This window comes from Pholcus phalangioides, unplaced genomic scaffold (genome assembly GCF_987345545.1).
Source record: "Pholcus phalangioides strain wild (caught in Gottingen) unplaced genomic scaffold, Ppha-v1.0 ptg000015l_1, whole genome shotgun sequence".
NCBI classification, from domain to species: Eukaryota; Metazoa; Arthropoda; class Arachnida; order Araneae; family Pholcidae; genus Pholcus; species Pholcus phalangioides.
The window spans coordinates 88,025,597-88,087,090 of NW_028301608.1; the positions used below are offsets into that span (position 1 = coordinate 88,025,597).

Genomic DNA, 61,494 nt, shown 5'->3' on the forward strand with positions numbered 1-61,494 from the left:
GAGCGCAATGGGGTGCTCTGCCTTTTTGTCAAACAATCCTCGATCAATCAAATTTATTTATTTATTTAATTTCAATTTATTTAATTTCAATTTATTTAATTTCAATTTATTTAATTTCAATTTATTTAATTTCAATTTATTTAATTTCAATTTATTTAATTTCAATTTATTTAATTTCAATTTATTTAATTTCAATTTATTTAATTTCAATTTATTTAATTTCAATTTATTTATTTATTTCATTTAATCAAATTTCTGATTGCGCCTTTGCGATATGATTTTATACATCTTCCCATGATTATTTATTATCCGTGCCTGTTGCACTTTGACTTTAACTTGATTAATTCGATTCTTCTTTTTACATAATTCTTAATTTCCTTTCACTGTATGTAATCTTTGACGTATCAATAAATAATGGTTTTGCCGGAGATGCCCCTGGACCTCCACTCTTCGGGGGGAGGGGACGAGGAGCTTACGTTGCTTCTTGCGACAGAGCCTGGGTGTCTCGCAGTTTCTCCAGTTGTTTTTTAATTTGTTTTAACCACCGAAAGATTAAAACTTTTTTGATTGTTCATGTTTTTTTTCTTAGGTCGTAAGCATTCCAGTCTTTTGTACATCCATACTTTTCGTATTTTTTCGAATGAATTTGGTTATTCTGATTAAAAAAATTAATCATTTTTAAGATAATTAATACGCAAGGTGCATAGGTAGCAGGACTAATGGCATTTTAATGGCGAACCGTTGATCCTAGAGCTACTTTTCCAATCAGAAAAAGTATACAAATAACGTGTAGTACTCAGATATAATCATTCATGCTGCAAGGGGTTGTATAGTTATTAAAATAAAAAAATAACTCTTTACCTCGTCCTTGTGTGCCCAAAAACACAATTAGAGAGTTCTTGTCAAGTTTCTTCTGACGCCGATTGAAAAAATCTGCGTTTCTAGGCGCAATATTCACTGAGAAAATTCAAATTCAAAAAAGGGATAAAAGTTGGAGAAAAAAACAGCATAAAATACAGATGAAAGGTTCTACCCGCATTTAAAATGCTGTTTTATATATAATATCTCAGTGAATATTGCATCTAGAAACGTGGACTCTTTTTAGTTGGCGTCAGAAGAGACAGGTCAACAACTCTATTATTGTGTTTTGGGACACACACGGGGACGGTATAAAAAGTTATTTTTTTTTATTTTAATAACTATACAACTTCTTGACAACATGAATGAAGTATCTGTGTACTACTCGTTATTTGAATACCTTTTTTAATTGGAAGTGCACCTCGAGGATCAATGGTTCGCACGTAAGATGTCATACGCCCTGTTACCTACGCACCATGTATAAATAATCATTTATAATATGTTATACATTTATGGACTGATTTCAAGTCGACGCTTGTTGCAACGACCATGCATTATTATGACCATTATAACGACCGGTACGATAAGTTCCAAATATTTTGCTATTAATTTCAGGATATTTGTCATCCTATAACGATCTACAACGATAATTCAGTTCAACACAACGTCCAAACTCGGATCTGCTTCATCTCCTTTTCTGCGAATAAATCAACAAAAATCGTACAGTATTTACCCTTGATCTGTGACATGAAACGAATTCGGTATAGTCTGTTTGTAATGGCGAGAGAGAGATTGGATTTCGCTATATATTTCCACTCTGACAAACTACTACTACTCCACCGCACACTAACTCTGGTCATATCGCCATACAGCAATTTAGTACCGTTCGAGTTGGGTCGGAAATGAAGGCGCCATCTATTGGTGGTTGACACAGGTTCGATAAAGAAATAACTTGTTATTCATGTTCTACCCCGGGATTGGACCTGGCGGTAGCTTTCATGGTGTTAGACGAGTATATTACTACTAGACGACTCGGGCACTTGAAGGTGCCGACTTGAAACATACCTTTTTAAAAAGTGAAAAATAATCTGTGTCTAAATATGTCGAAAGATTGGTACATAGACGCATAAAAAAAGGACTGCAACTACATACTACGGACTGTAACTACTAAACTTCAGAAGACATAGTATACATATCATGCCTAAAACAACGTCACAAGAGATGAGATTGGAGCGAGGCCAGAAAGTGCATATGTTATAGAGACGATTGATATTCATATCTCACTTCGCGTTCAATCATTTGTCTAAGTGGAATTTGTATATCCGTGATGGCTGGGATACATATTTGCATTTGACTTTAAGGAAGAGCCAAAGAATGCCTTTGATCAATGAAAAGATGATAAATCACTGATGATTTTGGGAGGATTTTGTCTGTTCACACACAGGGAAACAAGAAACGACAGTTATCATTTAATCATTTTTGTCGCACCACGGTCGTTTTCTGCACACGAGGGCTAATTAGACCGGGACCTACAATTTATTGCCGATTCCGAACGGCAAGCTTGTTTTTATACTCATCGAGAGGTTGGTGCACTAACCCCTCGATGGGGACTCCCTGCGGTAGCAATTTTTTCTGCGGTCATGTCGCCATTTTTTTGTTGTAACCCTGTGTCAGGAAAGTTTTCTGACAAGGACGAGCCGGATATCGAACTCGCGACACCTCTAAACGTCCTTTGATACTTTAGGCGAGTGTCTTATCGACCTGGACTACCGCGCCCACAGAGTTATCTGACGGCTCTGTCAATGGTTGAGGGAAGATAAGACCGGAACAGAAGAATCTGGTAAACACACTCAAGCTCTACTTGACGAGTTTCCTTAGGATCTGAATAAGAGCTTCAGCAAGAAAAAAATTCTTACATTCCCACTTGAACATACACAAAATCGTAGCTCTCACATTATGGTTTCTTAATTTTTATTTGGAAAGCATTGAGCCCGGATTTAAATCCGATAAATAAAAGTGAAAGTTTATTTTCATTTTATTTTATATGAGAAATCATGACTAAATTATTACTTGTGACTTTTTCATGTTAATTATAGTCATGGGGTATTAAGGTGAAAACCTAACTAGCAAAACTGTACAATTTTCTTTTGCTATTTATTTCTCTTTGCATTTGTCGTATTTCTTTGGTTCTTAAACTTTTAAGACAGACTATGTAACATGGCAATGCAACTTATTATCACAGGGTGTAAGTAGATTAAAAATATCACAGAAAATTACTGCCCGTAACCACAATCTATAGCAGTGCCGCTGCATAGATTGTGGCATGAGATATTAGCACGCAGTTTACCCCAGAAACTTTTAACGCATGTCCAGTTTACGTAATCAAAGTCAAATTCACATCCTCTCTTTGTTTTGTGCATACAATATTTGTTATTTAAATCTCGACAGTTTTTTATTCGCATTTCAAATAGATTGTTGTTTTGGAAATTACGGACATAACGCTTAGGGGTCATTCATGTATTGCGTCAGCATCGATGGGGGAAGGGGGTTTCCGATTTGCTGACTTTTGATGGGAGGGGGAGGGGTTAGGTTGAGGTTTACGTCACCAACCACTCTTTATGAAGATATGAAATATTCTTAATGACATCTTGCTCGGTGCGCCAAAAACGAGAAAACTCTTTCCTAGTTTGTGGGCACCTGAACTAATATTCTGGTAATATTCTCCCTAATGACAAATGCCTTAGAGCCTCTTCAGCGATCTCTACATGTTTTACGGAAAGTGCTCGGGATCTTTGTCCGGTCTGCTTAAGTGCTCTGGAAATGTATCCGGGCCGCTCAAGTGCTCTGGAACTGTGCAATGCATCACTCAATTGATCCGTCATAATGTTTCGAGTGATGTAGAACCGCACTGTGCGTGTGTGTGGGGGGGGGGGGTGCTTAAGTGCTCTAAAATTGTGCCACATGTCACTCAAGGGATCTCTAAATGTGCCACGGATCGTTTAGGTGTTCTGGAACTATGTCGCGGGTTACTTAAGTGGTCTTTCAATCTGCCACGGGCCTACTTCCGTGATCTGAAAATGTGCCACGGGCCACTTTAATGCTCTGGAAGGAACTGTGCTACGGGTCGTTGAAGCGATTTGTAAAAAAGTGCTGCTTATTTCATTTTTACAAAATTAGGTTTGAGGGGGGCAAGCAACATCAGATAATTTTCAGGGTCACATTTGGTCTGTAGGTCAAGGGTTTACCATATATGGCTTAAAGTGTAGGTCGCAATGAATTTGTTAAAGAGAAATTTTGAGTTCTTAGCCTTCATATAGCATTGAAATTAACAGAAATCTATAATAATAACATATGAAGGTATTTTGTTTCGAAATTTTAATTTTTTTAAATGTTTTTTTCGTCTGGGGGGAGGCACATGAGCCCCCCCCCTATGCCCCCCCCTCCCGCGTGCTGATGGGAGGGGGGGTCAAAAATGGTTAAAAAATTGCTGACGTAATAGTTGAACGGCCCCTTACTTACAAAAGTACGGTATGAACACGGACAAGACCTTCAAAATAAGGTCTGTCCGCAATAGATACGTACGCCTGATAACTCAATGTAAAGTTTGCAATTTTTTTAAAGGTGTTTTTTTTTTTTTTTTTTTATCATTTCCGATGAAATTAATGAAACAAATCATTAATGAAGACGTAATATTTCTCAAATTAATGATTTATGAAGGTTGTGAGTATATAAATATTTCCACAGTAAAATCGATTTAATTTATCCGTTAGAGTAAATGCTCTTAACCAGGGCCTTGAGGATAATTTTAGGGATCCATGAGCTTGGATAAGAAAATACAGTCGCCCCCCCCCCCCCCCACTTAAACAGATATTAATGGTTTTAGCACAGAATAACCGATTAAGCTGGGTGTTCGGTTATGCTGGGAACAATTCAATTGCTGTTTTCCTCCGTTAGTATAGTTTTTATATTGAAAACCCATGGGATCAATATTACTAAAGCGTCTGAAATATATCAGACATTAAAATGAATTTTAATTCAATAACATATTCATTTATCACAATATATCTATGATTTTTAATTTTCATTGGACAAAGCTAACGCCCTCTATGGAGATAGTTATCGGGTGAATCACAATATTGGATTAGAGGCGAGGAGCTTTAACATTGTCTCCACAGAAGACATATTTTTGGTTCCAGAGCATTTTGTCCGTAACTCGATTAAGCGGGACCAGTTGTAGTTGGTATTGTTTTTACATTGATATACTGAATTTCATACTGTTAAGGGGTCTGTGACATTCATTTCATTGACTATTGACTCAGCGTTCAGGGGGGGGGGGGCGGGGGGTGAGGTTCTTGAACTTCATCTTATTTACAAAATATTACGAATATACTCACAAGATTATGAATCCCAGCTTTAGCGGAAATCATAATAAAAATCAGTCATTTGTGAAAACAAAATTTTTCGTGCTCGTAAAAATTAATCGTATGTTCTGAAAATCTCGTACATACAGGTAGTAAGTTGAAATATCTTTCTTAACATTTAAGTCGAATTCAAAAATCATTTCGCTTGTTTATTTGATTTCATTTTTCTAAGCAATGAGAGAAATTAAACTAAAATGCATTGAATATACGTACAGGGTCTTTATAATTAAAGTTCCACTTTGAAATGGCCAAAACAGGAATACTACTGCACAAAGTGTTATCAAACTTGGTAACAGTTTACAGGAGGTCATAGGATTCAATTTTCCGCAAAAAGAAAAAAAAATAGTTCAAAAACTCTAATATTGCATCGCTGTATGCAATATTATTAAACGAAATAAGACATGAAGACATCAGTTTAAAATGTTTTTAATCGTTTCTGAAACAGAACTGTTTGTGTGGTAAAATCACAATTTTGAAAAACGCGGTGCACCGACATGACCGTAAAGCCGGGATTTCCCTAGGAGCAAGCAGGCTTTCTGCTGCGAGTCCAGCGGGAAAACTGTGATTGGTCAAAAAACCGGAATTTCAGGTTTTTAACCAATCAGCGTTTTCACGCTGCACGCTGAATTTTACTCCTAGGAAAAAACCCGGCTTAACATTCCTCCTGGTATGCTAAGAGATACTGTTGAGAACGCAGTAATGCGATTTAACTTGTTTTCACAAAATGGTGGACGCCACATTGAGCATGCTTTGTAACACGTTTTAGAAACGATTAAAAACATTTAAAACCGATGTCTTCGTGTGTTATTTCATTTAACAATATTGCATACAGCACCATTCCCCGCTGGTGACGAATTTTTAAACCACTTTTTTTTTTTGCGGAATGTTGAATTCCATGACCTCCTGTGAACTATTATCAAGTTTGATAGCATTTTGTCCAGTGGTTTTACTTTTATGGCCATTTCAGAATGGAACTTTAATTATAAGGACCCTGTATAGTATGGACCCATCATGCATATTACACATGAAGTAAACTGAGCCTATACAGTATGATGATTTAAGAATAATGGATATGTACAGTAAAAACCCTCTTTTGCGGACATCGGCGGGACAAAAAAAGTTCGACTGTAAAAAGGGGTAGGGGGGGGGGTATTTATTGACACCTTTAAAATATTTCAAAATTTCATTTTGAAACAGACCCAGTTTTTGACATAAGTGCGAGATCGCGTGTGAAATTAGTATTGTGCATACTTTTGTACAAATACAAACTTCTCAATTTACATTGAAACAATAAAAGACATTGCCATAGTTTCCCGTGAATAAGCCACATCCAGAAAAAATGGCCTGGAAAAAGAAAGTCCGGGGAAAAGCCGACTCTTCTACGAGCCTTACCATTTTTCGTTCAGAAGTCTTATAAAAAATACTAAGCAATCAAGTAAAACTCAATTCCGTATGTTTCACTCATCGCGTACAAGTTCTTAAGAGTTTTGTAATAATGCTGAGATTAATCATCAGTCATTATCAAGGAAACAGTTACTTTCCGGATATTATGCTGAGGTGAACTCGGAAAGAAAAATCATCATGTCACCGCCTGGACTCGAACTCCGCATGCTTGCCCGGTATGCAAGAGGGCCTGGGTTCGAATCCCGGCGGAGACGTGATGACTTTTCTTTCTGAGTTCACCTCAGCATAATATCCGGAAAGTAACGGTTTCCTTGATATATCTTGGGCTTAGAAAACGCCATCTATCTCTCTATCAGCTATTATCCTAGAGTAAAAAGAAATCAACCGAAATGAAAATATAGAACCTCCACAACTGTTTTTAAAAATTCATCAAAGTCAGAAATTTTATTTAAAGAATAAGCCGTGGGCTTGTACGAGCTGAAAATTTACTTTAGGCCGAGATTACATTATAAAAGTTTGATAAATGTCCTTTTATAAAATTTGGAAAATGCAACCAATAAAGCCATCGGTTGTAATTTCTAGAATGTAACCAATAACCTTGTTGGTTGAAAATTTTCTAAGTTTTATAAAAATAATTTTATCACACTTTTATAGTGTAATCCCGATTTTAGAACCTATATAAGCTGCGGGACTTTATTACGGGGAATTTATATGAGGCATTACGGGGAATAATGAATATTCGATTGAAGAATGTTTGTGCCCGTTCAAAGGGTGTAACCCAATGTAATGAATGATGAAAATGGTGTCCATGACCGTATCTGAGGGTGCTCGTTAAGCAGAAGTACGAAACGTTTTGTTCAAATGGAGTTTTTCCCTGGAAAGTATTATTTAATCGTAAAAGAGGGGTGACCGTTAAGAGGAATTTACTGTAATAAAATAGATTTATAATCATACCTAATATAATTTCGACCCAAGTCATTTCAACCGAACTTTTTTTAAATGCAGCCAGAAGTGAGTAGTCAGAACCTTCTATCACATTGCACTCATGTGGAATTATATAATTTTCATGTAAAATTCGTGTTCACTTTAGGTATTTCATGTTATACGGTATACATATACAGTCAAACCTCGTTAGTGCGTCACCCGGTTAACGGGTCACTTTTTGAAAGTCCCAATTGTCCTCAGACAGGAATTGGCACAGCTATGGCTTACTCTGTTTAACGAGTCACTCCGCTTATTAACTCATATTTTTGCTCTCCCAAGAGTGACTCATTAACGAGGTGTGACTGTACGTACATGTATACAGTATGTTTCAATAAAGATGAGCCGAACTTGAAGAAGTAATGAATAGAACACGCAGGAAAGATTAACGGCATTATTAATATTTATGTACTGTATGTAAAATTAAATTAAATCGAAATTTTTTTTTTCATTGTCCGAAATTAAAATTAATTTGGGCGCTTGATGATTAAACCGAGGAAGAGGAGGCACGAATACGAGAAGGACATGGAAGTTGAAGAAGCAAATTTGAATCGTGAATTATTGAAGTACTGTTTCCACCAAGTTGCTGCTAATCATCATACACGTCTCATAGGATCAATACAAATACCAAATCTTAAGCCATAGCATGCACAAATTGCCCAACAAAATCACGAAGAAAATTTGGGAAAGCAAAGGTAATAAAATATAAATGCAGTATGTAGGGTCAGCGAGTGATGTTTGAAAAGTGGCCTGTATGCAGTGTAGCCCAGCGAGTAATGTTTGAAAAAAGTCTAATAGATGGTGCTAGGTGCGAGCAAGTGAGGCCAAACTTGGTGTCCATGATCATAAGACCATACAGAAAGGCGGTCTGTGTTTGCACAGGTAACGCTTGACAAACTTCATTCTCGTGAAATCGATGCAAAGAAAATTTGGTTCTCAGGTGAAGCCTACTTTAGTTGGGATGGCCATCTGAACAAACGAAATTATCGCTACTGAAGCAGAGCGAGACCTGAAATCACTGGTACTACTAAATAACACATGTTGGAATGTGCGTGTCAATGCTAAGAACCTAACGTGAATTTCGTTTCAGTTTAATACTTGCTGTAGTGCTGTTATCTGTCATCTATTTGTCGAACTATGAGTGGAGTGTAATGAATGAAGATTTTACCGTTGTAGGCCTGTCGCTCTCTGTGGCGAGACTTTCTAACGGAAAAATCGGCTCGCATTGTTCGCGCGTCGAAGTTGTAAACCACAGAAAACCAACTTCAGCTAACCAACACTGTCGTGACGGTGGGGTTGCCTGAAATCACTACCACTACTATATTATACATGCAACTCGTCCATATTCTTCTGGCGAACGTACTCTGCGGAAGAATTGGTACATGTCGGAATGTGCGTGTACGTGTTTTCAACCATACGTGTTTCTGTGTTATGCTTGTTATGTGTAGGGTGCTGCCATCCCTCATCAATTTCTCTAACTATGACTGAAGAGTGATGATTGAATAATTTTATCGCTTTAGGCCTGTTGCTCTCTGTGGCGAAACTTTTTGAGCAGCCGAGCAAGAACGTGAAACAATCACAATTCTGACAACACAAATACGTTACGGCTACGCACATACATGCACACCATGTTCCTGCATGTACCGATTCGATAGAAATTCCGCAGAGGAATGTGTACTAGGGGTGTATGCACGATGATATCCATGTTGAGGTAAATCAAGAGGCTTGCAGAACTCCCCAGTTTTTAGTTTTTATATAAGAATTAGCTGTTTTGTGTTTGGGTTGCAGCTTTTTTATCATTTTGACGTCAATATTTTTATTGACATTTTTTGTTTTTAGCCACTTCGTCAGGCAGTTAGCATGTTGTAGCTTTTTTTCTTTTTGATCAGGAGTGATTAAAGTCTCAAAGCGCGTCTACCAAACTTAATGCACACCTCGTAAGAGCAGTAAAAGAATCAGCCAATATTATGAGGCACACCAGAATATTGTACTCAGCTAAAGAGAGCAAGACAATTGAAATTCCGTCTTATAATGCTGCACTCAAGCGAAATTTCATTGATAACGCTCTTGGGTTGATCTCACAGAAGAAATCAGAACACAACTAACCGGACAATTGTCGGAGTCACACACACACACATATGGGGGAAACCTCTTCTCTCATAAAACCTCTTCTAATCCTGGAAACACACTGTATAAACGATACGTGATCAATTTCAAACATTCCTAGAATTCAGAAATAGGAAAAATGAAGCCCGGCATGCCCGATCATATCCCAAATAAACTCAGGCTTGTTCCAGCCAAAAACACGGGTAACAAACATACCGTATAACGTTAAAAACTGATGGGACATGCAATTTGGTGTGAAACCAAAGTTGATGTACTGAGTTTCACATTCATAAATACTATTTTTAATGAAAGGTTGTAAGTATTTTTTTTTTTCAAATCAAGTCCACTTTATTTGTTTCATATACTGGGTGCTTCAGAAAAGATGGGAGAAACTTTAAGAGGTGATAGATAGTAAATACCAATACAAACAATTGTCATCAAAGAATGCATGGTCTAACATGTATTTCACACCCTGTGAAATGCACGTCTGCTTTTTCAGTATTAATAAAGTGCGCCATTACCCCGTACGTTATAACTGTTAGAACAGTTGCAAGCTGCAATAACTTCACAGGGCTGGCGTCCGCGCTTTTTATTTACTGTGACGCAGATTTGCATATACTGTTTCTTCTTCTTCCTTAGGTTACATTTGCATGCATGGTGTTTTTTTTTCTCCCGATAAATTTCAACGGGAATGCCGTTTTAACGCTTGCGAAGCTGCCATTTGCGTTTCGTGTTACACCACGCATTCGTTGATGACGATTGTTCGTATTGGAGTATACTATGATCTCTTAAATTTTTTCCCATCTTTAATCAAAATCAACTTTAGAGAAACACACACACCTAGAAACAAATAAATGCCTGTACAAACGGTAAAAAGGACAAACACATACGTAAGCATGAGCAAGACAAAATTCTCAATGTCAGATTGAAAATACAAACTAAACAAAACATTAAACATACACGCACGCATGCGCACGCAAATAATATGTAACAGCAGATCAACTTTGCGCAAGAATATGAAGAAGTCGCCAACGAATATGACAAATATATGAAAAATACAAAAACTCCTAATGAATCTCGACACAATGGGTGTCTCGTCTTCAGAGGAAAAAAATAGTTCACTACTAATCTCTCACACTGGCTGACCGAATATGCCACTTGGTTTGGATACCAAATCCTTAACTCTTGGTTGGTCAGCGGAAAAAACGTTTGTTCACTTCAAACGTCGTGGTCGGAATCGTCGCTGAGGAACTGAGAGTTAAGATTTGCTATCCAACCCAAGTGGCATATTCGGTCAGCGTGAGAGATTAGTAGTTAAATATCTTTTTTTTTTCCTTCGACGACTGTCGAAATGCATTAGGATTTTTTGCATTTTTCGTATATTTGCTTATTCGTTGGTGACTTCTTAAAGCAAGTAATAAAACACAACACAAACGAGCAATTTTTCTGAATTTTTATATATAATTCTATAGGGGGCAAAGCTATGGTGGATGAGTTTTTGCTCCTCTTAAATACCAAAATACTAAACTCACAATGTTTATTAACATGAATAATTCAAATTATTATTATATTTATTACTTATTTTTTAATGCCGCGTACGTGTGAGCATGTTCTGCATTTCTGGTGGTAATGGATTATAAATATAATGTCTGAGCCAAATGATCAAAATTTTTTTAGGAAAATTTTCCAAATTTCTTTCCTAAAATAAGAATACGATAAGTTTTCTGAAGTCTTCCGCCGGGTATATTATCTCTCAAATTAAATGAGCCTTTCTCATGGTGTAACAAAAGTAAAACACGAAAAAGAACATTATGACGTAAAGGAAGTAGGTTAAGATTTTTATAACTAGTAGAAGAAACAAACTTTCCCCGACTCAAAATTTCAAATATTCTTTTTCAAATTGAAATTAAAGGTTGTAGATTAGTTTTATAATCGCCTCCTATATAATTGTATCGCAATTTCTTAGTGAATGAAACTATGCATTATATACTTCCTATAAAAATTAGGGTTTACTTTTCTTAAATAATGAAAATTGTATAAAACAAAACGTAGTTATTTAAATTATTCGTGAGAGAACATGGGATTTCTATTTTAGATTGATATTTACATCTAAACCAAAGTATATTAAAATTCTAATGGAGAGAATTTTTTCAATTAGTTGTGAAAAAAAATTGGTGGAATTGAGAAGTTTTCACAAGAATTAGCGAAAATCGCCGGGTCTCCATTGGTGCACACTCACACACAGGCATCAGACGCTAATGAATTAATGAATACTGACGTTCATACCTCTTTGATCCATGGAGTCACGTGGATTCAGGTTACCATTATTCAGGATTTCGTGTTCAGGTTATTCATGATGTTCAACTAAATTTTTATATTTGGAAATAACAGAAATTTTCTTTCATATATGATGTTTAAAGAAACCAGTACGGAAACAGCATCGCAGATAATCATTCCTTATTGTTAGGACAAATACAAATACAAATACAAATACAACGCCACAACAGGCAAAATGCCCAACGAGGTGGCTGATAAAAAGATGCCCATAAAAATATGGATGTCATATGTTTCAAAAATACAGCAACCCCATTAAAAATGCAATTAACACAAATTATAAAAACATACTACAACATATATACTTACAAATATATATATAAATCTTAATCTGATCTCAGGTTCAATAACATGTCACGCATGACAATAACACAGAACACGAACCTAGATCCAGACCGGTCAAAAGCGATTTACCGCCCCGGGATTAATTAATGAAATAAATGAGCATTGCTGTGTTGCAATACGCAACTTACAAGAAAAGGGTCCCAAGGTGACGTCTTCAAAAAAGTTTTTAAAAACTTATCACTGACTCTACTCATTTAAATATGAACAGAAATATAAAAATATCGTTCGGAATTTTTATGGGTCACTCAAACAATTTTAAATATTAATATTTTCAACACCAATAGAGGCCACGAATAAATTTAAAAATCCCGCATCACTTGAGTGACGTCATTCAAACAATACATGATCATTATTGTTTTTACTTTTGTCGTTATTCTTCCTTTTAAAATATTCCTTTTTAATGCTTTAAAAAGTACAACTTTGATAATTAAATCGATACGAAATAAAAAATTCACTTCTATATATGCTAGATTTCTCCCCAAAACCTAATGATTCAAAAATTCTTTGAACTGCTGAGTAGCATTTAGAAATCCAAAATAATGCATATTCAAGTTTATAAGGGGACGTCGTGTCGGAGGTGCGTTTCTTTTCCGTGAGGTGGCGGAATATCCCTATACACTTGATATTGGAGGGGTGTCCAATTTATGCACGAAACTACGGAACTTAACGAAGAAGCCTTTATTCCGAAGCACATTCGAAACAGACAACCTTCCAGGACGGAAGTCATATTCCAACTCACGTTTTCTTCTCTTGGAAGATAGATTTTCTCTTCACAACTTCTTTTGACAACGTATAAACAAACAAAACGCATTATATGCTGTAAGGCCACAGAGTGCTAGTAAAAATGTTCATACTGGAAAAATAGATTCGTTACAAGTTATATATGTAACAAGAAAATTATGTTTAATATGAAAATACATCTTTTTTTTTTTTAAATCACCAAATGCGTGAAAGTTACATCTGAAATCACCTCGGAACACTGTCATATAATTTATAGCATATACACACACGCGCGCTGGTTCAAAAGTCTCTCCCGAATGCAAAATTCCGACACAGTTCCCCTCCCCTTTTGGAGTAAAACAATAATAAATTACCAAAATTAATCACCAGCAGACCAAAGTGGTTAAAAATGAACGAGGAGAAAAGGCATTATATTCGCACGTACCCAAGGTTTCATTTCTAAAAATCATTTCATATAACAGAAAATCACAGTCGCAAAATTAATGACATGATTTTGATCTAAATATACTTAAAATAAACATTTTCAGTGTTCTGTGATTGAAATAGTTTCCCCCCATTGATTTTTCAATTATTATCTCCAATAAAAGATGGTGAGTACTGCAGATCGAAACACATTAATATTCTGCTACTCTGCTTGCGGTAATCGAATCAACCAATGTATGTTTCAGCGAGTGTTTCTTCCTGTCACCTGTAATAAATTTTTGATTATGGCATTCCAGGGAGTGAGTATATAACTTGAATAATTTCGAAAAAAACAAAAAAAACTTGGTATTTTTTATACCAGAGACCTTTATATTACCACCTTTTTTTCCCTAAAGAAGTGGATTTTTTTTGCCAAGCCGGTAAAGAGAATAGTAAACTTTTTTGATCATTGATAATTATTGTCGCACCACGGTCATTTTCTGCACGCGAGGGCGGATTAGACCGTGATCTACACTTTATAGCGGATTCCGAACGGCAGCCTCTTTTTACAATCACCGAGAAATTGGTGCGCTAACCCCTCGGTGTAGGACTGCCTGCTGCAGCAATGTTTTTCTGTTGTCGTCGTTTTTGTTGTAACCCCGCATCAGGAAAGTTTCTGACAAGAAATAACCGGGTATCGAACTCGCGAAACCTCTAAACATTCTTTGGTACTTTAAGCGAGTATCTTATCGACCTGTGCCCTGTGCTACCACGCCCTATAGTAGACCTTTGGTCTTAAATTTCTTTTTTCCAAAGAGACGGGATTTTTTTTCTCTTTGGCACGACGGATAGCAGATCTTCATGCTAACATTTCTTTAGGAACGAACGTTTTGGCTGCCCTAGTGCAGCGGTTAGTAGACCATTTCTTATGAATATCTTGTTCAAAAAGAAACAGAATTTGTCCGACCATCTTCACATAATGTATACTAGACAGTGTTGTGCTGGTTTTTTTTTTTCTAAAGGCACGAATATTTCTTCCGCCTTGATACCGCGGATAGTAGACCCTGTAGTCCTTAACTTCGAGGTGCGAATGCGAACCGATCTCCCGGAAAAAAATCTCGCCACAGAGAGCAACAGACCTGCAACGGTACAAATATTCAATCATTACACTCTACTCACAATTTGAAATATAGATGGCAGCACTGAAAAATCAGGCACAACACTAGATACGCGCTCAGGCTTTTAGGTACACACCCTTTGATCCAGACTCTGCCACGAAACTGGGCTAGAAGAGATCTCCCGTTGTTCGTTCATTCATTCATTTAGCGGATAGTAGACCCTTGGTGTTAAATTTCTTATTGCCATAGAAAAAGATATCGTTATGAAAATTTTGTAAATAGTGATTATTCATCATTATGCCATATTTCACCTTTAAATAATGGGTGATGCAATTCTCTGTAAATTCCGCCAAGTTAGCACCTTTGGCGACAGCTCCAATTACGCAATGTGATGATGCCAAACGAGAAATGTAAAGATGTCACGCGAATCACCCTGATTTTCCCTATATAGAAAGTTCATCTTGCCTTTATAAGTGACGCCGTTTTTGCGAAACTATGCAGTCGTTAAAATTGTGTCGGAAGACAGCGTCTGATCTGTAGACCGATCACTATTTTTAGGTAACGTTCCGTCAATATCTCTGCTTGTAAATACGTGTAATTCGCTGTTCTGTGAATAAATCTGTGACGTCCTGCATTATATTTCATACTCTGCTCATTTCGAGGACTTGTTAGAGAAATTATCTGGAACAATATTTTCTCCTTCGTCTGTTCAAAATGGACAACTTGCCTTTATTTTCACATTTATTTTCCAAAGAAACGAATGTTTTTGCAGCTTTCATACAGCGGAGAATAGAACCCATCGCTGTCAAATTCCTTTTTCCCAAACAAACAGGATTTGTCCTATCCGTCTTTGGCACAACCTTTGTCCTCACAAAAAAATAAAAAATAAAAAGATTAATGCCCAGTTTTCTCATACCAGACTAAAAAAAATGTATGTATTGTGAATGTGTGAATTTTGGTTTCAATACGGAAATCAAGATTTTTATTGAACCTTTCCAAACGAACCAAGTCATTACGCCTGTAGATTTATCGGTTTGAAATTGTTTTCGGGACCAATATAATAACAATACATTGCAAAGAGCATAAGTAAGCGCAACTCTTTCCCCTTCCGGTGTTCAGTTTCCCATTTCGCTTTTCTTCGCAAAATGAAATCCCACAAGGAATTTTTGTATTATTTCCAGGTGGAAACTTTGGCCTAATGAATTTTAATTTTTTAATGATTTCAGAGTTATAATTTTAGGATCATCACACAGTATACTTGCACCGAATATTGCATTTTTGATCATGATTTTGGCTATGCGTCAAACTGTCGTCAATGTAATACTACATAACCGTATATTTTTTTTTTTATCTTATATTCATTCAGAACGTAAGCATTATATTTCTTCCTTTCTTCCCTCCTTTCAATTATGGGCATTAAGTGAAATAGGGAGTGAAATAGATCGATAGTACGATTGATAGTGTTTCTCCCCTATTTTCATTATTTTAAAACTGATAAAGTGATCTTTTTTTCTTTCTTTTTTTTTGAATATATGATACTAGATTGTCACGGTGGTTAGTTTGTATTGGTGAAATATCAGATTTTTTCTAGGGTAATTAGATAGACTCGTGCATTTCAATTTGGTCCACCCCTAATTTTGTGTATTTAACTCTGTGTGTACTTTGATCTTTGAAAGCCGGACACACCTCGCTTCCCTTCTCGGAGAGATATCGAAACGTTCCCGAAGGATCGGTGTATCCGGAAAGTTTTATTAAAAACGGCAGAATATGGCCGCGAAAGCAACAGAAAAATAAATTACATAAAAAAACTATCGTCAATCTGAAATCATAAAACAGACAATAAATAAATAAACAATCAACGCCAATATGAAATAAAAATTATAAACAGGATTATAAGATGATGACATATATAGCCGTCCATCCCATAATAATCTAGTAATCATCAATTAATCGAATGATTGTCGATAATCTTGGGATAGATAGAACCGCTCACAGCCCCGGACTGATGCAAAGCACGTTACTTCCGTTACCTCAAAAGAGGCAGAGTTGTGTCGGAAAAGTAACCAAAGATTTATAGCAGTGGTTCCCTTGCCCTGTGCCACCTCCTAGAGATAGAAGGCCTCTGCACTGTTTGCCATAAACGTCATTCAGACTACCTAGCAAGTTTGCCACATTTTAAAACACAGCATCCTATTTCGTTTCTTCTCATTTTGGCGTAGAATATTCCAGATTGGCTCACAAATACCGCGTAGTGATTGGATGTGGGGCATAGAAATCGTTTATTCTGAACCCGATCTTTACTTTACCTCACAACGATGATACTGGCAAGAGCAGAAATTTTTTCCCCTTAATATTCTGAGAGAAAATGGACTACTTACTGATGTCACAAGCAAACTGCGGAAGCCTTCTGTCTCTAGGAGGTGCTGCCTTTGCTCGCCAGTATCGAATCACTCGCGTTGTTCTCCCCCATGAAGACAGCCATGAACTCGATGCAACGTACAAGCTATTTCACTAAAATGGATAGCTTTTAGCCATAAGTCAGCAAGTCGATGTAGTTATGATCTGTCTTTTTGCTTATAAAATAAAGCTATACAAGCACATCTAGTTAGTAACATGCTCTGAGTGACCAAGGAGAAAACGTGGTCAGTGTGATAAATATTGTCGCGTTTTAAGCGAACAAATACTTTTCCATTTTTCCCTTCGACAATAGGACACCACCTCTTATCTTATGACATTATAATTGCTCTAGCGGTTATATCTCTGCAATATATATGCTGTAGGGGATTACTAAAAATTCAGTTGTGTTTGCGTTAACGATAAATAGTTTCATCATGCTTACAAAGCTTTTTTTTTCTAAAGAAGAGAGGGGAAAAAAGAGAAAACGGGGGGGGGGGAATTAATGCAAATTGTAAAGATGTTGATCCATCGTGGAATCATGTCACGAGGCGATTATCTGCCACATGGATCTGCACAAAATTTACTGGGATGCAACAAATGGCTCTCCCGGTTCCTTCTCCGGGGTGGCGGGGGTGCGGCCGGGAGGCGAGCTGGTTCCTTGGCTCCGTTCTGGTTAGCTGGCTGGTTGGGGGTGCTGTGGAATGAAGTGAGGTAAGAAGGCATCCTAATATCCTAACCGAACGGTGACCCAGTCCATATTCCAAGGAATTTCTAACTGAAAGGTCACCGCCGAATTATGATATGTAAAATGGCAGTAAGTCAAATAATGATAGGTCTGAGCTGTTGTCGGTCTTTGTTGTCATGTTTGCATTAACGGAAGACTTTCGCTATATGTACGTTAAGCCTAGTGCATGGGTCGCCCTCAGAACGATACCCTATAGGTAATCATTCACGTCCGTGAATCGATTTTCATTCCAGTATGTATGGATACATTCTAAATGTTTTGCAACTATGCCTATTTCTTGTGTGAAGGTCGTAAGTTAAAATATTTTTTGTAATCTCAGCATGATTGTGTGTAATGATGGCAAGAAAATTATGAATTTTCTAAACGCCTATTTTCTGCTATCGTTATCGCGACAGTGTATGACGGTTTCTACGATTGTGTTATTTTAACAGTACGTTGATGTATTAATACAAAGGAAAAAATTTTGCTTACACTCGATATTTTCATATCCTGAATGGTATCTGTTCATTTTATAATATTGTGTCGTGCAGTATGTAAGTACAACGAAGGATATTCAAAAAAAGATGTCATGTCACCACCAATATCCACTCGCTACTAAATTAAAAAATTTAAATAATAATTACGTATCTCTAACTTTGACACTGTTTTTGAAATCCATAAAATTTTATTAATTATAGCCCGTAAGTATAATATATAATATTGATAGTTACTCTATGCATGTTGTGCTCTCAACACTCTCAGAGGGAGACATCCGCCCACCTTCCATAGTTCGAGGAGACCATATTCGCTTATGTTTAAGGTTGTGCTACTATATCCCAGGGTCACAACGGCAGTGTCATAGAATTTTTAAGCCAAAGTTAAGATTGGTGATAGTATACTACTGCTACTCAACACTACTTGCACTTCTTGAACATTCCACTTCAATAATTTCTAACGAGTTTGTCTATACAGGAACAGCGGGGAATTCCGAGCACCGTTGTTCCCGGTCAGTGTTTGAATCTAGAGGGGTCTCAGTAATATTGCAGTTTGACGGCATCCACTGTACACTCATTGAGAGGACGAATGCCTTTCTAGCTGTGTTATTGCGAGTGGTTGTGAAAAAACAGTTTTTCGGAACTTCAACTGGGTGCTAATTTGGATGAGAGATGAGTAAAATACGTTCGAGTTTAGAGAGTAGTGAGCTTAGTATCATTAGATTCTACGTTTCTTTAGCTATTTATGTATTAAGTAGGAAGAAAGTTTACTTGATGTGTACATTTTGAGGTTAGATTGAGAAATTGCCACAAGGTGTCGTTTGGGGCAATTCTGAACACTTACGTTCAGTGGGGAATGCAGAAAATTTTATTTGTGATTTTTGTAGGCAGCATTGGGTTCTTAGACATTTTCAACTCTGCCGTTGATGTTATTTTTGCTATTTTCTTAAGAACATAGATGCAAATGTTACCCACATTTTCAGAACATGAAAGGTATTCATATCGATTGAAAATTATTACTAGCTTTATATTCACCTTAGTTGTATATTTTCACAGGAACAATTGATTCTAGAGTTGTGTCATTTAAGTAATTAAATTGATTAATTTCATAAAAAAGACTACGTAATTTAAGCTACATTCCTTACTTAGATTGCCCCGTTCGGTATTGCCCCGTGACAGTGTAAGCTCTTATAAAAAAAATTCTATGAACAATCAAATGTTTTGTGTTTTTTAAGTAGGTAATTAAACAGGGTATTTACTTATAGTAAATTTTTTTGATGAACTATAACAAATAATTGAGTAATTAAAGATTTCCCCTAGAAGGCATTACCCCGCTCTCCTCTATATATGGTTGGTTCTAACGTATTTATGTTGCCAGGATTAGACTTGTTTCGTGTTATACTGTTGCCACCATCTGTCTTCCATATTTTGAAGGAAAAATTGCAGATGTTTGAATTTTTAATGTTGTATGTTATACAGGTATAAGCATCATGTAAGATCTGCCTGCTCTCGGCGGAGAGACCTTTTCAAATGAGACACCGGCTCGCATTTGCGCCTCGAAGTTGTAATACCATTGCCCACCACATGGTTAAAACTCGTGTGACAGGTGCTGCCTCGCGCTCAAGAAGGGTCCCACACTTCTAGTAACATAAATGGAAAAAAATGTATAGACTATTATTTTTTAATAGCATGGTATCAACGTGGCTGAGTTCCATTAATGAAATGTTCTTCGAAATGTAAATACTCTCTGACAGGGGGATGCTCAAACTGTGATCTGTGGCCACCTTGGTGAGCCGCGAAACATCAAAGTCATCTGATGTTTTCCGTGACCTCAAATTCTTGCTGGATGTATTTTTAAAATTTAACAATATGCCTTCGAAAAAAATCGATATAATTTTTTTTTCTTATATTTTTCTTCAAATTTAGGCTGTAAGTAAAAATCTCGAAACACAGAAAAAAAAATTTTCTGTACTAAAAAATTTGGTGGCAAATTCTTATCTTCTTCCAACAGATTTGAGCGATTGATTCCCTTTTTGGTGCAGCTCGTGAGTACACTTTTTATTTAAAATTCTCGTCAGCGGTACCGCGACATACGAATTTGAGGGTTCAAATTTTCAGCTACGATTTGGAATTTCCTATGAGTTCCTGCAAAATTCTGTGGTGCTTGGTCAACCCATGATGTCCCCAAAAAAATGGCTTATTGATCTAGAAGTAAGTCTTACTAATTATAACTAATTGCAAGTGAGATAAATGCACAAATACGTGCCGTACGTCTAAACAACATGATAATGTTTGATATTTTAATTTGTATTCGTGTGCATGCTTTATTTTTGATTTTTTAAGTGACAATGAAAATACTTATACCTCAAAACTGTGATTTTGGAGTTATCATGTTCTGACCAAACACCACAGAATTGAACTTCAGAAATTGTTTACGTGTTAGGAAAAAAAAATCCCGTTTCTAATTCGTCTTATTAAAAATGGTAGTTACAGAGAATTAACGGCATTTCATTTTCACAAATTTACGATACAGAATAAGGTGAGTATTAAAAATTATCGATTATTGCGTGTATATAAGATAATTGAAATACCCTATGAACATATATGTCATTGCGAAACACTGGCGTAAGCAAAGAGAGGAAGTGGAAGGGCTTTGCAATTCTTATAATCGATGATTTTCCCGCAATAAAACAGCGCTGGTTTTCGTTTTGCCGATTATATTCTTATAAGCGACTGTTTCTTATAGCCAGTGATTCTTATAAGCGGTGACTACTGATTCGTGAAGAAATACGCCACACAGCGATGATCCCCGAATCATGCCTTTTCTCTTCAGACTTTGTGCTTTTTTATCCTTATACTTATTTACTTGTATGCTTCCATGATTCATACCAAATTGTAATTTGTGATTGACAATAAGGGCAATTTGGCTCCTTGTTAATTTTTTTCTCTCCCCCCTTTTCTCTGTATTCCACATTTCTTACTAATAAAGTATTGTATTGTAAATCTCGAGCCATTTCGCGAACTGGCTGGCCAAAGCCCGAAATTCGGACATTGACGAGGTGAATTTGCAACGTAATTCGCCAATTTCAGGATTTGGCAGTAACATAAATACGTCTATTCAAAAAAAAAAAAATTCTACGTATAAGCAATAGCATGTCCTGACAGACTGATTCATCATCGCCGAGCACAAAACGCTGAGGCTACAAATAACAAATTTTGTGAATAACTTTGTTTCACGACGTAGACTCACTAAGAAGGGGATTTTCGAAATTCAAACCCAAGTGGGTTCAAAGGTACCATACAAAAATTACGCCAAGTCAAAACTGCTGTTCATGAAATTTGGTAAGAATATTTGACGTTTACAATGACAAAAAAAGAAAAGTTTTTCGAAATCCGAACCCCGCCCCCCCCCCCTAAGGGGCGTGAAAGGTAACAGAGAAATCACGCTGAGCTGAAACAGCTGATTGGTCGATAAAACTTATCAGAAGTTTTTTCATGATTAGAAACTGATTAAAACCTTTTTTAAATTCCGCCCCTACTGGTGTCATAAGGGGGTTCGAAGTTCACAGTCATGAAGTTTGGCCAGTGGTTTCATTTCATTACGTTAAGACTAATTAAGAAGATTATTTTTTTCGAAATTCGACCGCTAGAGGGGGCCAAAAAAGGGGGTAATATAACAATGGGGGGGGGGCAAAGAAATCACGCAGAGCCGAAACCACTGAAGCCGTAAATATTAAATTTAGTCAGCATTTTTGTATTGTAATGTAGAGACTCATTGAGAAGGAATTTTTTTTCAAAATTCAACTCTCCTGGAGAGGGTGGAAGGTTCAAAGGTTATATGGAGCAATCATCGCTAAGCCGAAATCACTGAACCAATAAATATGAAATTTAGTCAGTATTATATCTTATAATGCAGATAAGATATGTAAAGTTCATCCCCAAGGGGGGGTCACGAAGTGTTCACATGTTAAATGGGAGATTTATCTCATTGTAATTTTCAGATTACCAAATCCTCGCAAGCAAACCGCGGGTAACCGCTAGTAATATCATAAACTAATTTTCTCGAATATTATGAAACATTTATTTATTTACCGACAAGTTCGAAAAAAAATTACCCACAGCTCCCCTCTCCGTTAATGCACACTGTGTTGATAATTGAATCGATCAAACCTAAAGTTCACGTTGTTTTTACCACAAGGGCGTAAGTAATGAATTCAAGACAAAAATTATTTATATCCCATGTGCTCACATCTTAATTCCTGTTGGAGCTATACGGCCCTTTTGTGATTTAAGATAATATTCCAAAGAGAGCCACGGGTGAAAATAATGAAGGTGAAAGGTAGCCATGACAGGTTGCTACTTGTGGTGAGGCACGAAGAGCAGTGGAAAAATTCAGATGTAATGAAACTAATACCTTAAGTGCAGTACCGTGGAAAACCAGTGACTACTTTCACAATAAAGCAGAACTGCTATAGAACCAGGGCTATTTTGATGCATGGTCTTCCATTCGGACGATACCCGGAGGCCGTGGGTGAGCAGGAGCCCCTCCCTACGGAAATGAGATCTGATGCTGTTTTTTTTTAGGAGAATAAATTCAGTAAAACACCTGTTTAACGATACTGTAGGGCCATAGAAAAAATGTTTTATAGACAGGTTATAGTGTTGTAGACAGTTTGAACATTTGTGCTATTTCTTATTAGGAATTCAGTATTCAAGAGCAAGTCACTATTACTATTCAATGGGGTGGGGCAGCAGGAGGTAAATGATGAGATCTGATTGCATTATTTCCGAGAGGAGTAAAATACGTAACCTGTTACCTGATGGCCTACAGAATGTAGAAACCCCCAAGAACTCTCATTGAGTCAGGGGTCGGCCTTACTCATGGAATTTTTGTTCAATATAAATTTACTCAAAAAAAAAAATCTAATAATTAAGCAGGGGTCTCGCTCCTCCATAGAAGTTGAGGGGCACTGGTTCGAGACGAAGGGGCCACCGAAAATAAAATATGGTTCAAAGGGGTCGATGGGCAGAAAACGGTTAAGAAACACTGCCGTGTAGATTGTTATCGTAGATTCTCTCAGTATGTCACAAAGATTTTTAGGTAAGTCGTTAGATTCGATAATAATTTATGAATAATTTATTAAATGTAGCTCGTAAGTATTAATTAAATGAATCTCTTGCCACCAGAAGTTTTGAATCGCCATTTTTTCAATTAGACATTGAACGTTTTCTTCTCACGTCTTGTGATTTGGATTCAAAGTCTTACCATTTTTCGTGACGCTACGTTTGAGACGCTATTGTGCCAGCCGATGATGTCATACCGAGTTCAAATTCCTCACGATTTCAAATTTTGTTTTTCCAACGAAACAGTTCTATTGAACACATGACCCCCACATTCTACAGCAGGTCACCTAGGCTGAGATCTTTGCATGGCCTACTACTTTACCGCACATCAACTCCGGTAATATATAGCCATACGGCAATTTCCAACCAGTGTAATTGGGTGGGAAATGCTTCTGGTGAACCCCTAATGATATACAGGTTACGTTCTGTAGATCTGACATCGCCATCCCACTCAAGTCGGGTGCGCTCCATGTACTAGTGTTTGCCCCAGGCCGGGGCTTTCGTGATGTTTGTTTTTCCCCTTCTTACCGGGCATGATCCAAGTGTTTGTGACGTCACACAAGTGATCAGACCAGCCAGCACTTCCTAGAGATAGAAGGCCTCTGCAGTCTGCTTGTGCCGTCAGTAAATAGTTCATTTCCCTTAGAATATTCAGGGAAAAAAAACCCTGCTCCGGCCAGTATCATCCTGTGAGGAAAAGAATTGCTTCTGCTCAGAATCTATGCCCAACATCCAATCACTATGCGTATTTGTGAGCCAGTCAGGAAGATTCTACGTTAAAAAAAGAAGAAACGAAATAGGATGCTGTGTTTCAAAATGTGGCAAACTTGCTCACAATACCTTCCTCCCGGATCCTAAGCTTAAATACTGTATGAGCATCGAAAATTTATCACTTGTTATCCATAAGTATTAAATTGATTCTAATTATATATTTTTGTGAAAATTCGATCACAGAAAGTGAGTAAAAATTGTGTTTGTTTGTTTCTATTTTTTCTTAAAAATTCGATAGGTTTCACATTCAATCGATAATAATCAGTGCTGTCTTAAAGAGCTTAAACGGAGTGTAGCCTCTGTCCAATTTCTTGTGAGCCCTGTCTGGGCCTGATTCATTTATTAACCCTTACACCGGCAATCCCGAGATATCTCGTCACACTTGATTTGCTTTATTTCAGTCACCCAAAATATCTCGGATTCTTAAAACGCTTTTATTTCCCCATCGACGAGCCTAAAATAATCAGTGAAGTTGTTTTTACAGTCAAACATATTTTTCACCCTCCAATCGATCAACTGCCAGTGGGTGGAGTCGGCTTTTATTCAAAGTTAGATACCAAAATATTAAAGAGGAGAGAGATTGTGTGTTGTTTTTTCTTTCAGCACAGTGAAGAAATATACGCTCAGTATATTTAAAGTATAAATAATACAAAAAGATTTTAAAAAAGTATTTTTTTTGTTCCTAGGAAGCTACACTTCATAGCAGGTGTCTTTGTATCATAGGGGCGCGGTAGCCCTTGTCGATAAAATACTCGCCTAAAGTACCGAAGGATGTTTAGAGGTGTCGCGAGTTCGATACCCGGTTCGTGCTTGCCAGAAAACTTTCCTGTCACAGGGGTACAACAGAAACGGTGACATTTCCGCAGAAAAAATTGCTACCGCAGGGAGTCCCCCGTCGAGGGGTTAGCGCTCCCAATCTCTCGATGAGTATAAAAAAAACAAGCCTGCCGATCGTAATAGGTAATAAGTTATTGGTCCCGGTCTAATTAGCCTTCCTGTGCAGAAATGACCGTGATGCGACAAAAATGATCAAATGATATTTCTATCATAATGAGGGAAATAAAAGTGATTGGTGAAGACATTTTTTTCTTGTTGGTGGGGGAGGGGGGCATTTATCATCTCGCAATAGAGAAAGAAAATCCTCTTGAAAATAGGTGGCAAGTTGTAGAAGTTTAAGTGATTTCCAATGTAGCAACTGTAACACGGATCAGGAAAATTTTAAAAACCGTTTATAGGATTAAAAATTTAGTATACCTGTGTACAACAGGGCTCGGCTCCTGAAGAGGGCACGAAGACACGCGCTTCCAAAATTCTTGTAAAATTCAATTCATTAATTTTATGCTTTAAATGGATTTGGTTCCAACTGGATGAATGTAATAATTGAATTTTTTTTAATTAACGTTTTCGGGAATATAAAAAAAATTGTCGCTTAAAAAGAACGGGTCGTATGGTCACAATGTATGCACGATGATGCGCCGAAAAAAAGAGCTTTGGTAACGTGGGAAGGGAGAAACAGGATGGTAGGTTACGATGGTTATTATACTACTTCTGGGCGCTCAGAAATGCCGCCTTCGGATATCTCTCCATGCTGTCATTTACCTTTTTAAATTCGAATATAATATTGAAAGAAAAGTATAAATTTCTCCAATTTGCGAAAAGGAATGAATGCATGGCAACTGTTGAAGCTGAACGATGATTTTCAATGTTGAAAAATATCCGTTTGGTTCTCGGAATTTCACAAATCATTCACGTCAATATTGCTTTGATAGAGCATTGTTATTTTCGAATGTCTAGATGTACAGCGAATGTAATTTATTATATGACTACCCCCGGTATTACACTATAAAAGTTGTGTTAAAGTCCCTTTATAAAACTTGCGCAATGCAGCCAATAATGTCACCTGTTGCATTTTCTAGGATGTAACCAATAACCTTATTGTTTGGATTTTTCAAGTTTTATAAAAGAAGTTTTATAAAAATTTCATAGTGTAATACCGGCCTAAAAAACAGCTGATTACCCGTATGCAGGACCATAAACGTAAATTTGTATTAGAATCCGGGTAACTCCCACCAATTTTGCTACCGTCTCTATGATACTTATAGAAATAAATGAGTTTATGAGCCCTTCTAATGTTTCTTAACACAATCCAATGTTCGGACACGATTTTGACATGAAGCGGCGCTGGGCGAAGCAGCAATTACGACAAGCTAAGGTCAAAATGTTTGATTTGTTAGTGAGTAAAAACATATTGTGTTTAAACTTTTTATGCCCCCAATATTACGAGGCCTCAGGCCCATGTGGAAATTTAGCCCTGCTCTTATCATAATAAAATTAAAAACGTCTTTTGTGCCCCCCCCCCCCAAGGATTTTCTATGTCGCGCCGCCAATTAGTGTACAAATGAAATTCTTTCATAAGTTTGGGACGCCATTTTGATTGGAGGCCCTAAGCAAGTGAGTCATTGGCCAGTTCGTTAAAACGTCACTGTCAATGATCACATGCAATAATAATGTCGTTATCGTTTCAGAATCTCTCACTCGCCACCCACACACACAATCTAAATTTCAACTACTATCAATTATTTATAGCTATTTGGCTGAAATTTGAATAGATATGAAATTATGGTAGACATTAAAATATATTTACCGTTATTCACAATCTAAGACAGTAAGTATGGTTAGGAAAAATTAATTAAATGCATTAATGGACGATTAAGAATTTCACATTTTTTCCTATTATGGATGGTCAGGAGTTCTATCATGTTGAATAAAACTGGAAGAAAAGATAATTTTTCAGCGTTTTTTGAATCTGAATATTTCTCTCATTTTACAACCAATATCCACTCGCTACTAAATAGAAAAATTTAAATAGTACTTACGTATCTCTAATTTTGACTATTTTTGAAATCGATAAAATATTATTAATTATATATAGGGCGTAAGTATAATATATAATATTGATAGAGTAATATTCTATGCATGTTGTGCTCTCAACACTCTCAGAGAGTGGGATTTCTACCCATTTTCCCTAGTTCGAGGAGACTGTATTCGCTTATGTTTAAGGTTGTGCTACTATATCCCAGGGTGGCACCGGCAGTGTCATAGAATTCTTAAGCCAAAGTTAAGAGGGGTGATAGAATACTACTGCTACTCAACAGTACTTGCACCCATTGAACATTCCACTTCGGGAATTTCTAAAGAGTTGGTATATACAGTTCTTTTCGGAACTTTGAATGGGTGCTAATTTAGATGAGAGATGAGTATAATACGTTCGCGTTGTGAGCTCTTTTTGGTATATATATCATTAGATTCTACGTTTCTTTATCTATTTTTTAAGTAGGAAGAAAGTTTTCTTGCCGAGTACATTTTGAGGTCAGATTAAGAAATTGCCACGAGGTGTCGTTTGGGGCAATTCTGAACACAGTTGTATTGTCCACCACATGGTTCAAACTCGTGATGAGAGTTTGACGCGATGCGCACACGACCGCACTGCGGCGGGGATAGTGCATCGAAGGACAATAATTTCTGCAATGAAAACTAGGATCGCATATCACTTTTTTGGAAAATGCATAATGACATACAATTTAGCTCAAGGTACTTCGTTTACATCTGTGAATAATATCGTTAGGGAGAAAAACCCCCCATAACTGCCTGCGAGAGAAAGAAAAACCGTTATTTTTTCCCCTTTTAAACCGCGTATGAATTCTTGTCGCGTTGCTGCTTATATGACCAATATTGTCACATTTTGGTGACTTTTGAAGTGGCGCAATGAATTGCCTTGAAAATCAAGCATGTATCCTTCGAATAAGTGGGTTCACAGCTTACACTATGCACCGACCAGGCTCTATAGAAAACTGTCTATCTTAGCCATTGCCCGGACGAGGGGCTGGGTGGTGTTGGGTGGTTTATTATGCATATAAAAACTACAAATGCATTACATGGTATCAACGTGTCTACGTTTCATTAATGAAATGTTCTTCAAAATGTGAATACTCTATGGCAGGGGTTCTCAAACTGCGCTCAGCGACAACCTGGTGAGCACAGGTCAAAACCTCTTTTGAGGTTTTTCGAAGAAATCTTTTCTTAAACTGCTTTGAGGAGCAGCGGATAAGCGTTGATTAAGGTGGGAGAGAAAAAAGTTTGAGAACCCTCTAAGCTTTCAAAGCCGAACACATAAAGGCGACCACGAGGTACGGGAGTTCATAATAGGACTAGCGAAGAAAACAATTGCATTGTTTTGTTCTACACCTCACATACGCTGCGAGACAAACAGAAGCAGGCCACTCAACGAGGTACGCGACTTGAAAAATCAGGTTTGTTGTTACATCGATCTGCTGATTGGTCCGTTTTTCTTCCTTTTTAATTTTTTCCCTCCTCTGTGGAGGGATCATCATCATCACACCCTTACATTTCAGAACCCCTCCAGGAATAGTTTCCCATAAATAGAGGGAATAGTTTCCCTCTATCCTCTCCTTCTTTTAGTATATATGTACGGACATCTCTTCTGCTCACCCCCATGCATTTTTTCTTCCTAGTCACTATTCTTGGAACTCGTTCCTCCGCTCTACTATAACCGCAGTCTTAGGTATAAATGCTCAACACATTGTCCGAGGGGCAAATGTGGCCCTCGAAGTCATCTGATGTGGTCTGTGGCCTCAAATTCTTGTTGGAAGTATTTTTAAAATTTAACAATATGCCTTCTCAAAAAATCAATATAATTTTTTTCTCATATTTTTTCATTCATATTTCATCAAAATTAGTCTGTAAGTAAAAATCTCGAAACACAGAAAAAAAGATTTTCTGTACTAAAAAATTTTGTGGCAAATTCTTATCTTCTTCTAACATATTTGAGCGATTGATTCCCTTTTTGGTGCAGCTCGTGAGTACACTTTTTATTTAAAATTCTCGTCTGCGGTACCGCGACATACGAATTTGAGGGTTCAAATTTTCAGCTACGATTTGGAATTTTCTATGAGTTCCTGCAAAATTCTGTGGTGCTTGGTCAACCCATGATGTCCCCAAAAAAATGGTTTCTTGATCTAGAAGTAAGTCTCACTAATTATAACTAATTGCAAGTGAGATAAATGCACAAATACGTGCCGTACGTCTAAACAACATGATGGTGTTTGATATTTTAATTTGTATTCGTGTGCATGCTTTATTTTTGATTTTTTAAGTGACAATCAAAATACTTATACCTCAAAACTGTGATTTTGGAGTTATCATGTTCTGACCAAACACCACAGAATTGAACTTCAGAAATTGTTTACGTGTTAGAAAAAAAAATCCCATTTCTAGCTTTCTTGTCTAGAGAGAACTAACGGCATTTCATTCAAAATTTTCACAAATTTACGATACAGGATAAGGTGAGTATTAAAAGTTATCGATTACTGCGTATATAAACGATAATTGAAATAGCCTATGAACATATATATGTTACTACTAAACATTGGCGTATCCAAAGGGAGGAAATGGAGGGGCTTTGCGATTCTTATAACCGATTTGATTATTATAACCCACGTTAAAACAGTGCCTGGTTTTCGTTTTGCCGATTTGATTCTTATAAGTGGTGGCTACTGTATCGTGAAGAAATACGCCAAATGGCGATGATCCCAGAATCATGCCTTTTCTCTTCAGACTTTGTGCTAAGAATCTAAAGCCATTTCGCGAACTGGCTGGCCAAAGCCTAAATTTCGCACATTGCCCACGTCAACTTGCAACGCAATTGGCCAATTCACGAACCGGTCAATTTCATGATTTGGCAATAACATATATGTTGCTATTCAAAAAAAAAATCGATGTATATGAAATAGCATATCCTGACAGACTGATTCGTCATCGCCGAGCAGAAACCGCTGATGTTATAAATAGCAAATTTGGTCAATAGTTTTGTTTCATGACGTAATGACTTACTTAGGGGATTTTCAAAATTCAACCAATAAGGGAGTTGAAGTGTATCATACAGAAATCAAGCCGAGTCAAAACAGCTGAAACTATTCATGAAATTAGGTAAGAGGTTTTGTTTCCGACGTAAACACCAACTAAGAAAGTGTTTTTCGAAATTCGACCCGTAAAGGGGTCATAAGGGGGTTGAAAGGAAACTCAGAAATCACACTGAGCCGAAACCGTTTATTGGTTCATGAAACTTATCGGAACTTTTATCTCATGACGTAGAAACTAACTGAAACGGTTTTTTTTTAATTCGATCCATAAGGGGGTTGAAAGTTAGCATTCATGAAGTTTTGTCAGTGGTTTTTTATTTCATTAAGTTAAGACTAATTAAGAAGGTTCTTTTTCTCGAAAATCAACCACTAGGGGGGGGGGCAAAAATGGGTATAATGTAACAATTACTCCTATCATTACTCAATTACAGCTAATCCAATCACGCCGAGCCGAAACCGAGGCAGCTATAAATATTAAATTTGGTCAGCATTTTTGTATTGTAATGTAGAGACTCACTGAGCAGGAATTTTTTTCAAAATTCAACTCTCCTGGAGAGAGTGGAATGTTCAAACGTTATATGGAGCAATCATCGCTCAGCCGAAATCGCTGAAGCCATAAATATGAAATTTAGTCAGTATTATATTTTATAATGTAGATAAGATATGTAAAGTTCATCCCCAAGGGGGCCACGAGGTGTTCACATGTTAAATGGGAGATTTATCTCAGAGAAATTTTCAGATTACCAAATCCACACTAGCAAACCGCGGGTAACCGCTAGTAATATCATAAACTAATTTTCTCGAATATTATAAAACATTTATTTATTTACCGACAAGTTCGAAAAAAAAAATTACCCACAGCTCCCCTCCCCGTTAATGCACACTGTGTTGATAATTGAATCGATCAAACCTAATGTTCACGTTGTTTTTACCACAAGGCCGTAAGTAATGAATTCAAGACAAAAATTATTTATATCCCATGTGCTCACATCTTAATTCCTGTTGGAGCTATACGGCCCTTTTGTGGCCCTAAGATAACATTCCCAAAGAGAGCCACGGGTGAAAATAATGAAGTGTGAAAGGTAGCCATGACAGGTTGCTACTTGTGGTGAGGCACGAAGAGCAGTGGAAAAATTCAGATGTAATGAAACTAATACCTTAAATGCAGTACCGTGGAAAACCAGTGACTACTTTCACAATGAAGCAGAACTGCTATAGAACCAGCGCTATTTTGATGCATGGTCTCCCATTCGGACGATACCCGGAGGCCGTGGGTGAGCAGGAGCCCCTCCCTCCGGAAATGAGATCTGATGCTGTTTTTTTTTGAGGAGAATAAATTCAGTAAAACACCTGTTTAACGGTACTGTAGGAACATAGAAAAAATGTTTTATAGACAGGTTATAGTGTTGTAGACAGTTTGAACATTTGTGCTAGGAATTCAGTATTCAAGAGCAAGTCACTATTACTATTCAATGGGGTGGGGCAGCAGGAGGTAAATGATAAGATCTTGTTGCATGATTTCCGAGAGGAGTAAAATACGTAACCTGTTACCTGATGGCCTACAGAATGTAGAAACCCCGAAGAACTCTCATTGAGTCAGGGGTCAGCCTTACTCATGGAATTTTTGTTCAATATAAATTTACTCAAAAAAAAAAATCTAATTATTAAGCAGGGGTCTCGCTCCTCCATAGAAGTTGAGGGGCACTGGTTCGAGACAAAGGGGCCACGGAAAATAAAATATGGTTCAAAGGGGTCGATGGGCAGAAAAAGGTTAAGAAACACTGCCGTGTAGATTGTTATCGTAGATTCTCTCAGTATGTCACAAAGATTTTTAGGTAAGTCGTTAGATTCGATAATAATTTATGAATAATTTATTAAATGTAGGTCGTAAGTATTAATTAAATGAATCTCTTACCACCAGAAGTTTTGAATCGTCATTTTTTCAATTAGACATTGAATGTTTTCTTCGCATGTCCTTTGTGGCAAGTCCTTTGTGGATTGAAAGTCTTACCATTTTTCGTGACGCTACGTTTGAGACGCTGTTGTGCCAGCCGATGACGTCATACAGTGTTGAAATTCCTCACGATTTAAAATTTTGTTTTTCCAACGAAACAGTTCAATTGAACACATGACCCCTACATCCTACAGTCTAAGCTGAGATCTTTGCAGGGCCTACTACTTTAGCGTACGCCAACTCCGGTCATATATGAATTAAATAAATGTACCAAAATAATGGGTTTCCTTGCAATATGTCGGGTGTGTATAATTTTTGGTTATGTTTTAGGGGCCAAAGCATCTAGTAAAAAAACCAAGTTTGCTGAAACGAATGCCCTGTGCAAGCTGAGTTATACTGAAAAAACTTCAAAATTTTTGGACTTTTTTTTTTTGTTTTTGCTCAATATTTCTGTTCCTATACATCGTAGAGCAAAAGTGTAAATTATGATACTGTAGAAGACAAAACTTTCTACAACTTTTGTGCGTATGATTTTTTCTACGGGTGTCAGTTATCGACCTACACAGCGGTAAAAATGCTATGATAATGCTATGATTTTTGCAAAATAGGCACATATTGTAGGAATATCGATGCAGAATTTTATTCAATATTACTGATTAAATACGATTAATTTATTGCATATTAATTAAACATTGAAATTTTAATAAATTTTCAAAATAAACACAAAATTCAAAAGTAGTTAAATACAAATACAACCAAATAATAAATGTTATTACATAATGATGTAATAATCACCTGCTAAAAAAATGAAATTTTTCACTACAATCTCGCTTCACAAAAATTTTGCTTCATAGTAGTTCTATGATTTAACTCGCTTTGAAAGTCTTGTTAATGAGTGTGATTCTCGTCGTCACTCATTATCTTTACTGTAATGGGAGTGAGCGGAGGATTGGTGGCCCAAGTCTCTCAATTTGCTCAAGAACATCCAGAGGCTCGTCTTCATTCATGTCGTTGTCTTCCAAAATAGGAATAGGAGGGTTTTGGCATCAGGCAGCGTCTTGTATCGGCGACAGTCGTGCAAGACTTAATTTGCAGGTCTTTGCAGCAGCCTTGATGAAATGCGGGTAACGGAGGCGATGCAAATTTTCTGTGTCCATATCACTCCCTATAAAAATGGCGAGATACTTCTCTCCTGCGTTTGCTATCTCTTCAGCAGAGGAGTGTTGTAAAAACACTGAAACTAATTCTTTCAGCTGGGGATTTTTTTAGTATATTGCAACATTAAATTTTGCCTTTTCCAAAAATGGCGGATGTGGTGCCACATCCACTGACGGCATGCAGGAAAAGGACAATACCTGGTGTGCAGTTTGATGAATCACATTTCAAGGAGGAACTACAACACAGTAAAAAAGCAGACTCACCCCTTCCACTCTTGTGTGGGTACACATTGTTCACATTAGGAGCCAAACCAGGGAGAAGCTTCAACAGGTCAGTATTTTCCCCAATGATGATGACTTCTTTATAGGCCGAGACCTTGGAAAGTGCTGTTTTCACTATGTCGACATCTGCATCTTCCACAGCCTGCTTTACGTCAGTGCTGTGTTGATGAAATCCGTTGCAAAGCAATGCAATGAGGCGTCGTTTGTTCCCTTCATTAGTAAGAAATTTCTATTGTTTCGCTGGGACGAGTGTTGCTTCGTCTAATAATGTCTGTAATGAAACTATGTAGGCCTACTTATATTTGTTAATATGTAGGATAATAACAGATATAATAATTATCTGTAAAAATTCTATGGCTCCGGCTAAACAATTAAATTATTATTGTATTAATTGAAAAACATCCTCAAAAATGAAAGATGCGGGTTACACATTGAGAAGGGAAATAAGGCAACTTTTACTATGATAAATACAGAATTTTCAATGTAACAGTTCCAACTACAACGTTGTAATTGCCCTAATCCACAATATCTTTTTCCTCCCGGATCCTAAGCTGAAATACTCTATGAGCATCGAAAATCACTTGTTATCCATAAGTAATAAATTGATTCTAATTATATATTTTTGTGCTTATTCGATCAACAGAAAGTGAGTAAAAATTGTGTGTGTTTGTTTCGATTTTTTCTTTAAAATTCGATAGGTTTCACATTCAATCGATAATAATCAGTGCCGTCTTAAAGAGCTTAAACTGAGTGTGGCCTCTGTCCAATTTCTTGTGAGCCCTGTCTGGGCCTGATTCATTTATTAACCCTTACACCGGCAATCCCGAGATATCTCGTCACACTTGATTTGCTTTATTTCAGTCACCCAAAATATCTCGGATTCTTAAAACGCTTTTATTTCCCCATCGACGAGCCTAAAATAATCAGTGAAGTTGTTTTTACAGTCAAACATATTTTTCACCCTCCAATCGATCAACTGCCAGTGGGTGGAGTCGGCTTTTATTCAAAGTTAGATAACAAAATATTAAAGAGGAGAGAGATTGTGTGTTGTTTTTTCTTTCATCACAGTGAAGAAATATACGCTCAGTATATTTAAAGTATAAAAAATACAAAAAGATTTTAAAAAAGTATTTTTTTTGTTCCTAGGAAGCTACACTTCATAGCAGGTGTCTTTGTATCATAGGGGCGCGGTAGCCCTTGTCGATAAAATACTCGCCTAAAGTACCGAAGGATGTTTAGAGGTGTCGCGAGTTCGATACCCGGTTCGTGCTTGCCAGAAAACTTTCCTGTCACAGGGGTACAACAGAAACGGTGACATGACCGCAGAAAAAATTGCTACCGCCCAATCTCTCGATGAGTATAAAAAAAAAAAACAAGCCCTCCGTTCGGAGTAGGTAATAAATTATAGGACCCGGTCTAATTAGCCCTCCTGTCCAGAAAATGACCGTGGTGCGACAAAAATGATCAAATGATATTTGTATCATAATGAGGGAAATAAAAGCGATTGGCGAAGACAATTCTTTCTTGTTGGTGGGGGGGGAGGGCATTTATCAGCTCGCAATAGAGAACATCTTCTTGAAAATAGGTGGCAACTTGTAGAAGGTTTAGTGATTTCCAATGTAGCAACTGTAACGCGGATCAGAAAAATTTTATAAACAGCTTAAAGGGTTAAAAATTTGGTACCTGTGTACAACAGGGCTCGGCTCCTGAAGAGGGCATGAAGGCACGCGCATCCCAAATATTTGTAAAATTCAAGTCATTAATTTTATGCTTTAAATGGATTTGGTTCCAACTGGATGAATGTAATAATTGAATTATGTTTTTGAATAAATTCGTTAAAATTGAGCATAAATTAGCGTTTTCGAGAATGTTTATGTTCGATTTTATCGAATTCATAGATAGCTGTTATACAAAGCTTGTATAACTGCGTATACTGTGACCATATGACCCGTCTTTTACGCGACACTTTTTCTTAATTAATGTTTTCAACAATATAAAAAAACTAGCCATAATACCCGGCGCTGCCCGGGTTTTCTTGAATGAGGCTTTTTGGATCACGTGATATCTCCCTTTTTCTTTGAGGGACATGCACACCGTGCCTAAGTTCACCAATATGGTGACTTCTTGCGCGACTCATGAAAGAAACAAAAATCTAGATTTAAAGAAACATAGAAATGAATATATATATTTTTTCCTATTTTAAAGAGCGCCAAGTATTTTGATCCCCCCCCCCCCCCCACTTGAACTTCAAGTTACATATCTGGCTGTTTCAGCTTTCAAAAATGTAATTTTACGGGCCCATAATAATTTTAAAATATCCTAACCCACATGAATTTATGCAGGTGAATATTAAAAGACAATACGGAGACATTAATGTTCATGCTTGAGAAGATACAAATAAAAAGTTGAAATCAATGTTATTGCATGAATATCCAGCTCAAAAGTAGGTCCGGATAATTACTTCATATTTAATTTCCTGAGCTTCGTATCTCTAAGCGAACTCAATATTTCAGAAATCGAGAATTCGATACTATTTTTTATCATTCTTGTGACAGAAAACCCCACCAAATTTCCGCAACTTCTACAGTAAAATCGGTAATTTTAACACCGATTTCTATGAGGATCACCCTTCACCTGACCCTCAAAGCGATGATGATTATGACGGTTATTCAAAAAGCCTCATTACTGAGAGTATTGAAAATTTGTGGCAAACCATTATAAAGGCATAAACTATTATTCATATTCTGGGCAGCGTTGAAGAAGTGACAAACCATTGTAAAGGCATATGCACGTCTGAAACGCATTGCTAGGGAACCACGGTAACCAAAGTAAACGTTCCGAAAGTGATTGTTGAGGTCCAAAAACCATTGTTGCCCGACAGTTTTTTGCCCGTTTGGGGCATTTGCCCTGCTCTGACGAAATTTTAAAGTAGCCTATCGTTTAAGTCGGGTCCCATTTGGTATATATACAAAATTTGGCGACGATCGATCTAAAATTGTATATTTGTATAGAGAACATACATACACACACAGAGACAGACAGAAAATCAATTTTATATATATAGATTGTCACGTAAAAGACGGGTCGTATGGTCACAATATATGCACGATGCGTGGTGCGACAAAAACGATCAAATTATATTTGTATCATAATGAGGGAAATAAAAGCGATTGGCGAAGACAATTTTTTCTTGTTGGGGGGGGGGGGGGGCATTTATCAGCTCTCAATCGAGAAAATAGGTGGCAACTAGTAGAACGTTTAGTGATTTCCAATGTAGCAACTGTAACGCGGATCAGAAAAATTTTAAAAACCGTTTATAGGATTAAAAATTTAGTATACCTGTGTACAACAGGGCTCGGCTCCTGAAGAGGGCACGAAGACACGCTCTTCCAAAATTCTTGTAAAATTCAATTCATTAATTTTATGCTTTATATGGATTTGGTTCCAACTGGATGAATGTAATAATTTAATTTTTTTTAATTAACGTTTTCGGGAATATAAAAAAAATTGTCGCTTAAAAAGAACGGGTCGTATGGTCACAATGTATGCACGATGATGCGCCGAAAAGAAAGAGCTTTGGTAACGTTGGAAGGGAGAAACAGGATGGTAGGTTACGATGGTTATTATACTACTTCTGGGCGCTCCGGAAATGCCGCCTTCGGATATCTCTCCATGCTGTCATTTACCTTTTTAAATTCGAATATAATATTGAAAGAAAAGTATAAATTTCTCCAATTTGCGAAAAGGAATGAATGCATGGCAACTGTTGAAGCTGAACGATGATTTTCAATGTTGAAAAATACCCGTTTGGTTCACGGAATTTCACAAATCATTCACGTCCATATCGCTTTGATAGAGCATTGTTATTTTCGAATGTCTAGATGTACAGCGAATGTAATTTATTATTTGACTAACAAACATAGCTGATTACCCGCATCCAAGACCATAAACGTAAATTTGTATTAGGTCCCGGGTACCCATGTACCTGGGTAACTCCCACCAATTTTGCTACCGTCTCTATGATACCTATAGAAATGAATGAGTTTATGAGCCCTTCGAATGTTTTCAAACACAAGCCAATGGTCAGGACACGATTTTGACGTGAAGCGGCGCTGGGCAAAGCAGAAATGACTGCAAATTAAGATCAAATACTGTATGTTTGATTTGTTAGTGAGCAAAAACATTTTGTGTTCAAACTTTTGGGGGCCCACAAAATCACGAGGCCTCGGCCAAATGCCACACTTGCCCATGTGGAAATTGGGCCCTGCTCTTATCATAATAAAATTAAAAACTACTTTTGTCCCCCCCCCCCCAAGGATTTTCTGTGTCGCGCCGCCCATAGTGTAGAAATGAAATTGGAGGCCCTGAGCATGCGAGTCATTGGCCAGTTCGTTAAAACGACACTGTCAATGATCAGATGCAATAATAATGCCGTTATCGACATTATTATTGTCGTCTCTCTCTCCCCATCTAAAAATTTCAACTACTATCAATTATTTATAGTTTTTTGCCTGAAATTTAATTATGGTAGACATTAAATATGTGTACTGTGTTTCAATCTAAGACAGTAAGTATGGTTACGAGTAATTAATTAAGTGCATTAATGGGCAATTACGTGTATTTGACATTTTTCCCTATTATAAATGGTTAGGAGTTCTATCATGCTGAATAAAACAGGAAAAAAAAGATAATTTCTCAGTGTTTTGAATGTGAATGTTTCTATCATGATCGTTACTGATACAGTTAAGAAAGATAATGATGAAACTTATCGTAGCCGCCCTTAGGGGTATGTGACAGTATGATAGAACCGGGCACTCTCAGAATTTTCATCAATTCCGGAATTATTTCTCCCATTAATTCTGGATTTTTCATCGGTTCCTCAATCATTTCTCCCATTAATTCTCGATTTTCATCGGTTCTGGAAATTTCCGGAGTTCTTTCTCCTATTAACTCTAATTTTCATCAATTCCGGAAATGTTTTCCCATTAAAATTCTCATTTTCTATCGATTCCAGAATTATTTCTCCCATTAATTCTCGATTTTCATCAATTCTGGAATTACTTCTTACTTTCTTTCTCAGTCTGAATTTCGTCAATATGTTAGCCCGTTACGTTTTCTTACTTTCATCAATTCTAAATTTTCATTATTTCACAGATTTTCACTTTTGATTAGGTCATCATTGTCATTAGTTTTCGAATTATTATTTTTCATCAACTTCATCATCAAATTCATTCAGTTGAAAAAAAAAAAATTTTCACGAATTTAAAATTTCTACCAATTTTTGAGTTGATTTACGTTTAGTTCTGTGTTCAATATTTTTTTCATGGATATTTTTCAGCATTTCTGAATTTTTTCCAATTTATGTATGAATTTCTGTGTGTATGCTGATTCCCCTCCATTTAGATATATAAAATCGGGGGCTGAATGGCGGCTCTCGGAATATTTAAGCCGCCTCTGAGCCAGCTCTGGTGCGGGTGGACCCCTGATAATACACTTCCCCTCTAAATATTAAAGTAAAAAAAATTATCTATATATAAAAAATTAATTTTCTGTGTCTGTATGTTCTCTGTACAAATCTACAATTTTAGATCGATCGTCGCCAAATTTTGCACATATACCAAACGGGACCCGACTTGAACGACAGGCTACTTCAAAAGTTCGTCAGAGTAGGGCAAATGCCCGAAATGGGCAACAATGTGTTTCTGGGCCTCAACAATCACTTTCGGAATGCTTATTTTAGTTACCGTGGTTCCCTAGCTATGCGTTTCAGACTTGTATATGCCATTATAATGGTTTGCCACTTTTTCAATCATCCCAGTAATGAGGCTTTTTGAATAGACGTCAGAATCCTCATTAGCATGACTTTGAGGGTGAGGCAAAGGATGATCCCCATTGAATTCAGTGTCAAAATTGAAGATTTTACTATAGAAATGCGGAAATTTAGTGGGGTTTTCTACCACAGCAATAACTTGAAAAATTACATTGAATTCTCGACTTTTTTTAAATATTGAGTTCGCTTAGAGATATACGAAGCCCAGAAAATCTATATATATAAAATTGATTTTCTGTCTGTCTGTCTGTGTGTGTGTATGTTCTCTATACAAATCTACAATTTTAAATCGATCGTCACCAAATTTTGCATATATACCAAATGGGACCCGATTTGAACGATAGGCTACTTTAAAATTTCATCAGAGTAGGGCAAATGCCCCAAACGGGCAAAAAACTGTCGGGCAACAATGGTTTTTGGGCCTGAACAATCACTTTCCGAACGTTTACTTTGGTTACCGTGGTTTCCTAGCAATTCGTTTAAGACGTGTATATGCCTTTACAATGGTTTGTCATTTCTTCAATGCTAACGTATATGCATGATAGTTTATTCCTTTACAATGGTTTGTTACTTTTTTCAATCCTCCTAATAATAAGAGCTTCTTGAATAGACGCCATCATCAGCATCACTTTGAGGGTAAGGCAAAGGATGATCCCCATAGAAATCAGTGTTAGAATTGCCGATTTTACTATAGAAATAGGATTTGCCACCACATCAATAATTTTTAAAATTGTATTGAATCCTCGATTTTTGAAATATTGAGTTCGCTTAGAGATATGCGAAGCCCATCAGATTAAATATGAAGTAATTAGCCCTGGACCTACTTTTGAGTTGGATATTCATGCAATAACATTGATTTCAACTTTTATTTAAATCTTCTGAAGCATGAAAATTAATGTCTCCGTATTATCTTTTGATATTCAACTGCATAAATTCATATAGTTTAAGTTGTTTTAAAATTAATTATGGGCTCATAAAGTACATCGAAGCAATTCCACAACTTTGAAGCAGAAATAGACAGATGGATGACTTGAAGTTCAAGAGTGGGAGGGAAGACCTAGCGCCCCTTGAAAAAAAGGAAAAAAAAATATTTTTACATTTCTGTGTTTCTTTAAATCTAAATTTGTTTATTTCGTGAGTCGAGCAGGAAGTCGCCATATATTGGTTAACGGGGACACGGTTTGTATGTCCCTCAAAGAATAGAAAAAACCTCATTGAAGAAAACCCGGGCAGCGCCGGGTATTATAGCTAGTCTATATATATAATATGTATATATACAGTATAATATTCAGTCTGTGTGTGTGTAAGTATGTTCTCTGTACAAATCTACAATTTTGGATCGATCGTCGCGAAATTTTTCATATATACCAATAGGGAATCGACTTGAACGATAGGTTACTTTAAAATTTCGTCAGAGCAGGGCAAATGCCCCAAACGGGCAAAAAACTGTCGGGCAACAATAGTTTTTGGGCCTCAACAATCACTTTCGGAACGTTTACTTTGGTTACCGTGGTTCCCTAGCAATGCGTTTAAGACGTGTATATGCCTTCACAATGGTTTGTTACTTCTTTAATCCTGTTACTATATGAATAATAATTTATGCCTTTATAATGCTTTGCCATTTTTTCAATTCTCCCAGTAACGAGAGCTTTTTGAATAGACTTCAGAATCATCATCAGAATCGTTTTGAGGGTCAGGAAAAGGGTGATCCTCATAGAAATCAGTGTTAAAATTGCCGAATTTACTGCAGACATGGGGGAAATTTATTGGGGTTTACCGCCACATCAATAATTTTAAAAATTTTATTGAATTCTTGATTTTTGAAATATTGCGTTCGCTGAGAGATATACGAAGCCCAGGAAATTAAATATGACGTAATTAGCCGGACCTACTTTTAAGTTGGATATCCATGCAATAAGATTGATTTCAATTTTTTAACTATATCTTCTCAAGCATGTCTTTTCAAACAAGTTTTATCTTCTCCTTATTGTCTATTAATATTCAACTGCATAAATTCATATAATTTAGGATTTTTAAATTCAATTATGGGCTCGTAAACTACATTGAAGAAATTCCACAGCTTTAATTAAGCATTTTTGGAAGTAGAAACAGGTGAAACAAGTAGAAAATGAAAAGGGGGAAAAAATTGAAATACCTATTGGGACCTTGAAAGAAATGGTAGGGGGGGGGGGGGGAGTATTCATTTCTACGTTTCTTTATATCTAGATTTATTTATTTCATGAGTCGTGCAGGAAGTCGCCATATTGGTTAACTTAGACACACACGGTTTGTATGTCCCTCAAAGAAAGAGGAAGATATCACGTGATCCAAAAAGTCTCATCGAAGAAAACCCGCGCAGCGCCGGGTATTACAGCTAGTACTATATATATAAAATTGATTTTCTGTGTGTACTCGCGCGCGTTTTACTTACAAATCTACAACTTTAGATCGATCGTCGCCACATTTTGTATATATACCAAACAGGAACCTTATTGAACGATAGGCTGCTTTAAAAGTTCGTCAGAGCAGGGTAAATACCCGAAATGAGGAGAAAAAAAAATGTCGGACAACAATGGTTCCTCTTCCTGGTCCTCAACAATCACTTTCGGAATACTTACTTTGTTTATCGTGGTTTCCTAGCAATGCGTTTCCGACGTGCATATGGTTTGTCACTTCTTTAATCCTGTCAGTATCTGTGTAATAGTTTATAGACTATGTCTTTACAATCATTTGTTACTTTTTCAATCTTCTCAATAATTGAAGAAAACCCGGGCAGCGCCGGGTATTATAGCTGGTATTTAATAATATTACGACATTGGAAAAATAATAATAATGATTTAAAATGTATAAGAAAATGGTTTGTGTGTGTGTGCGCGCGCGCGCGTGCGTGTGTGAAGTTCATACATAAAAAATCAAACCACTTTCTGCCATGATGTATTCAGTAATATTTAGTGATGAGGATGATGTTGATTCCTGTTAATGAGTTCTTATAATCCGTACAGTTCGCAGATAATGTAAGTAAATTTTTTGATGGTATGAATAACTATATTTGTTGTCATTGCTATCGGTCACGGTATGAGCAAAGTACATATCACATTTTTTTTAATCCTTTGAGTGGCATTGCTGAGATATCTCGCTTTCTTGAAGACCTCTTATTCAAGCATTGACAAGTCCAGATATTTTGTAATGTTGATTTCTAGATGCAAAACTTTTACTCTGCTGAAAAATCGGAAGAAAACTTACTTAATTAAAAAAAGATCTGGCATTTATTGGGGAGTTCAGTGATTTCTGCTATGCCCCCAGAAGGGTCAAATACTACGTGATCTCCAATATCTAATGAAAATAATAATAAGGTTATTGATTATGTCGCTAAACACGCAGTTGTTGAGGAGAATATAGTCCGTCTCAAAACTTCAAGCACAGAAAAAATATGGCAAACAGTAAGAAAAATTAATAGTAAATGAACGTTTAATATTTTTGCTAATTAGGTAGCCTTAATACCACATATACCAAACTTAAAACCATAACTTCACATGAAATGTTACTGATAATAATTCAATCATGATTTTAGATACAAAATAAGAAATTGGAAATTTGAATCTGTCTCAAAAGTTTTCAAGTACAACAGAAAGTGGAATACATGCTATTTCAGAAATAAGGATCAATGACGTTTCGTTGCCCCCGAAATTACTTTGCAAATGCATGTTTTCATTGGCAGAATCGGCTTTTGAAGGATTTCTGGCTTCACAGAATGCCAGCATCCTGGATATAAAATACCAAGTCCTTCTAGGGGATTTTGTTGGTCTCCATGCTTTTAACCTTCACGGGTGAGCAACTAGATTCTTGATCAGGTTTACGAGCGGGCTAAATGCTGGGCTGTCAAAACTAAAAAAACTTCATTGCGAGAGCTACTCTATCGATCATGTTTAAGTAGGAACGGAAATCTTGTCATGTTGAAATTCCCACTCAGATCCCCCGAAGGAGCTCGCCAAATTGTGGCAAATTTTTCTTGAGTGTGTGTGTATTTCCCGATTCTTCTTGAATCTTCTCTTCCCTCAAGAATTGTCAGAGTGGTATGATCACTCAAACCAGAATTCTTTCCAAATCATCAGTGATTTGCCACTTTTCATTGACCAACTAACTAACCGTATGATGGCTCTATCCATATCCTACGGGACTTCTAACCGGAAAGTCATCACCGGGAAACATTTTCAATATGTTTAAAATACAAAATAAAATAATACATATGCTCATCTCATGCGCATTCCAAAATTTCGAAACATTGCAAAAATTGTTATACATACAAGCGTAGTAAAATGACTAGCAAAATGAAATAGTACATATGGGCATCTCCCCCCCCCCCCCCCCATTCACATTCCACAATTTCCGAACATTTCAGAGATAGAAATGCAAACAAAAATGTGTACATCAGAAAACCCAATCACATATGGCTAGTCATCAGAGATGCAATACGAGATAGAGATTATATATACTACATATATAATACATATAGAGATTATTGAATTCTGATCGCATTGTTAGAGTCCATTCCATAGCAAATATTTGCTTCGAGTAATAGACGGCGAGTAATCTGATAAGATTGAAGTCGCGGATGTGTCCGAGTCTGGAGGTAGGCTAGCAGAAGGTCTAGTCTTGGTGTGCCATATATGTGCATATGGGCCTCCGTAGAATTTATAAGGTTTTCCATATTTTCAGTGAGGACTCGCGACCTAATGGTTTGTTTCTTCCATATGTTTATGTAAGATGGATTTACTTGAGGAAATGGGGCATCGCTGGTATACGGGCACTGTGTGAAATAGTGCGGTAGGTCTCCTTTACCGCCACTATTACGCAATTTGTTGTTGGAGAGTCCAAAGCGTTTTAGATAAGTTGGCAATGAGCCGTGTTCTGAAAGAAAAATTATCTTCTGACGTGACCAGACTTTATTCATAGTCTGAACTTGTGGAACTACCTTTTGAACCTCTGCTCGAGTGTCCGAATCATTCCATTCCCTTTGCCATCTGTTCTTAAGCCAATCTTTTTAATATTTTTTTGGCAAAGGATTTCCGTAATGCAAAGTCCGTTAGCAATGGAAGCTTAGTCGCATCCTTAGCTGCAGTGTCGGCAGTATGATTACGAAAGTTGTTCTGACGAGGTTTTATCCAGACAATATAAAGGAGAGATTTGTCAATCGACATGTTTCGGATTTGGTGTACTAATTGATGCCGAGATTTACTGTTATGAAGTGCTCTGGTGCTGGCCTGGCTGTCGGGGAATACTGTAATGGGAGATTGTGTGTTTTTGAATCTGTCGAGAGCGTGCAAGATGGCAATGAGTTTTGCTTGAAAAACAGAATTGTTATCATTGAGTCTGATGCTCCAAGTGTAGAGGATCTCTTTGCTCTGGGCAACGACGAATGCTGCCGCTGTACCATTTTAGATCCATCAGAAAAAATCGCTTGCTCGTCATCATCGTTTAATTTTTCTTTAAGCAAGATTTGATGCGGATGAAAATTGATTGCTGGATGTTTCTGAAATCCATAGGAGGTGTTTTCGAAGTGTGCCCTGAGCATAGTAAAGTCCTCGTTTACCATATCTTGATTGAGTCTTGTGATAAGAGCCAAATTGCATTGATAAGAAAGAAAAAGGTTAAAGGGGGGTTGCCAGAAGCAACCTGAAATACGGACGATGCTGTCGTTCGATAGGCTCCTACTATAGCAAGAATAGTCCGTACGATGAAGTTTATTGAATACGTTGTTTGCTTTAACTGCTAGATTCATTGAATGTTAATAAAATTAAATTTCTCATCAAATGTCATCCTTAGAATTTGTAATGTAGAGGTATGCCGAAGTCTCTGGCCACTCGTGTAAATCTTCGGTAGTTTGCGTTTCTTATTAGGCCAGAGATAGCTAGTTTTTCTCCACTCTATTTCTAGTCCATGTTTGGTGACCCAGTCGTTTATTGAGTTTAACATTTCTCCGGCCGATCATTCATTTCTTTTACTTACTTATCAGCAATGACTAATACTAAATGATTGGCATACGCCTGTAGGTGGACACTTGCCGGTCGAATCTGGTCCAACAGTTGGTTGATTGCTAAGTTCAACAGACGTCCCAACACCTTACATAACAGGAAAATTTCAAGCATATAAAATTTTCACTTCAAATTAGGTTACGGCAGGACAAGTGCCGCAACCCAATGTAGAAGAAAATATATTTAAATAGATTTTTTTTCTTTTACGATGAAAATAGCCGTAACAAACTAGTAATAGTGATGCATCGTTTGCAAATTGAAGTATATAAAAAATATTTGTGAAGGCTGTAAGTATAAATGCTTTTCAGTATTAAATCGATTCATCTCTGAGCACAAGTTGAAACACATCCTAATCTTTCTATAGATTCCAAAAAAGGTCGTAAAGGCGAGCGTTTTAATACGTAATTATACATGCATGCAAGATAAAATACTGCACATATGTGCATTCCATTCACATTCCACAATTTCCGAACATTTCAGAGATAGAAATACAAACAAAAATGTGTACATCAGAAAACCCAATCACATATGGCTAGTCATCAGAGGTGCAATACGCTACCAGAGCGCATACTATAATATAGATATTCTTAAATTCTTATAACATGTTAGTCTATTCCATAGCAGGGGTTTACTTCGAGTAATAAGCGGTGAGTAATCTGATAAGATTGAAGTCGTGGATGTGTCCGAGTCTGGAGGTAGGCTAGCAGAAGGTCTCGTCTTGGTGTGCCATATATGCATATGGGTCTTCAAAGAATTTATAAGGTTTCCATCTTTTTAGTGAGGACTCGCGACCTAATGATTTGTTTCTTCCATATGTTTAAGTAAGATGGATTTACTTGAGGAAATTGAGCATCGCTGATGTACGGGCACTGTGTGAAATAGTGTAGTAGGTCCCTGTGGGGAATCCGTCAAAGCCGTCCGGATATTATATACATTTTTTCTTGTGGTTGGTAGAGAAGTCAAATCCGTCTGGAGATGGCGTTCGGTGTTTTTGGTTGAGGTGTCACATGTTGTTGCGCGTGTGTATGTCCGTTCCCCAGGCGTATAGTCCCTGATTTTTGTGATTTGTTTTTGTTAATTAAATAAATTGAATAGATTTTACCATTGTCAATCACTACGTCCCCTTTACCGCCACAGTTACAGAATTTGTTGTTGGAGAGTCCGAAGCGTTTTAGATAAGTTGGCAATGGGCCGTGTTCTGAAAGAAAAATTGTCTTCTTACGTGGCCAGACATTATTCATAGTCTGAACTTGTGGAACTACCTTTTGAACCTCTGCTCGAGTGTCAGAATCATTCCGTTCCCTTTGCCGTCCGTTCTTAAGCCAATCTTTTAATATTTTTTTGGCAAAGGATTTCCGTAATGCAAAGTCCGTTAGCAATGGAAGCTTAGTCGCACCCTTAGCTGCAGCGTCGGCAGTATCATTACCAAAGTTGTTCTCATGAGGTTTTATCCAGACAACATGAAGATGAGAGTTGTTAGTCGACAGGTTTCGGATTTGGTGTACTAATTGACTGGCTGTCGGGGAATACTGTAATGGGAGATTGTGTGTTTTTGAATCTGTCGAGAGCGTGCAAGATGGCAACGAGTTTTGCTTGAAAAAAAGAATTATTATCATTGATTCTGATGCTCCAAGTGTAGAGGATCTCTTTGTTCTGCGCAACGACGAACCATTTGCCCCATGCCGCTGTACCATTTTAGATCCATCAGAAAAAATCGCTTGCTCGTCATCATCGTTTAATTTTTCTGTTGCGGATGAAAATTGATTGCTGGATGTTTCTGAAATCCATAGGAGTGCATTGATAAGAAAGAAAAAGATTAAAGGGAGGTTGCCAGAAGCAACCTGAAGTACGGACGATGCTGCCGTTCGATAGGATCCTACAACATATAATTACAAGAAAGAAAAGCCGTTGAATGGAGTTAAGCTTCCTGATTGCTCTATCAGTAGGATTGCAGAAACCAGACAACGGCACTATACGCTTTAACTTTACATAGTACTGAGCTGTCCCTACTTTGGGTCAGCCGTACGATGAAGTTTATTTAATATGTTGCTTGCTTTAACTGCTAGATTCATCGAATGCTAAATAAAGTTAAATTTCTCATCAAATGTTATCCTGGAGTTTGTAATGTAGAGGTATGCCGAAGTCTCTGGCCACTCGTGTAAATCTTCGGTAGTTTGCGTTTCTTATTATGCCAGAGATAGCTAATCTTGCTCCACTCTATTTCTAGTCCATGTTTGGTAACCCAGTCGTTTAATGAGTTCAAGATTCCTCCGGCCCGATCGTTTGAATCTTTTACCGAATTATGAATTATCAGCAATGACTAATACTAAATGATCGGCATACCACTGTAGGTGGACTTTTGCTGGTCGAGTCTGGTCCAACAGTTGGTTGATGGCTAAGTTCCAAAGGGTTGACCCTCCGCACGATTCCTGTGGAGTGCCACGTCGCATCGAATGTTAGACAGATTTTCCTATGGAACAGAAAGTTCTCAAGTGTTCAATTGAAAGTTCTTGACCTAGATCATCAAGTTTTGTAGTTCGTTCAGTGTATTTATGATATGGTTGTGAGACAGCAAATCGAATGCTTTTCTAATATCGAGCATTATCACCGCTACAAGAAAGTCTTGATGTATGTATTGTTGTACAGTTTTCATTAAGTCAAGCAGAACCATTTCACAACATCTTCTATAGCGAAAGCCGTATTGATAACGATTTACATTGTTCGTTTCAATGAAGTAAGTAAACCTCTGGATTAATATGTTTTCCAGCCGTTTGCCAAACAGAGGTAAAAGAGTGATTGGGCGATATGAGTCCAAAACCGTTGGATTTCGGTCTTTCTTGAGAAAAAAAGAAGTTTGCCGACGTTAAAATTATTAGGGTAGGTTCTCAGCTCGAGACACTTATTCAAAAAGTCCCTAGTTAGTAAAGGGCAAGCTTGGTATACCGTTTTGATTACTAGATTAGTGAAGAAGTCGATCCCTGGTGCTTTTCTAGGATTAAGTTTCGTGAAGAATTTTCTACATTTCAGCGATGATCTGACATGTTTGTGCAATTGACAGAGGAGTTTATTACATCTCTTCTCCCTCATTGCAGGGAAATAATTGTTTCAATTGCACTTCTACAGCTTGATCAATGGAAATATTAGTTCCCGAAATGTTTTGCAGAATGATTTGCGTGGTGAATCTTCTCTTTTTTAAAGTAGCTTTGTAAGCTTTACCAAATGCTTCTGTCTGTTCTTCACAATATTTTTGTCCAGTATTTGGCTTTTGTGTATCTGATGAGTTTATTGTACTGTGTAATAGCTGCCTTATATTTTTCCCGGCGTTGCTGAACATCCATCCCATGTCTAAGTGCAGATTTCAGCTTTCGCTCAAAGGCTTTTACTAGTTTCTTAATATTTAAATCTTGATTCAACCAGGAATGCTGATTAACTTTGTGGTTCTCCCTGTATCCCAGAAACTTCTCTCAGTAGCTCTGAATCAGATCCACGTACGTATCTGTGAAATGGTTCAACTTGTCAGGATCTTGAATCTCGCGGATTTTTGGTTTGAGACATATCAATTCTGAAAGTATCAAACTTTTCATTGACTCTAGACAGTCCTTGGCTCTTCCTTAAATTCATACCAGTAAGTGTTCCAGCCGTCATGGCAATTACATTTCACCCATTTGTGCCCTTAAGTCCTGCTCTTTCTGGCCCCACTTCAATGAAATCTTTTGTGACGTTGTTTTATACATGGTATAAATATAATTTCCATTGCGTGTCAGTGCACTGTGTCTTTACACATATTTGGACGCAGATTATTTTTCGCATCTTTCACTTTGCGCAATAACATGTTTTGAGTTGTCACCATTTTCTGGACCAGCCTATCAGCCAGAATATTTGTTGCAAGCATAGGAGGAGATAGACCGGGATGTCTGGAGGGGGGGGGGGGGGGGCACGATGATGATGATGATGTCAACGTCAATTCATATATACAAATACACATTAGATCAGTCGACTCCACCTTTGACGCTGGGGGGGGGGGGGAATGATGCAACCCCCCACGTCCCGCCCCCGTATATCACCATGGTTGCAAGTGACCTTTTGGGTATCGGTTTTTCATCAAAACCGGATTGGTTAAATTGAGGATTTTAACCAATCACGTCGATCGCTAATCCTTTTACCTGCGATTGTAGTTTAAACGCTCTCGGTGAATACGGCCATATACCATGGTTTGATCGGTTGAAAACATTAGAAATTTGTCCAACCGTCTTTCCTTCGAATTTGAATATTCTAGAAATATGCTCTCTCGTGAACTCCGATCACTTCAGCGTTTTGATTCCATTATCAAAAACTCCCCTCTCCCCCCCCCCTAGTTCATGCCGCCCTGAAAAAATGCCATTTCAGTCGACACAACACGCCTTCTTTGAAATTTGTATAAAGTACTTAAACCTTTGAGATAGTGATTCCCCATCAAAAAGAGAAAAATATATCATTTCAACTGATTACCAAGTGTTAGGTTCAATTAAATGCATTTAATTTATTCGATTTGGATTGCACTTCAATTACATACCGCTGAATGTCATTCAAAACTTGTGTTTTTGATTTCACCGGCATTATCATCTTGTGTTTAAACTTTTGAGACGCGAACTATATCAGCATTAAAATATACGTCTATTTCCAATAGGGTAAATAAGATTGCATCCCGAGAAGCACGAAGACTGCAAGAGATTTCGACGGGCCAATGGATGTCCTCGAAATTGCAACAAGATTTGGGTGGTGGAATGTCTTACAAAAAATAATATGGATCTCATTCAGTCTGTCGTCACTGTATCCGAATCGATGAGATGAAATTAAAATTGATTTAGCATTTAATTTTCGTTAGTTACTGGAAACGCCTAACTTTTTATCTTTTGCTCTCAACACAAGATGGAGTTGATGTCAACTTTCGCTTTTCTTTTCTTGTGTATTTCTTATTATTATTATGTCTCTCTCCCTCTCGAAGGGGAGAAATGTGTAACAGTGTATGTAACAACCCTCCAGTGGGAGGTTGTCTTATGTAATCCCCCAGCGTTTTTCAGTCACGCATTATTGAATCACCCTTCTCACAGAATTAAAATTTGTTGTGTTTAAAAACACAGGTGTGTGTTTGAGTTCATGGTAGTGACCATGTTTGTTGGTCCGTCGAGCCGGAGCACCAGTGAACCTATAGATTGATAGTTGATTAGTGAATCAGCTCAACTTTGGATACTTTGGATACTCAACTTTTCTACACAAGAATCTGTAAGTAGAATTTCACCAAATTCATATTTCGATTCGCACGATGGCGAATTTAACTGTGTTGAGTCGACGTAAGGGCAACGTCAAGGTCCAAATCACCAGACTTGATAAATTCTTGTCAGATAATGAAAGTGCTAGTGAGGCAGTAATTAAATGCAGAAAAGAAACATTAAACACGACAAAAAACAGTTTTGAAGAGTTGAAATTGAAATATTATGAAGTGTTAAAAGATGATGAATTCGAAGTTCTAAATGTAGAGCTCTGTGAAATTGAAGAAAAATTAGAGGACATTGAAATCCGTTTGAGTTTGTTGAGTTTCGTTCCCAGTAAAATCGAAACTAATACTTCTAAGCAAAACGTAAAACTGCCAGAAATTCCCCTGCCACAATTTAGTGGTAAATATGAAGAGTGGACCTTGTTCAAAAATCAATTCAATTCTCTGATCACCGAAAATATTAACCTTTCCGATGTACAAAAACTGGAAAATGACCCTAGAATCTACAGAAATTCCTAGTTGGGACAGTTTGATTTCATTTTTGGAAAGCAGATGTCAGTTTTTGGAAGGTGTCACGCGAACTATTCCCGTCCGTGAGCCTCGCAATTCACCTATAAATAAATCGATGACCTTTGCTGTAAAATCCTCTAACTTCGGGAAATCATGTCCTGTATGCAAAATAGAACACTCCATCTATAATTGTTTGGAGTTTCATAGGCTAAGCATTAATGAGAGGCAAAATATAGTGAAAAAGAAACACCTACGTTTCAATTGTTTAAATGACTCCCATACAGTAAATGAATGTATGTCCAAGGGCTGTAACATCTGTGGTTACAAACATCACACCCTCCTTCATCGAGTTAAAAGAAATCAAAAAAAGAAGGAAAGTGGCCTCCGCAAGCATCAAACGTACTCCCGCTTGCTGATAAACAATCCGATGAGGTGGGGGAAGTCAGTCACACATCGACCCTCATAAACAGCACTCCTCGACAAGTGACGAATAACTACGTTCTTCTGGCTACAGCAGTGGTATACGCGAGGGATTCACGAGGTCGTTTACAACCATGTAGAGCGCTGTTGGATAGTGCATCGTAGTCAAGCTTTGTCACTACCGAATGCGCGAAGAGACTTGGGCTGAAAAGAAATAAAACTTTCGTCGCTGTGTCTGGGTTGAGCGGCTTACCAGTAAACATAAACCAAAAACTGCATGTGGTAATTTCATCTTCAGATGACAAGTTTAGGCGCTCATTGGAGTTGCTAATAGTTCCGAAAGTAATGGGTTTCAGTCCTTCCAGATATATCAATAAATCTGAAGTTTCCCCTCCAGAGAATATACGGCTAGCAGATCCCGACTTTAATGTTCCGAATAGAATCGACATTTTATTGGGTGCCGAAATATTTTTTGAGATTTTATGAGAACATCGGATTACCACATCTAAATTATCGTTGCAAGAAACTGTTTTTGGTTGGATAGTTTGCGGTGCTGTTCAAAACCAAACCGAAAGTAATGTGTGATATTGTCACTTATCGAATGAATTAGAACATTTAGATAACACCTTGAAAAGATTCTGGGACTTAGAATCCGTAAACGAAAACAAGCTTATTGAAAGTACTGAGGCATTTCTTTGTGAAAAGCATTTTTGTGAGACTCATTCCAGAAATGAGGCAGGTAGATATGTAGTGCAACTACCTCTTAAATCAGATGAAACACAATTGGGAGATTCTTTGGCCATGGCTAGTAGAAGATTGAACACAACGTGCAAACGACTAGACAAGGATGGAGATACGAAAAAGCTTTACGTGTCCTTCATGAAGAAGTATGAGGATTTGGGACACATGGAAGAACTCACATCTGTTGCAGTTGATCACACCACCTACTATATGCCACATCATGACGTTCACCGACCTGATAGTGCGAGTACAAAACTTCGCGTTGTCTTTGATGCATCCGCCGTCCCTTCTTCAGGGGTGTCTCTTAACCATTTGCTCATGAATGGTGGAACTATTCAACAGGATTTATTCTCAATTATGATGAGATTTCGTCAACATAGATATGCTTTCACCGCCGACATTGTAAACATGTATCGGCAAATTCTGGTTGAATCCGGCCATTGTGATTTGCAGAGAATCGTGTGGAAAGAAAATCTGAACGTTCCTGTTAAGGTGTTTAGGTTATTCACAGTCACCTACGGTACAGCTTGTGCTCCGTATTTAGCTACACGTGTGCTGAAACAGCTTGCGCTAGACGAACAATCTTGGTTTCCTTATGCGTCCAAGATTGCACTCTCGGACTTTTATGTGGATGACATCTTGTCTGGTGCACATGAGCTACATGACGCTCTAGAGCTTCAGCGTCAATTGATACAGATGCTCAAAACTTGTGGAATGACACTTCACAAGTGGTGTTCCAATTCGACACTGCTAAACGCAGTCAACCATGGCGAGAATGGATACAGTTTTGATGCCAAGGACAATGTCACTGTGAAAACATTGGGCTTGGCTTGGAATCCCCAAAAGGACTATTTCACGTTCAAGGTAAGCTCAAACCTATCTTCCGATTACACCAAACGCACCGTTCTCTCGGATATAGCGAGACTGTTTGACCCATTGAGATTGCTAGGGCCTATCATAGTTAAGGCAAAAATGTTCATGCAGCGTTTGTGGCTGTTGAAATTGGACTGGAATAATACGCTTCCAAAAAAGGAAGCAACCGAATGGTGCAAGTTTATTACTGCCCTGCATGTTGTTAATGATGTATGCATTGATCGTTATTGCTTATCTGGTGAAGGTCGATCAATTGAAATACATGGATTCGCCGATGCTTCTTCTGAGGCTTATGACGCAGCAGTTTACGTGCGGTGTCTTTCTGCAAATGTGTACAATGTTAAGCTTTTGTGTAGTAAGTCAAGAGTGGCTCCACTCAAGGTGACTACTATACCTCGTTTGGAATTGTGTGCAGCAGTGCTGCTGTCCAAGTTGATCAGTAAAGTCGTAGAATCTAAGATTAGACCTTAAGAAAATTATTTTGTGGTCAGATTCAAAAATTGTTCTGACATGGATAAACACCTCACCTCATTTGTTGAAAACTTTTGTAGCCAATAGAGTGGCAGTTATTCAGGAAATAACTAGTGGGTATAAGTGGTGCCACGTTAGATCCGAAGACAATCCAGCAGATCTGGTGTCACGTGGCTTGCCTCCTGAAAACTAATTTACAACGAATTGTGGTGGAGCGGTCCTGATTATTTGAGATCAGAACTTAGTTTTGATTTGGATCCGCCTACGTTGGCAGCAGAGGATGAGACATTTGCTAGTGAATTCAAGAAATCCGTTGAACATTCATTGGTAGCAAGTGTTGATGATGTTATAACACCCATAATAACGAAAGCCAGCAGATACACAGCCACCATTAAAATAGTTGCTTACGTGCTTAGATTTTGTTCTAATGCGAGATCTAAGACAGACAAAAAATCAGGTCTACTCACTGCCCAAGAACTTGACGTGGCAAGAATAAAAATAATTCAGACAGTTCAAAGAGAATTCGGTGAGGAATTGAGGAACTTGAAGCAAGGGGCTCAAGTCTCCACTAAAAGCAAATTGAAAAATCTTAATCCTTTCATCGATCAGAAAGGATTGCTTCGCGTTGGTGGTCGCATAAATGAAGCAGACATTTCACACAATCAAAAACACCAGATAATTCTACCAGTCAAACACCGACTAACGAGACTGATTTTCGAATACTATCACCGTAAACACTTGCATGTAGGTTCTCAAACCTTACTGCATCTCGTTCGAAAAACGTTTTCGGTTGTTGGTGCAAGAAACCTTGTAAGAAAAATAGTTCATGAGTGTGTAACATGCTTCCGTGCACAACCGACCACTCTTGAGCAAATAATGGGCAACTTGCCTAAGGAAAGAGTAAACAGAACTTTTCCATTCAACGTTTGGGGAGTAGATTTTTGTGGCCCATTCTACGTAAAATTCAAGGGTCAGAGAAGGGGTCAATTGCGTAAAATCTATGTTGCTTTATTCGTGTGTTACGTGACTAAAGCAATCCACCTAGAATTCGTGTCAGATTTGACAGCAGACGCATTTATTGCATGTCTAAAGAGGTTTTTTGCTAGACGTGGAAAATGCTCATCATTATTCAGCGACAAAGGCACTAATTTCGTCGGTGCCAACACAGAGTTGAAACGTCTTCATCAGATGGTTGTGAAACCTGATGAATCTGTGGCTAATTTTTGCCTTCGAGAAAATCACATGGAATTTCCTACCTCCAAGAGCTCCAAATTTTGGAGGCTTGTGGGAAACTGGTGTCAAGTCCTTCAAGCACCATTTCAAAAGAACTGTTGGGTCTTCCAAACTCACCTTGGAAGAGTTCCAGACTGTTATGACCCAAATTGAAGGAATTTTGAACTCCAGACCACTTACACCTCTATCGCCAGACATCAATGACTTTGATGTCCTAACACCAGCTCACTTTTTGATTGGACGATCGCTTAACACCGTTGTTGAGCCTGACCTGTGCCACCTTGGTGATAACCGACTATCTCGATGGCAGCTCACAACACGATTTGTTCAGACCATCTGGAAGCGTTGGCAGATGGACTACCTAAGTTCGCTCCAGCAACGAAATAAGTGGCACTTCTCAAAATTTAATGTGCAACCAGGTGCCATGGTGATTATCAAGGAGGATAACGTGCCACCGTGTAACTGGTTACTTGGAAGAATCGGAGAAATCATTCCAGGTCCAGATCACAAGGTTCGCATTGTGACTTTACGAACTAAAAATGGAGTAATCAAACGATCCATAGCAAAAATTTGTTTGCTCCCTCTTCAAGAGAAATGAAGTGACATGGACTTCATGTAATTTTTTATCTAGTGTTTGTGTTTATCATATTTTAGCGGATATATTTTAGTATTTTCATTTGTACATTTTAGCTGCATAATTTCATTGCATATGATAATGATGTTTTTTTTTAAGCTTTTCAGAATGGATATTAATTTGAATTGACTGTACATATGTTTGTTGCATTTTGAATTAATTGCAACGCGTGTTTGATTACAGCAGTGATGTATTTAGATTTGTTTCAGTTCATTTTGATGCCTAAGATAGGATATGCCTACACAAGTAAGATGCATTTATCTTGGAAATGTATTATTACCATTATAGGTATATGCTCATGATTCTTCATAATTATTTTTACAACAACCAGCTATCGGGATTCGATTTTTTGCAATGTTGTTCCACCTTGTCTTTGACAAATATTATGTCGATCATTCGCTGGAAGAATTTTTGATTTTCTCTGATTGGTTCGTTTCGATATATTTACTTAAATTCCAGGTGGGCACGACAATGAACTGAAACTACAACGTCACTTCGTGGTAATACGCAGTTAACAAAGTGCAGGTGCAGATTCAGAAGGAAAAAAAACGTTTACGCGTATTACTATTAATAGCTATGTGGTAATTATTGATGTTACAATATCTAGTAAAAACATTTCGTTATAAAATAATCCATAAATTTCTCATAAATATATATTATACAGGCCTGTATTATTTACTTATTTTGTTTGAAGCCGAAGCCCGTGAGCAAAAATATAAACGCAGTTACATCAAACAAACAAAAAAAGTAGGAGATGAAAATTGAGATTCATGCACGTTAAATAGATTGCTTTTGTAAAAACTCACATTGTTTAATGTCTGCCCGTGTAAAGTATTTTTATTTTTTACCTTCAATAATAGGCCTATATATTTTGTGTCCAGATGTGTGTGAGCTTATGTATATCAGTGTATTATAAATCAATGAGAAAAATCATTTCGCATTTTGTGATAGTTTATTTCACAATTAATAAATGGATAATTGCGTAATTATTGATTGCGTGGCATAATTACGGATCACTTGAGTGATACGTGGCGCAGTTCCAGAGCACTTAAGCGGCTCGGAAACATTTCCAGAGCACTTGAAGGATCCGTGAAGCATTTAGAGATGATTAAAGTGGCTCTGTAGGGGACTTATCAATAGGTAGAATGTTAGTTCAGGTGCCCAATAACTATCGAAAGGTTTTTTCCCGTTTTTGGCGCACCGAATAAGATGTTATCAAGAATATTTCATGTTTTCATAAAGGGTGGTTGATTACGTAAGCATCATGCAACCCCCCCTTTCCCCACCCCCATCGATGCTGACGTAATACTTGAATGACCCCAATGGATCAAACTCAATTTTGTGTTGTGTGGTTTCATATAATTTCTCTTCTTTTTCCTTGTTTTTGCATTGCTAAGTATTTTGTATTCTGTGGCTTAATTTTCTTTGTAATGTACAAATGTATAAATTTTCTGTATGTTCAATTTTTAATATAATTTCCAGTGTTCTAATATTAAAGTGGTCTTAACCACTATTGGCCCCGATAAGACTCCTTTTAAGAAAAAAAAATTGTGTGTGACTCTAATAATTTTGACTTTGACTCTAATAATTTTCTTTTCAGTTTTCATAATCAATGCTATACAATTTCGGATGTATTTGTATATATGTATATAGATCTTACATTAGTATTATTTAGCTTTGAAAACTTCATGATATTCTTTTCTAACTTAGTAGGTAGAATCACTGTCACTACCAATTTTATACTGAAAATTCAACTACTTTTCAGATGAGTCTCCCTACACATCTGTGGAAATAAGATTTTAGGGAATTATATATAAACCATGGGCGGAGATAATGGGAGGCATTGCCCCCCCCCCCCCCCAGCGTCAAAAGTGGAGTGGGCAGATCTAATGTATATGTGTCTATATGATTTAAAATCATCATGATCGTGCCCCCCCCCATACTTCCAAGTCTGTCTCCGCCTATGATATAAACCCTCTCACGAGAAGTACTTGAAATTCTAAGGAAAAAATTCTAAGGAATTCTAAGGAATTTCATTCTAAATTCTAAGGAATTTCAAAACTTACTCTTACCAACCATATGGCATAAATTGCACTACTGTCTCGGATAGGCTGGGTCACGACCCAAGGGGGTATGCACTGTATAAATATATAGTTTGCCCCTCGATTCCACCAATCAAGGTTTCAGGTTTCAATTTAGTTCGAACAACCCACGTTTCTATAGGGAGTTGAATCGTGTCACTTTCCCGGATGCGACTAGGGTCACGGATTCGGGAATTCTCATTGACGATATTCTTAGGTTTTCTGAACACTGTTCAGAGGTGTCCAAAAATTCGAATAGAGTATTCCGTTCCACTTTCTCAAAAAGGTGTCTTCGCGTTCTCCTAAAGGCGTTCTTCCGCTTTTCCGAGCCTTGGTTCGTCCTGGACTGGAGTACGCTGTAAGGTTATGGAGACCATACATACAGATGAATATAAATTCCATTGAAGGGCCGCAGAGAAGAGCTACGCGTGTGCTTGTTGACACACGGGGCTTCTGTTATGAACAGACACTTCATTTTTTAAACAACAACAGAAAACAACACATCGTCTAGAAACTTGCACAGAAATGGGACAGAAAAATATGTTGACTTTATTTATTTTACTAGCTACAATACCCGGCGCTGCCCGGGTTTTCTTCAATGAGGCTTTTTGGATCATGCGATGTCTCCCTCTTTCTTTGAGGGACATGCAAACCGTGTCTAAGTTAACCAATATGGCGACGTCCTGCGCGACTTATGAAAGAAACAAATCTACATTTAAAGAAACATAGAAATGAATAGCCCCCCCCCTTTTTTTTATGGGTGTAAGGTATTTCGATTCCCTCCCCCTGACCCCTGAACTTCAAGTTATCTATTTCTGCCTGTTTGAGCTTCCAAAAATGCTTAATTAAAGCTGTGGAATTTTTTCGATGCACTTTACGGGGCCCATAACTAATTTTAAAAACATCCTAAACTATATGAATTTATGCAAATAAGTATCAAAAGACAATACGGAGACATTAATTTTCATGCTTGAGAAGACATAAATAAAAAGTTGAAATCAATGTTATTGCATGGATATCCAACTCAAAAGTAGATCCGGCAAATTATTCATATTTTTAATTTTCTGGGCTTCGTATCTCCAAGTGAATTCAATATTTCAAAAATCGAGAATTCAATTTAATTTTTAAAATTATTGATGTGGCAGGAAACCCCCCCAACCACTAAATTTCCGTATTTATGCAGTTAAATCGGCAATTTTAATACTAATTTCTATGAGGATCACCCTTTTCCTCACCCTCAAAGCGATGCTGATGATGATTATGACGTCTATTCAAAAAGCCTCATTACTGAGAGTATATTGAAAATGTGGCAAACCATTATAAAGGCATAAACTATCATACATATACTAACAGGATTAAAGAAGTGACAAACCGTTGTAAAGGCATACACACGTCTGAAACGCATTGCTAGGGAACCACGGTAACCAAAGTAAACGTTCGGAAAGTGATTGTTGAGGCCCAAAAACCATTGTTGCCGGACAGTTTTTTGCCCATTTGGGGCATTTGCCCTGGTCTGACGAAATTTTAAAGTAGCCTATCGTTCAAGTCGGGTCCCATTTGGTATATATGCAAAATTTGGGGACGATCGATCTAAAATTGTAGATTTGTATAGAGAACACACACACACACACACACACACACACACACACACAGAAAATCAATTTTATATATATATTTTTTTTCCTAGGAAGTGTACATGATCTCAGTGTTAAAAAAAAAGATATGGATATTTAGGGTGACCATATTTCCTCGAGACAAATACGGAAAATTGGGATTCCAAATACGGGAAAATACGGGACATCACTAATTATCGCCAAAAATGACACCAAATCCGAACAAGGTTGCCAAATATTGTTGAAATTACGGAAAATCACAATCGCGGAAAATGAAGCATTACTGCAAATTGCAGTGGATTAAAATGAATTCCACGAAAAACAAAACGTTCTCCAAGACAAATGTGGGAGATTAATATTCTCATTCATAGTCGTAATCATCACAATATAATTTATAAGTTGAAAAATAATTTCAATCTTCGACTTCAATAAAGAATAAAAATTCAAGTGGACTTCGTGTAAAATACGGGAAAAACCGGGACACTTTTGCCAAAAAGTCGGGACGGCCAAAAATACAGCAAATACCAGGACTGTCTCGGGAAATACGGGACGTATGGTCATCCTATGGATATTGATATTCATCAGGAGCTACATGCTATATTCTCAGTGATATAGTTTACTTGATGCTTTGTGTATTTAGTTAGCGTGTGCTTTTTGTGATATCTCAAATAAAATTTCATATATATACGTTTAAGTGTGCTCTAGATTTTTCATGGCTTTAAACATACGCCATTTGATTGTTTCTGGATTTTACTGGAATATTTTCAGAGATGTGCGACAATGTTTGTACACATCACCAAACATTGATAGCGCCATGTTACTGCGCCATCATTGTCTTAGTGACGATGCTGAATTGTGTGCTCTGTGTCTCCGTGACTTCGCATGATGGCTCTCAAGACGATAGACGAGCAGTGATCTCAGTGTATGGCCGTACATTGATAACATTCTTGTCAGTGTACAGGATATCATAGAACTCGACAACCAAAATAAAGGGAGGGCGATGTTACACATCAACACAAAGCTTTTTGCAAATGACTTTTTTTATTTTGTGCAATTTCAACCACTACTTTACCGCACACCAAATCCGGTCATATATCGCCATACGGCAATTTCCAATCAGTAGAGTTGGGTGAGAAATGAAGGCGCCATCTCAGGATTTACGATTAACAGCTCATTTTTGAATTTTCCTGATACTGGCGCTTACATAAGAATTTCATTGTGATGTCGGAAATTGGTGGATAAAGCACTATTGGTGAAGTTGTTTCACCTCAACCACGAATCGCCAAATGATGCTCTACAAATGCTTCAGACACAGAATAGACTGAAGAAATTCCAACATGATTCTGTAATTTGCTATCGGGCAGCACCCTCTATGCACAAAAATTTGAACTTTTCTCCTGTACCGAAAAATCCCTCTTCGTGAGAATAACTTTTTCACATACTGCATTCAAATACTCTAATTTGTCTGAATTTTATGAATTGTTAAACTATTTACGGGAATTAATGGTATAGACTGTTGTACGATGGGTTTGTCTTATAGCAGTCATTAAAATGTTTCTGATTGGTTTTTTAGTTAATATCTAAATTAACAAGCGGTGAACTAACTGTGTGATCACTATATATATGAGTAGAGAAAAAAAAATTGTTTTCTTTTAAATTTTTCCTATATATTAATAGTGATGATTCATCCTGTTGTGCATGTCGCAAGCAAAACACCTGCGAATAGCTCATAGAAGAATGTACGTGTAAGCTCGCACGCATATTGATATATATAAAAAAAACACGCCACGTAACATGTCTTTGATATCATATGTAAATAGTAATCACAATTCGCACTATGCAATGTTTTTCCACCTTGCCTTTGACAAATATAATGTCAATCATTCACCGGTTTAAATTCGATTTTCTCCTCTAATTGGTTGGTTTATTGAAATTGACTTAAATTTCAGGTGGAAACGAGACAACGAACTGAAAAATATGATATTATGCAGTGACGCCGTGGTAAAATGCGTAGAAAGATGCATTTGAAATAAACGATGAGCATCGTGACTAGCCATATGGCTGATATTGATCGATCGATCGATTATCATCATAAGTGAATAATTAATACAAATAATCAAAATTTTATGACAAAATCATAATAAAAACAATTTTTTCATTATCGTAAATAAAATTTCTGGGGAAAAAGTACCAGAAACTTTCTTTTTTCTTATGAGTGGATCCCGATCAAGTGTTCTTTAAGGATGAGGT

The 61,494-nt window shown here is 37.3% G+C and overlaps 2 protein-coding genes across 2 annotated transcripts; both read left to right on the top strand.

Annotated features, from left to right (window-relative positions):
* Positions 1 to 52,399: 52,399 nt before the first annotated feature.
* On the top strand, positions 52,400 to 53,683 carry LOC149076966 (uncharacterized). The gene has a single exon (XM_089242313.1). It carries the CDS (start codon positions 52,400 to 52,402, stop codon positions 53,681 to 53,683), a length of 1,284 nt encoding a protein of 427 aa, XP_089098439.1.
* Positions 53,684 to 54,887: 1,204 nt separating this feature from the next.
* Positions 54,888 to 55,514, top strand: LOC149076967 (uncharacterized). The gene has a single exon (XM_089242315.1). It carries the CDS (start codon positions 54,888 to 54,890, stop codon positions 55,512 to 55,514), a length of 627 nt encoding a protein of 208 aa, XP_089098441.1.
* The last annotated feature ends 5,980 nt before the right edge of the window (positions 55,515 to 61,494 follow it).

Bases quoted from the DNA above. Each gene is read 5' to 3' on its own strand.
- LOC149076967 (XM_089242315.1), top strand. From the start codon at position 54,888: ATGAATCTGTGGCTAATTTTTGCCTTCGAGAAAATCACATGGAATTTC.
- LOC149076966 (XM_089242313.1), top strand. From the start codon at position 52,400: ATGGCTAGTAGAAGATTGAACACAACGTGCAAACGACTAGACAAGGAT.